The sequence below is a fragment of the Ananas comosus genome, linkage group 16, assembly GCF_001540865.1.
Source record: "Ananas comosus cultivar F153 linkage group 16, ASM154086v1, whole genome shotgun sequence".
Classification (NCBI taxonomy): Eukaryota; Viridiplantae; Streptophyta; class Magnoliopsida; order Poales; family Bromeliaceae; genus Ananas; species Ananas comosus.
This window is the reverse complement of record NC_033636.1, coordinates 7643382-7714822: the sequence shown is the minus strand read 5'-3', so window position 1 is coordinate 7714822 and position 71441 is coordinate 7643382. Positions and strand designations below refer to the sequence as shown.

The following is a 71441-nucleotide window of genomic DNA, read 5'->3' as shown; positions in this document are numbered from 1 at the left end:
GACCGCCTCCTCCGCCAGTGCGGCGCCGACCTCCCCCACGAGCGCGCCCTCGACTCCATCAGCCTCGAGCGCGAGCGCGGCATCACCATCGCGTCCAAGGTACGGATCGAAGTCGAATCCAACCGCTCCTCGTAGTAGTTAATTGCATGAAGAATCCTCGGTTGGAATCGAATCTGATGAGATTTCGATCGGTTTCAGTTTAGAAGAGTTCATTTCGATCTGATTCGATTCACTTGGAATGGATATTTCTGTTAGGAAATAAATTGGAGTTGAGTTTAATTTTGTTCTGTTTTATTGTTTATGAAATGGGAAATCATTTTCAATTTGTCTAAAAAAATGTTTTTTTTTTACAATTGAATCTCGGTTGGAGTTGAATCTGATAATAATTTAATTGATTTTACTTTGCAAGAGTTCAATTTGATTTGATTTAGTTGGAATGGATATTTCTGTTTGGAATAAATTTGAGTTGAATTTAATTGTGTCCTGTTTTTATTGTTTATGAAATGGGAAATTATTTTTCAATTTGTCTACTTTTTCTAATATACACTTTTTAAATGGTAATTAAAGCAGTGGCAAGTGATATTATGAGGAACCCCACAAAATTCTTCGGAGTTAACTGAAATCCCATTAAATTATGATTTCAAACAAGGACTTGAGACAACTAGAAACGCGATGCTGGAGAATTCGAGATGAGTTCAATTCATTCATTTCTTGATTTTGTCAGGTCACTTCCATTTCATGGAGGAATAATGAGCTCAACATGGTTGACACACCTGGTCACGCGGACTTTGGTGGTGAAGTATGTAATTTAATCAAAACCTTTTGGTTTTTCTGCCAGTTTTGACTGATTTAGAAGGAAAATCAGGCAGAAAAGTAAAAAATTGTATATATTTTACCGATGTATAGGTTGAGCGTGTTGTTGGGATGGTCGAAGGAGCAGTCTTGGTTGTTGATGCAGGAGAAGGACCCCTTGCACAAACAAAGTTTGTTCTGGCGAAAGCTCTGAGATATGGGCTTCGCCCAATTCTCCTTCTGAACAAAGTTGATAGGCCTTCAGGTATGCGTTCTAATATACAATACAAATGCTTCTTTTTTTTTTTCGTAGTGATGCTTCTTTTGTTGCTATTACTTAAATAACTTACTCAATATTTTTATTGTATGTAATGCTGTTCAGGTTTCAAAATTAATATCTAGCAGATGTCATTTTCTACCATAATAATAAGTTCATTCACTATTCTCTCTGAAAGGAACCAGAAACAGAAACTGAACCTTACTTTATGATGTCCTATAAGAGCAGTCTAGTCAGCAGCTCAATTCAGGCAGTTGGACTACCATAAAAAGTTTTTGATTTTTCCTGCTTTTTTTCTGTTTGATGTCTTTACAGCTTTACTTTGTCTGCAGTTTCAGAAGAGACATGCAATGAGGTTGAGAGTTTGGTCTTTGATCTTTTTGCTAACCTTGGTGCAACAGGTGCTTTTAGTTTTAACTCTTTTTACCTCTTAACTGTACATTTTGATGTGATTTTTGAGTTTGATGTTGTTCTTTTGTTCAATTACACAGAGGAACAGCTAGATTTTCCGGTTCTTTATGCTTCTGCTAAAGAAGGTTGGGCTTCCTCAACATTCACGAAAGGTCCTGCAGAGGATGCAAGGAACATGTCAGCATTACTTGATGCTATAGTAAAGCATGTCCCTCCTCCAAATGCAAACCTTGAGGCTCCCTTTCAGATGTTGGTTAGTATAAGTAATCTACATGGCTATTGATATTATTCCTGTGATTTCTATACGATGCGTCACTTCTTAATTTAATTTTTGAAGCTATGTTGTTAATCATATATTATAGTCTTAGCTCTTGTCGGACTATGATATGCATATTTCTTTCTTCTTTCTTTCTTTTTTTTCCCCTCTATCTTCTTTGCTCTTTTTTATTCGTAGCTTCATGATGGAAATTTCTGATGTAATTGACGGCATCCTTGTTTGTTTCGGTGGAAACGCAGTTGATTTTCGTATTCTTTGTTACTGTCTAGCACAACTTTTCTGATGCATACTTGTATTGATTTTATGAATTGAGGAAATCCCTTTCTTAATTGAACTTTGGCATTGTTATCTATGTCCTCTTTGTAAAAATTTAACGACTTTTGATCCTCTTTGTTGGCTAGTTTCCTGCTATCTCATTTCTATACTTCCCACAGATTTGTTTTCTGTATCATTGTATGACTTCTAGGACAAAGCGTATTGAGATCTTAACAGCTGGTCTTAATTAGGAGTTGTGCTGTTTAGTAGAAATACAATAACCTTACATATTTGCCTTATTTTTTTTGAAAACCATGAAGCCTCTTCAACCTTGGAGTACTGTTCTCCTGAAGTAAGGTGCTCATCCTACTGAACTTGTATGGATGTCTGAACTGTTTAGTATGGCTAATTCATCTGGCAACAATCTGCATAGGACAACTAGCATCTATCTTTTAGTTCTTTGAGATGTTGTTTCTTCATTTTCATTGTCCATAATTTTGATATTTTCTGCTACAGGGCATTGTGATTTACGTATTGCAGTTTTACTTTCTTTTTCTTCCCTTTTTTAAACTTCTTTTTTTATGTTACCCTTGCTCATTTATGTGTGTCTTCCATCCATCAATGGTTTTTGAGGTTGCTAATGACGTGAAGTTCTCCAGCTGTTGTTTCCAGCATGGTTTTATTAGTTTCTCTTTGCTGGAAATTACCACAATTGATATTGTGGTCAATATTCTCTTTTGGTTTTATTTCTTTATCTACCAAGCCTTGAAAGACATGATTATAGTCTCTGGCAGGTTTCTATGATGGAGCGTGATTTCTATCTTGGACGAATACTTACAGGACGCATAACATCAGGAATTGTTCATATTGGAGATAAAATACATGGCCTTCGATGCACAGATGATGGAGTCCAGAAGATTGAGGAAGGAAAGGTTGATCTCAATTATGTCTTTTACTTACCATTGTGGCATTAGGACTAGATGAGTTGAGCTGATCATGTTAAATAAGATGAACTCCTGTCTTAGGATTTATTCAAACTTCAAAGACTTTTGTGCATGCTGATACACCGTTAATCATGGCCACTTATACTTAATTTTGATGATATTCAGGTTGTTAAGCTTATGAAAAAGAAGGGCACAAGTACTGTCATAATTGACTGTGCTGGGGCTGGGGACATAGTTTCAATGGCTGGATTAATGACTCCATCTATAGGGCACACTGTTGCAAATGTGGAGGTACTTATTCCATAAAGCTTGCCTTTGCACATGTTGTAGTTTTTATGAACAGAAGTTGCTGAGGGCAAAAAGACATAGAGTATCTACTACTTACAGTGTATCATGCAATGATAAAACTGTACTTGTACTTAGTCATCATGAATTTTGTAATTGTGAAAAGATAATCCTCTTATGATATGTTGGGTTCTTTGAACAAAAATAACTACTATGGCAAGGGTTTCTCTGTGTGCTGTGCTATTGTATTTTTGTTATATCTATATGTCAACACAATTGAAGAGAAGAGATATATAAACTTTTTTTTTTTGGGTGCCGATTAATGACTACAAAAACCTCAGGTCATGACTGCTCTGCCAACTATTGAGTTGGATCCCCCAACTATTTCTATGACATTTGGTGTCAATGATTCTCCATTGGCTGGCCGCGATGGAACCCATGTAAGTAGCAGATAACTATGGAAAAGTTAGCTTAGAATGCTCATGCATTCTTGTTATTGCTAAAATTCATCTCTTTTGCAAGTCTGTGACATTTTCTCATTACATAATGTCTTTTCTTTCTGTATTTTGTGTTCTTCAATGACTTTATAGTTTAGAAGTATTGATTTTTTATGTCAGTTCATTTTCTACATTGAAGTTGTTTGAATAAGATAAGAGGTGCTAAATAAGTGTAGAATTGAGTATTGCTGATGAGTTCTGTTCACTTTTTAGAGAATTTCCTCCTAAGTTAAGCAGGATGACATTTGATCGATGTTTTTTAATGTTTTGTAGAGATTCATCTTGCTGTGCAATAATTTGTCACAATTTTACTTTTGTCACTTTTCTGTGGAATAATGTAAAGGGACTATTATTTTTTTTTCCAGAGTGATGTAAAACGGAAAATTTTTGTTGAATGTGGTTGGGAGGTCTTAATGTTATTTGAATGAATCTCTCAGAACTTGCTTCTATGTTATTCGAAGCAATTTTTCGTTTCTAATATTTGGGATTTAGCTTTACCCCATGATGACTAATAGGATTTGCTCTCCTTGTCCTGGAGTGCCTTGAATTAACTTTTTCTTTGAAAGGTAACAAAATTCAGGAACATCTGAATATCTCTTTTTTTAGTCTTTTCGTATTATATAGTTTTTAGTACATTCTTGAAACCAATGTTTGAAGAGCTGGTGACATACATATATTTTTAATTTTCTTAAGCGTACATAAGCAGCTTTAATTTATTGAGAGCACGTATTAGTCTCCGAATTATGTGTTAGTTTACCTGAAATCTTCCTTTGTTGCTTAAGACCCTAGTGTACCTTTTCTTTGCACTTGCATATTCAGCTGCACAGTAATGTAGCATGTTTGAAAACCTCAAGAGGCTTACAATTTTCCTTCGTAGGGTTTATTCTTTCAGATCATCCTTAGTTTTCTTGTAATAATGGTTATATCATTTACAGTTAACTGGAGGAAAAATAGGTGACCGTTTGATGGCAGAAGCAGAGACAAACTTGGCAATTAATGTTCTTCCTGGACCAATGTCAGAATCCTATGAAGTCCAAGGGAGAGGAGAGCTTCAGCTGGGTCCTAATCTATTTGCACTTTTTTCTCTAATTACATAGTCTTTTAATTTCACCATAGAAGCTACTCTCTCTTGAGTTGCATATTTCTCACTTGTCTATTGGAGGTCTTTCTTGTACCATGCAGTTTTTAGTTTCTCACTTATTTTATGACATTGGATGCATTTGCCTTTCTGAAACTTCCAGGTATTTTAATTGAAAACATGAGGCGTGAGGGGTTTGAACTCTCTGTTTCTCCCCCAAGAGTCATGTGAGTTCTTAATTTTGCTGCACTATAGTTTTGTTTTTCCATGTTTTATCCTGCTAGCATGGTTCTCATCTATTTATATTTAACATCTGCTTTTAATTAAACAAGTAAAGCTCAGTTTGAGTGCAGTTTATACAGTGTAGCTCATAGCCAACTAGTCATAGACCACTACAATAAAGTCCCTACGTACTCTTAATTATTTTCACTATTGGTCTTGTGAGAATGCGTCTGAGAGTTAATAGATCATCAGCAAACCAAATTGTTGTATGAATGGATGCATCACATAGACAATTATGTGTCCCTGAAATTTTGAAGAAGTTCTATCTTGTTTCTTTATGTTCATGTGGAAATGCATACTGTTTAGCAATGTCGGTTGGCACTCAGTGAAGAATTTAATGTTTTGTATTGTAATATTACCTGTTTTCTCTGGATTCAAGTGCAATATATTTCAAGAAAATGCGTAGGATATTCTTAGATAATCTCACCAAGTCATTCACTTAACATGATAGTATTTTAACAACCCTTTGCCTTGCCTCTCCACATTTTAAACTGGTTGTCTTTCCACTATCCAATTTCCCATTTATATAATTAATGTAGATATATTTGGTAATATGGCAAACATTTACTGAACTGTTGGATTCTTGATTGCAGAATGTTAGCATTGTCGTATTCTTAACTGAAGCTAATTGTTTCTTGTTTTCTTGGACTAGGTATAAAACTGAGGGTGGTGAAAAGCTGGAACCCATAGAAGAAGTGACAATTGAGGTAAACTCTTATAAGCAATCTAAATATTTTTGCTTTCTGTTCTTGTTGGCAATTCTTATTGATAAATCATATGCATTCAGGTAAATGATGAACATGTGGGCCTCGTCATGGAAGCCCTTTCACATCGGCGGGGTGAGGTGGTTGACATGGGCCCTGTTCCTGGTTGTGATGGGAGGACTCGAATTTCTTTGTCCTGCCCATCTAGGTTGGCAAATGTTTTATTTTCCGTTTCTTTTCCTATTCTCGTTTGTATGATATTCTATTTATTTTTGACAATCTAGGGAATGCTATTTTAGTTTGAATAGTTTTGATATTCAATGTTAGCTGAGCATGCACTGAGGAAAAGAGAATAATTTTCCTGCAATGAAAGATATCTTTGTGAAGATGATTCATTCTATGTCCAACTCAATAATAAGGCAGAAGGAAGCTCTGAACATAGCTCTGGCTTGCTTATAACTTAGTTTGCTTATATCTGGTTTTTGGAACATAATTGTTATCTGAGCAATTAGCTATCCTTTTCTGAAATAGGCAAGCTTGACCATATGGTAATTTCTCGAGATGGCTATTTTTGTGATTACACTTCTTATAGCATCTGGAAATATTAACACTGAAAATTTGATAAATGAATTATCTCAGACTTAATTATGGGGTTAGCATATTGGTATTTGTGTATAATTAATTTCTTTTCTCATTATGCAGGGGCCTAGTTGGCTATAAAGGTGTGTTTAGCAGCGATACACGTGGCACTGGATTCATGCACCGTGCTTTCCAGTGTATGTGTTTTGGCTCGTAGACGGCCTGCAGTTATCTCATTTCACAGATTGTTTCTCTCTTTTTTTTTATGGCTTTCACGTGAATATTTAGTGCAATTATTAATCAGTAAAAACATAGAGATAAGTAAGACATTTTAAAATACCCTATTTTCTGTTAAACTCTGTATATTTTACCTTCTTAATTTATATATGATAGAGAAAAATTTGTCTCCGATGCAATTAAATATATAATGATCTTTTGTGGAGTCTGGACTGGAGTTAACCGCTTTATTATCTAGTCATTGTATTATTAACTATATCATGTATTGGGAACATCGGATCTTACTATGTCTACGTTAAATTTCTTTCTTACTGGCAAGTTGAAGTAGTAAGAAATATGTTGTTCAATTTGCTATACCACTTAAGAAAAACTTGTCTGTGTCTTCCAATCGAGTAAGCCAAAATTTGGATCATTTGATGAATGGATTCTTAACATTCTCAATTTTTGCAGCTTATTCAAAATATCGAGGCCTACTTGGGAATGTTAGGAAAGGGGTATTGGTAAGCAATTTCTTTTTGCCTGCTGGATTTTTCGTTGGTAGATCAACAACTGGTCGCCTATTAGGTTTTTTAAAAAATTGATTACATGAGCAAACACTCACAAGTGAATTTGCCTATTGCATAGACGTTATGCAGCATCTTATCTGGTTACACCGCCTTTTAGAACAATGGACTTTCGATTAATACCTTTATTATGGATGTTCCTTAGTCCTTACATATTTTTGTGTACATTATAAATAGGTATCAGTGGGCAATGGAATTGTCACAGCACACGCCCTTATGAGTTTAGAAGCACGTGGAACTCTCTTTGTTGCTCCTGGTGTGGAGGTAGTACTCACTCAATCTTACTTCGTTGGTTTTCAACAGCTCTTATAGCGAAAGCTACTGTGTTAGTCATATTCTTTACCTATTTCTTTTTTCTGAAGACATACGAGGGCATGATAGTTGGTGAACACTCGCGTGATTCTGATCTTGATGTAAGTATGTTGTACTTTGGAAAGATGAAGTTTACTTTGTTAATTTTCATTCTTGCTATAAGCAGTGATTTTCTAAAAATTACCTTATTGACAGGTGAACCCTGTGCGAACAAAAGAATTGACAAACATCCGTGCACCGGGAAAGGATGAAAATGTCCGGCTATCTCCACCTCGACTGGTATGCATTAATAAAACCATGTTATATGTTTTTGTATGATCATAGGTTATTCAGATGTGACAAAAGGAGATGCTGCTTTGTCCGTCCATCATGATATCGACGAGCAATTAATGTCCATTCTATACTATAAGCGTTGTATTCATTGATGATTGAAATCAGTTATTTTCAGTGGTTCTAGAAATGTGCGATCTGTCTCTAATTTACATATGGAAACTAAATTTCCTCAGATGACTCTGGAAGAGGCAATTGGATATGTCGCTTCAGATGAGCTTATCGAGGCGAGTTTTAATGGGTTTCTTTCGAAGGTTTATCCATCAGCAGGAGTTTATATGCATAAACTGACGATATACACAATTCCATGCAGGTAACTCCCAAGGCTATCAGGTTGCGAAAGAGATATCTCGACGCCAATAAGCGTAAGATGATGAGAAATAAGCCAAAAGATTGAAACAACACTAGGATACATTCTCTTACCTTTTCACCTATAGAATTCAATGGCCTCCAAAGGTACATGATATTTATTCATAATTTATTTTGCCACGCAAAATTTTGATATTGTTTAACATGTTGCATGAGAAGAAAACAAAGTTACCCCTTTCATTGATTTTACTGTTTTTGACATGTGAAGGTGAACTGCAATAGAATAAACCTGGGCTTTTTAGCTGCTGTTAACATTTTGAAAGGATGTATTATCAATAACATTATCCTTAAAAGGATGGATAAGCACTAGGGCTTTATATGGAGCTTGAGGTGTAATAAATTTATTTTCTTCTGTGTTTGTTATTATTATTATTATTATTATTATTATCATCATCCTCTAATCGTAGTTCATCCATAAAATCAATGGGGCATTTTGTTTTCTTTTTTCTTTCTTTCCCTTTTTTTAATCTTTCTGCTTTAAGTTCTTTTTGGCTTTTTTATTACAAAGGTTAACTTCAATTTACCAGTGTATAATAGCAAAGTGAAAATATGCTAAAACACACTGGTAAATCGTAGTTCATCCATAAAATCAATGGGGCATTTTGTTTTCTTTTTTCTTTCTTTCCCTTTTTTTAATCTTTCTGCTTTAAGTTCTTTTTGGCTTTTTTATTACAAAGGTTAACTTCAATTTACCAGTGTGTTTTAGCATATTTTCACTTTGCTATTATGTGGTCTAAAAAATTGCACTTAACTAATTTTTGGGTTTAGCTTATTTTGCTTTGCCATCTTGTGGTTCGAACAGTTAATCTTAATTATTTTGTGATTTTATTTTTATTTTGCTGTAAGGTCTTATTGTTATACTGTTTTTAAACAAATTTTACTTTATTATCTTATTTGATGACAACTATTTTGATATTTTTGGTGAAATAAAAATAAAATTATACAAATATTTTAGAGTAGTATTTTTAAACAAGCACAGAAGCTTGAAGTTAAGGTGACGGTGGAGGTAGAAAAAGTGAGAACTACTAAAACAAAACATAAAGAAAAAATTTTTTATTAAACAAAAATAGTTTTGAAATATAAACTTTGAATATTCACCTAATTCTTTTTATATAAAAAAATGATATAAAAAAGCTAATTAAAACAAAGGCACACACTGATAAAAACCATCCTCTTTCACATGGGCATGGGCTACAATTAATACCACCCATGAAACATGGCTAACTATATATATATTGCTCACACAATAAAAACACACAAACATACACGTTCGTTACAGCAAGAACTAGCTATTACAGGAAGAGATATAAGTATGGGGATAAGAAAAATAATATTTGGATAAAAATTGGATTGTTTCCGGAGATAAGAAAAATAACGTCTGGATGAAAATTAGATTGTTCCCGGAGATAAGAAAAATAATGTTTGGATAGATAATATGGAATAAGAAAAATAGTGGATAGTTATATATAGAAAATGAAAGTGTTGGTGGTGATAATTATACCTGATTATTATAGATAACCGAAAATTATTATTTTTAAATAAAAAATTAGCATTTGGGTATAAAAAAAGAATAAAGAGTTATTCCACCCCTTATCTCCAATCCAAACGGTGCCTATATATATATATATATATATATATTATGAGGATACATAGTTTTATTATTATTTTATTATTATTATTATTTTTTTTTTGAGGATACATGGTGCGTCACAAGTAGTTTCGCATGTATGTACATAATGTGTCTCCCACACGGAACACGCACCCACGTGCGCACGTGCGAGGCGTAAATGCACCAACATGCTTCGCTTAAACGCGTGCACAAAAGTGCTTTTGCATTAAGCTCATTTTGTATCGATTTTTTTTTTTAAAAAAAAATCAGACATTAATATGGCACGGAAAATTTTGGTGAGATAAAAAAAGAAAGGGTCCGGTCAAAGATGTAAGAAGACGCTCATTAATACTCGGGAGTCCATTTTATGTGATTCAAGGAGTTTAGGTTTGTAGAATTTTAAAAAGTAATTAAATAATATATTTTATTTATTCATTATTAAATTATATCTGTTTATTTATTTATTTATTATTTTTGTCTATTTCGATATGATAATTTATGTAACTTGGTGGTTAACATTCAACTGGGATGTTTGTCCCACGTGGATTGAAGAGAAGGGGAAATCTTTTTTATTTGGCTTAATTAGGAGCTATTTTGAAAGTGTTATTAATCAAAACAAAAATATTATAAAAAACTAATAGTTTTTTAATCAAAATACTTTGTTCTTCGTATTGCATCACACCTGGAAAAGCTTATTGCTGCAACCTGAAGATTCAATTAGTAGGCAAAAGTTTTTTTTTCTTTATTTTTTTGCTTGCAAATACTTATATTATGTGAAATATAGGTATAAATGTATAAAACTTATCTAAACTTAGACTATTTTGATTTGATTATTCAAACTTCTAAAATTTTGACTTTAGTAGTCAACTTTTCAATTTATTTGATTTTAATGATTTGATGGCTTGTCGGATATAAAATTTAAGTTAAGTGCTTACATTAATAAATTTATAATTACATAAATTGTATAAAATATACTACTCAAATTCATAAAAATAAAAGATGCATTTAAATTTGAAGTTAAAAAGTTACTAATTGATTCAAATCAAATAAACTAAAAGGTCAGATAGTAAAATCAAAATTTTTAAAGATTAAATAATCAAATCAAAAGTTTGACACCCCAATAGTTCCACATCGGATAATTATGACTAAATGTGGGAGTATATAAGCTTGATTGGGCTAGACATAATAACCGGGATTAAGCATTTTGTGCTTATGGTTTGGGTCCAACGAGTTATTATTACTAGCGGGTCAGATCGTTACATTTGATATTAAAGCCAGTTCACCAGCCAACGAGTTATTTGCTAGCGGGTACATTTGATATCAGAGCCAGTTCACCAGTCGAAAGTGTGAGATGAGTCTTGGCTGAGTCAGGGTCAGAATGATAGATTAAATCAGAGTCGATGATTAACAGGCTAAGTCAGAGTCGGAATGACAAAGGATAGCGAACAAGTCTCACATCGCCTGGTAATCTTGGGTAGTGAGTTGGGTCGTTACATTTGGTATCAGAGCCAGTTCACCAGCCGAAAGTGTGAGATGAGTCTTGACTAAGCCAAGGTCGGAATGACAAACTGTCGATGATTGACACCCTAAGTCAGGGTTGGAATGACAAAGGCTAGCGAAACAAGCCTCATATCGCCTATTGAGCTCGGAATGACAAAGGCTAGCGAAACAAGTCTCATATCGCCTGGTGAGCTCGGAATGACAAAGACTAGCGAAACAAGTCTTGTGAAAACAAGTCTTATATCGCTTGGTGAGCTCGGAATGACAAAGGCTAGGGAAACAAGTTTGATGAGTCTTGGCTAAGTCAATGTCGGAATGACAAACTAAACTAGAGTTGGTGATTGACAACCTAAGTTAGGATCGGAATGACAAAGGCTAGCGAAACAAGTCTCATATCGTCTGGTGAGCTCGGAATGATAAAGGCTAGCGAAATAAGTCTCACATCGCCTGGTGATCTTGAGTTGTGTGTGTGTTTAGAACTGACGATGACATCAGGGCCTAAACGGAAGGAGTCTGTAACATCCCAATAGTCCCACATCGTCTAGTTATGACTAAATGAGGGAATATATAAACTTGATTAGGTTAGACATAATAACTGAGTTCAAGCATTTTGAGCTGATGGTTTGGGTCCATGGAAATATATAAGCTTGATTAGGCTAGACATAGTAACTGAGTTTAAGTATTTTTGGCTGATAGTTTGGGTCCAACGAGTTATTATTGCTAGTGGTTCCACATCGTCTAGTTATAACTAAATGTGAGAGCATATAAGCTTGATTGGGCTAAACATAATAACCGGACTTAAGCATTTTGGACTGGTGGTTTGGGCCCAACGAGTATAACTAGATGTGGGAGTATATAAACTTGATTGGGCTAAACATAATAACCGGGATTAAGCATTTTGGGCTGATGGTTTGGGCCCAACGAATTATTATTGCCAGCGGGTCGGATCGTTACACAAATGGATGATAGTTGAGGTAAGTTCAATATATTTTTAGCTAAAATATATCCTAAACTAATTCTATTATCCCATATATGTGAGATAATAAAGAGATCTTGTGGTAAGCAATATAATGAGAGATTTATTCTATTCATCCATCAAATTGATGAATAGTTAGAAATTTAGAAGCACAAAAATTGCTCTACTTTTGATAGCACAATAACCGTACTCTCTCTATATATATATCATTACTATGGATATTTATCTATTGAGGTTCCATCAGGTACTAAATTAAGGTTATGGCAAAACAGAGTTGAGCCGAAAGTGTACAGTAGAATTCTAGAAAATCTATTATTACTGATTCATTAAAATACACAGAACATAATATTATGTATACAAATAAATAAAATATTTTTTAACTATATATTTTAAATACGCTTAATATAATCTTCCTGTAATGTCAAATAAAAGTTTAACACATCCACATGCATTTGATCATCACTTCCCTTCTTAGTTTCCCACAATAAATAAATGTCACCCTTTACACGGCAAGAAAAGATTCCCGACACATATGCTTTAAATAGGAGAGGGTTTCGTCTTGCGCAAATGAAAAAAACCCAAAACTCTCTCTCTCTCTCTCTCTCTCTCTCTCTCTCTCTCTCTATTTTGTTTCTCTCTCTTCAAGGTGAGAGAGTGATGTGAACCCAACACAGAAAAGGAATAATTATTAATTGCATGAACCATGCAAGGTCTATCAACCATAATTTAATGATCCACAAGTTCTAAATTTTAAATTTAAGTTTAAATTGTTAGATAGATTATATATACAAAATATATAATGTTTATTCTATGTGCATGCTAAAATTATAACTTTTAGAAACTTTTCATTGATACGAACTATACATAGATCTTTCTAATATCATTAATTAATTAATATTACCGATCGTTGCATTCTACAAAAATTCATAATATATACGCGAACAACTTAGGAGTTATAAATCACATCTTATAACATATATTGTGCTTTTAAAAGAATTTTAAATTAAGAAAGATCCTTTCAGTTAATTAAATTTGTAGCGTGCATGTTATTTGAACAGCACTTATAATAAAAAAACTTTCCAATAAATTTTTGTCTACAACATAAGCAAAAGTTTCAACTTAGTTTACGAAAGAAACAGAAGCAGAGCGCAGACAAACAGATCAATCAGCAGCGGAGGCTTACAGTATGGGAGCTTGAGATAGTCCCGGTCCATATATTATGGCTCCAGGTCGCGGTCCACGCAATAAATAAACATCTTCGATCTCCCAACCGCGAAAAAGGAGATGTGCCGTACGGCGACGACGTCCCCATCACTTCTGGATCAGCTGCTTTTTCTGGGCACCGACAGGATTGTGTTCCGCACTTTTCGCTCCGCCGTACGATAGAGCCAGCGGTCAGCAACGCCATTTATTCTCTCTTACCCCCTCTTACTTTTTACAGTTCAGTACTACACCCCCACCACCCCGGCCATCACCTGCACGTAGAGATGTCAACAGGTCGGATTCGGGACAGATTTTTAAAAATTCGAATCCGAATCCGAACCGACTCCAAACCTGAGACCCGAATACAAATCCGAATTCGAACCCGACAGATTTTAAAAATCCATATCTAAATCCGAATCCGACAAAAAATTCGAAACCCGAACCCGAAATAATTTTTTTTTTTTCAATATTTCAAAATATATTATATTAAATCTAAATTTTTAAAATACAAATTTAAATATAACATCAAATTTTTATATATATATTATATATAATACAAAATAAATTCGGGTTCGTGTTCGGGTCGGGTGCAATCAAAATCCATATCCGAATCCATATCCGTCGGGTTTCTATTTTTTATATTCATATTCAAATCTATATCCATATCTATCGGATATATCCGTTTTATTCGGGTTCGGATTCGGATAAAATTTCGAGTATCCATACCCATTGACATCCCTACCTGCACGTGAAACTAGGAATGTAAATGGGACGAATTCCGGAGGGATATTAAGAATTTGAATTTAGATTTGAATTAATTTTAAAAATTTATATTCTAATTCAAATTCAAAATAATTATTTTTTTAGTATTTCAAATATATATTATATTAAATTAAATTTTACAATATAAATTTAAATATAACATTAATTTTTTATATATATACTATATATAATGTAAAATAATTTCAGATTCAGGTCGGGTACAGCGAAAATTCATATTTGGATCCATATCCGTCGGATTTTTATTTTTGATATCCACATTTGAAACCATATCGATTCGTTTAGCATCGGATAAACCCGCTTCATTCCGGTTCGGGTTCGAATAAAATTTCTTGTTATACCAGGTGGGCAAATATGAATATCACTAGCCTTTTGCGGGAATAAATATAAAAAGTTCAATTTTATAGGAATTTATTTACTATTCAATATGTTTATAGAGAGAACGGTATGAAATTAACCCTTTTTATAAATATAAAAAATTTTTTACTTATAAATTATTTTTGATAATAAAACTTTCAAATTGATAATCCATACCATTAAATATGATTTAGAATATTTAAAATATTTAAAAAATAAATTTTATAATTTTTTAAAATTATAATAAGGCCCATCAAGTGGGCATAAAATAATCGGTCAAAATAGAACAATCTCATAAAAATATAGGATTAGATTTTTCAATTCAAGATCGGAGCTATTAACACCGACTGTCCCTAGAGCAAGTGGCAAAGGGCTTGGTTGTTGGTATCCGATACCCAAGTTCGAATCCTAGTTGATTTATATTTCCAGCTAAGTTTATTTCTAAATGAAATAAACGAAGCGGGTAGCGTACTACCTATCTCTAAAAAAAAAAAAAAATTGGAGCTATTGACCTTCATCTAGATAGTGAATAGAATTTTAAATTCTATAAAAAATTTAATCGATTCTGATTTTTTTTATACCCTTAGACTAGCAAATATCTCATGTTAGTCTTTTAAAATTTTTAATTTTGAAATCTCTTTCGGCTGTAAGGTAAATGATGTGGAACAACTATGAAATTTGATTTCCAAAAGTTTTAAATACTTTAAACTAAATTATATTTAATAATATAAATTGTCGATTCAAAAATTTATCATTAATTAAAAATAACTTATAAATATGAAGACGGTCGTATTCACCCGCACACAGTGGGCGTGTTTGGTTCGCTTCCTTTTCACCCAAGAATCAGAATCAGAATGGGTGAATCCGTTTGTGGGTGTTTAGTACGCGGGAGTCCCATTCCGATTCCGATTCCACACTGTGAGCGTATTTGGTTCGCTTCCTTTTCACCCAAGAATCGGAATCGGAATAGGTGAATTCGTTTGTGGGTGTTTAGTACGCGAGAGTCCCATTCTGATTTCGATTCCCGAGTGAAATGGGAATTCCCCAATCACCTCTTTTTTCAATCCGGCCCAGCAGACCGGATTGGAAGTTGAATCTGAACGGAATGGATATTTATTCGAATTAAATTTATTTTTTCAACTTTTTAAATTAAAATAGGAGTTAAAATTTTAAAATTAAATATATTATTTTAAATTTTAATTTGAACTTAAATTAAAAAATTAAAATTTAATCAAGTATTTTAAATCTAACTTATGAATTTGAATTTAAATTAAATTTTAATTTATATAAAGTTTTATTCAAATTTTATTTCAAACTTGAATTAAATTTATGGATTCAAATTAAAATTTAAATTGTAATTTTAAGTTTGAATTTGAATAAATCAAAATTTAGTTTCATATTTTGAATTATCCACTCAACTTCAAAGTTTAATTTTTTTTAAAAAAAAATAGATTTAAAATTTTAACATTATTTCAAAATTTTGATGTAAATTTTTAATATTTAATTTTTAATTTAAATTTAAATTAATATATTATAAAGATAATGTTAGTATATTAATTTGATTACGTTTTTTATATCCACCTAAACCAAACATTGACAATGAGAATGATTTATTCCGATTTCGATTCAGTTGATGAACCAAACAGAATTAGATAATGAGTCATTCCGATTCCGATTCTAGCTTATTTTAATTTCGATTTCGACTCTGACTTCGAACTAAACACACCCTGTATGTATATATATATATCAAAGGGAGAACTTGGATATGGATAGTTATGCATAATGGATCCCCCACGTTCCTGGTGTCAGAGTCCCCCACGAGGAGACATGCACATGTTTTATAAAGCTAGAGCAATTAGGAGCCCTCAAGTGCTTCTTAATGTCCTAGCATTTTGTTATCAAAATTTCAATTTAGTAGAAAAATGACATTAATCACGCTACGTAAAGAGACAATAGAATAATAATAAACATGATTAAGTCATAAAATGCTGAATGTGGGAATCGTTGAGGGATTTTTGGACTAGCTCTGATAATATTTAACAAAACTATTAATATAGTACAAAACGAAATAGAATTAGTCTCAACTTATTTATCCTTAGATATTGACAGCTTAGCTACTTAGTTACTTTTTGGCCTCGTTTCTCGATTGGAAAATGTTTTAGAGTTTACGCGAGTATTTGTATATATATATATATAGAGAGAGCGCGCTAGACTGGTATACTATCGGTAGCACAGAGGCCTTCGTGTTACCAAATTATTTTTAATGATGCGGCTTTCAAATCGACGATCGGCTCCATCAGACTTGATCTACACTATTGAAAATATTCAAAAATTAAATTTTATAATTTTTCAACATCATTTGACTAGTGATCAAAAGGTTTCAAATTGATAATTTTAAAGGTAGATTTGATGTGTTTGTGAATTTAACGGTATAAAACAATCGAAATTTGATAAAATTTTTATAGAAAATTCTTTTCACTATTTAGAATAAGATCAGTATCTCTGATATTAAATTCAAGTCTTTTATTATTATTTTTTAATAAATTTTTTTTTTTCAGCCGTTCATTTTTAGACTACTCGTTTGATTGAATTGATGCAGGAAAATTATAATTAAAGTTGCAGAATTTCAATAGTCTAGAATACAAGTTAACAGCCCACATCTCTCGATTTGGAAGCATTCTTTAAACACTGTGCACGGATGCCCTCCGTTCTTACTAAGAGTTACCACCCCCTCTCTCTCTCTCCTCTCTCTTCTCCTCCTTACTCACGTATATCTATATATCTATCTATAGTCTCACCTAGAGAGAGAGAAAGAGACAGAGAACGAAAGGGGAAGACTGAGAGATGAGACCGAGTTGCGGGAGAAGAGAGAGAGACAGAGATGAGAATACTAGGCTGAACATCTACAACACAATCTATTGGTTCTAGCAAGTTTTTTACCTTCGATGAAATATGCGTTAGGATGACGGAGGACTGCTTTGCTCTCCGAGCAGACTCCTCTCCTAACAGAGTCGGAGGCTTCCGTGCTTCATCGTTATTGATGCATCTGAAAATTTTAATTGATGATCGGCTTCGTTTAACTCGATCTAGCGTATTTGAATTTTCTAGAAAATCAATTTGTTTTTTTTATATCATTTACCTAGTATCGAAAGGATCAAAATCATAATTTTTAATGTTAAATCTTTCCGTTTTCAAGTTTCTAACGTCTAGTAAGTATTCAAATCAGATGAATTTTTATAACTAAAATTCTTTATACTATCTACAAAATATCAATATTTGTATTTAAAATTTTGTGCTAATCATCCTTTTATCAATTTTTATTTTAGCGTTAAAAATTATTGATTTTGAATCATTTCGATTACTGTAACATGATATCAAAAAATCCAATCTTATTTCTAGAAACTTCAAATACCTAGATCAAGTCTAACGGACCGTATCTTCAATTCGAAATATCTTTCATCATGAAAACGACTCGAGCCTACACGAGCCTCTTCCTGAAGCAGCAGTCTTCTCTCTCTTCTCTCTCTCTCTCTCTCCTTTCTCCTCTCTCTCTCTCCTCTATATATATTTAATATTAGTATATTATATATATATCTTATAGAGCCTTCATTATATATATATAATCTAGGCTACTTATACTTCGGTAGCCACGAGAGCGTCGTCCTGCTACCATTTTTTCATATGCGTCTTCCAATCGACATCGGCTCCGTTAACGATCTACACTATTTAAAGTATTTTAGAAACTAATTTCATAATTTTCGATACCATTTACCTATAAACAAGTAGTCAAATTGAATGGTTGAAATAAATAATCTTATATATATATAGTATGAATCTAATTCATAGTATATATATATATATATATAAACTAGCTGTTAATACTGTCAATACATAAACTATTGACTACTATTAATTTTTATCCTGAATTGAAAAATGTGTTAGATGTGCCCTAGTTTGAGTAAGGTTTATAGATTCTAGCTGGACTCTCTTCTCTCTCTCTCTCTCTCTCTCTCTCTTCTCTCTACTTCTTCCTCTCTCTCTATATATATTATTATATATAATAGTATATATATCTAATATAGGCCTTTAAATCTCTAATGTTACCGTAGCTTCTGTAGTATAGTCTTGTTTCGATTTAGGGTTCAATAACGAATCCATAGTAAAGATGTTAGGTTATTATGAAGTTCTTAGAACAAATTTAGTTTGTTTATATCGTTACTTATTAAATAATTAGTCAAAATGGACGGTGAAAATGAAATTTTAAAATTGAGTATAGACTTTTAAATCAGAGATCAGATGTTATCTAATCTAGATAGTTATAATATTTTCTATCAAAATTTGAAGATATTAGATTCTCTACACAGTTAAATCCACAATCGCCATAGTACCAATTAAATTGCATTTGAAATAGTTTATCATAAAGAAATCTATGTCGAAAATATAAAATTTTATTTCAAAACTTTACTACACCTAGTGATCAATGTTTACCGTGTTCTATTTGAACACCCTAAGTCGACGCAACTTTACATACGAGCCCCCTATAGATATATAGTAGACATATATATTATAATATAATATATTTATATATATATATATATATTAGTATATATATATATATATAGAGTCCGGCTATGATGCTTGTAAAAGCACCAAATACTTGGTGCTTTTAAGTTTTTTACCATTAGATCTACTCCTCGGATCATTTTCAACCATTAGATTATACTATTCAACCAACCACCCACTCAACCCTAGGGGGCCCACATCATCCTAACCGCATATCTCTTAATCCAATGACTAAAAATCTACAAGCACCAATAACTTGGTACTTTTAAGAGCATAGGAGCTCAATTATATATATATATATATATATATATATATATATACACACACAGAGTCCAGCTACAATGCTATCAATAGCACCAAACACTTAGTGCTGCCAGGTTTTCTGCTATTAAATCTATCCCTTTGACCATTTTCAGTACTTAGATCATACTACTGTGCTTTTAAGAGCACAGGAGCTCAACGTGTTTATAATTTTTTAGCCTTTGGATCATCTCAAGGTGCGAATCTATCGTGACAAGCTATTAATAGTGTTACACGAATCATGAAGCTATCAAATAGCCAAAAAATCACAAAAATAAATATTTGTATACTTTTAAAAGCACATGAGCTCAACTCTCTCACTCTCTATATAGTGAATGTTAATAGACCTATTGTTTCACTTGAATTTCGTATTGGATGTAAGAAGAGACACTGAAGAATGAGTATAGTTCCAGGTAGGGTATGATATGAATTTATAAGCATGTGAACATGCATGATAAAGACATTTTGACCTGAGGAAAGTTACTGCTTGATGTGGACTTAAACTGAATGATAGAAAATTAAACAAGACTACGAGCACGATAGAACTTGAACTCAGAACATTCTACCATAATAAAATAAATGTGAAACAATTATTATTCTAACAATTCAATAGCTTAAGCTCATAGAGACGTAAGATACTCTTTAATATTTATATATAACAATTAATTAGTTGACCGATAACTAAAAATAATAAATGTTCAAGCGTTAGTCGTTGAACTTTACGCTGGACATTTGAAAATGGAAATATTATTTGTAAGTATTTCATTTCAGTCCATACCAAAAAAAAATTTATTATATGCATTTGGCATACATCCATAAATTTGTGCACCATAAACGATCTACTTGATCTACGGCCTATCAATCTCATATTTTTAATTCAACCGTTTATTTTTTTTTAGTAGAGAAACAATTACTACTATTCAATGGGTGCTATATGTATATAAATCGAAATATGAAAAAAGCAGATAAATGAGAGGATTGATATCATGGATGCATAGGTTAAAACACAGTAAATATTCCTTAAATAGTAAATGAGGACAATAACTACGAGAAATTACAATTACTGTTACGAATTTGAATATCGAAAATTCCGAGTTAAAAGTTGGAGGACCAAAGTGATAATTGAAGTTCAAGGGCATTGATGTGCTATGAGTCTTTAAAAAAAAAAACAAAATCTTTTAAAGAGAGAGTAGATGATGAGTGAGATATAAAAGAAGAGCTTAGATTAACTAAAGCTACTTTGTGAAAGAAAATAAGTTTGGTGTATTAATTTCTGAGTTACTAAATTTTTTCAATTGATTAATCCTTTCGAAAACTAGCTAGGCATCACGGACACAGACACAGATACGGGACATGACACAATTCGGACGCAGCAACTCTACAACTTTAAAAAATTTAGAACATGGACAAAATATGCATTGCCAATAAAACATAATATTATTATAATATAATAATTATATATATTAATTATTATATATAAATAATTAATTTTGTTAAAATATTATTATAATTTTCATAGGAATGAAAGTTAACAAAATTTTTATTAATAAGTTATATATTTTAAGGAAAGAAACTTTCTGCCATACATAATTTATTTATATTGTCTAAAAAATAGCTATGTGAATTTTTCAAAAAAAAAAAAAAATTTATTATTTTCTATTATTAAATATACATAATAGAAAATATTTTCTATTATTTTCATGACATGTCCGCATCAGACATAAATTCGACACAGCCATGTGTGTGTCTAAGCCGGACACGCGATTTTCAAATTTTTAGAAGTGTTTGCATTGTTCGAAAATATAGAAGTTACAAGTTAGAGATTCTATTTTTGAGACTTTCGAATCTCCTTCCGATTTCTACTTAATTAGTAGTCTCAAAATTTTTATTTGTCAAATACTTACGATGATAGTTGCCGAATGTAAAAGCAAAAGAGGGACCAAACAGATATAAACATGAGAGAGAGAGAGATCAAAAATAAGGCCCTCGAGTCAATCCATTCCAAAAGCACACCTCACCATGCCCGAAATATAACCCCAACTCGCAATTACTCCTCTTTCCCAGCCCCAGCCCCAACCCCAATCAAACCCCCTTTTCGTGCCCCTTCTCCTTGACTTTGAAAACCCCTTCACCCTCCCTCCTCCCCCTTCCCATTTATTCCTGCAACAACCTCTTCCATTAGAATAATCCCTCAATTATATCTCTATCCCCTACCCCCACCTCCTCCTCCCCTATTTATTACCCCCTCTCCCCGTCAAAGCCAAGTGAAAAACAACCCCAACTTATTTGTTTTACATATATACACACACACACACACACTTCACACACATATATATATAAAAAGCCCAAGCAGGAGAAAAGGTAGCAGAGAAAGATAAAGATATATTATATATATATATATATATATATAACAATATTGAAGCTTCATTCAACAAACCCTAAGCTCTTCAGTTTCACAAGTGAGAGTTACTCAAAAGCCCAAGTCCTCTTTCTTAAAAGTTGCCCATTGACTATTTTATCTTATGCCTTATCCATATATGTATATAAGCTTCAACACCAGGATATATCATTTATGCTTTTGTGAAAGAATGTTTAAATGTATGTATAGGTGAGTTTTCCTTGATCTTGCAATTAGGAAGGGTTAAAAAAATTTGTTTTAGAGTCGGCAAAGCAATTGTAAACTAAATGAGCAAGTAAAGCTATTTATGTATTTATTCATTTTTTATTTTATTTTTTTGGCTTATTCTTCTGTTCCTCTTGTACTTTCTTTTCCTTCTACAGATAACCTGTGTTCTTCTTTATTGTGAATCTGAATCCCTAGGTTCTCATTACTCCCTCCCTCTCTCTCTCTCTCTCTCTCTCTCTCTCTCTCTTCATGTGATGATGCAAACTTTAAAGCTTAGCTTCTTTTTTCTCTTCTTTCTTTTGCTTCCTCTGATGGGAGTACTAATAAAAGCCCAGGCAGATGGGGTTTTCCATGCCTCACTTGCTGGGCATACGGGGGAATTCCAGTGTACTTTTTGAGTAGTGGGGCATCAGCATTTGGGCTTTAATGCAGTGAAAGAAAGTTATGGGAGAGACACTACATGCATAGTAGCTAGTACCTCTCATTTCCACTTGATCTCCTCTCTTTTCCCTTCACACATGTCCCTCCTCCCCCCTCATATATCTCTCCTCATATATATATTAATTTCATTTCCTTCCTATATATATATTTATTTATGTGTGTCCATAGCCCTCTCTCCCTGGCAGGAGTTTCTTGTTCTGGTTTATTGGGTTTTGCTTGTTTTTGGGAGGTGGGAGGGAACTGTTCCTTCCTTTTATATCTATCTATATACAAGTAATAAAAGAAAAGGAGAACCCATGTAATATTATATTGATTGTGATAAATTTGCACACAGGGGTTAGGTGAGGCCATTATAAGAAGAAGGGGGCTTTTTGTCTCCCTAAGCCCTAGAAAAGGAGAGGAACAGCAGCTTCCCTAGCTAGAGTACTACAAAACTAGAAGAAGAAGAAGAAGAAGAAGAAGAGATTGGTAGATTCAGAGATGGATCTCCTCTAAAAAGTGGTCTCCCAATCCACTGTTTCCCACTATATATATATATAAAAAAAAAAACTATTTGCTCCACAATCAGCAAAAGCCCATTATATATACAATCATCATCATCATCATAGGCTGCAGCAAGAACACATCATGGCTTCATCAAACAGGCACTGGCCCAGTCTGTTCAAGTCCAAGCCTTGCAACACCCACCAGCAATGGCAGCATGACATCAACTCATCAGCCCTCCTTTCTGGTGCCTGCCACAAGAGCCCCTATTCATCAGGTATATAATTAATATTTTTATATATATATATATATATATATATATATATATATATATATATATATATATATATATTAATCATGAGAAATTCTTGGTTTATTGATGGCTTCTCAAACTAATCAACTGCACTGAATAACATGGAGAATGTTGATATGCATGGTAATCAATCACATTACTCTCAAACCCTTCTTTCCTGAAGAGCACTTGCACCCAAAATCGCACCCAGCTAGTAGAAATAGTCATTTCCTAGGGTTTTAGCCTTTGCACCGACTAAGAGGAAACCCTATAAAACTAACATACATGTGAGATAACAATTTGGTAGGTTTAAAAAAATTTTAAGGTATATTTTGACATAGGAACTATATCTTTTGTTAATTTGTAAATGTCAAATCATTTTATTAAAAAAAAAATATGATAAATTATTTCGTAGGTGAAATATGACAATTCGATGAACGGCTGAAACTCACAAAATGTTATTTTCATGTCGAATAAGTTATCATTATTCATTCGCGGCCAGGGTGCGAGGAGAGGAGCCCGGAGCCGAAGCCGCGGTGGAACCCGAAGCCGGAGCAGATCCGGATCCTGGAGGCGATCTTCAACTCCGGCATGGTGAACCCGCCGCGCGACGAGATCCGCAAGATCCGGGCCCAGCTCCAGGAGTACGGCCAGGTCGGCGACGCCAACGTCTTCTACTGGTTCCAGAACCGCAAGTCCCGCAGCAAGCACAAGCTCCGCCACCTCCACCCCCACCCCCCGGCCGCCTCCTCCCGATCCCGATCCCAATCCCAATCCACCGCCTCCTCGACGTCCTCCGACAAGTCCTCGGGCGCCTCCGATAAGACCCCGATCGCATCGGTCGCTTCCGTCGCCTTAACAACCGTTACGGATCGACCGACGCCGCCACCGCCGCAGATGACCAATCAATTGGCGCCGATCGGTCACGTCTACTACGACTTCGGCGCCGCCGCGGCGACTGCGGAGCCTTTCTTTCTCCAGGGGGGGTTGGGATTGTGGAGTGAGCTCATGATGGAGCAAGAGGAGGGGGAGGAGGGGTGCAAGGTTAATAGTACTGCTAACAAGGAAGAGGAGGAGGAGGAGGAGGAGGAGGAGGATGGGGAGGGTAAGGGTAATAAGAACATGGAGCTGCACCATTTCTATGATATTGATGTTGCAACAAGCGCTTCTAATGCTTCTGCTTCTGCTGCTGTGACAAGTGCTGCTGCTGCTGCTGCTCTTGCTGGTGGTGGTGCAACTCCTGTGGCTCCTGCTCCTGCTGGTGTTGCTAGTCCTGTCAATGAGATTCAACAAGGTAATGTATGTGGCACGCATTGTTATATTCTCGATTTTTTTAGGTACTTTTTGTCGATGCTCTTATATCTAGCTGCTAATATATTGATCAGTATAATTAGTAAGTTAGCATATCTACAGCCTAGGGATATATAGCATTTTCGCATAAACATATCGATGATTCGGTTACCTCTTACGAAATATTTTTACATATGGTGATACCTTAATAAGTTATTCTATATTTGCACAAGTCAATTTATATATTTGTGACATATCAGCATGTTTGCACATCTGCAATATATGAGAGAGGGTTAGGAGCAGTTAACATTATTTAGGATACCATAGTAATAGTATTTCTTTTTTTCTTTTCTTTTCTTTTGCATTGAATGTTAGTGTTCTATCATGTCTTTCAATGTCATGAATGCTTCTTTCTATCTCATCAAAGTCTCATGTGTTTATTTTGTACTTGGTCATTTTCCAATCTTTGATTTTGTACAAATATGAATGGTTGAAGAAGTAGGTTAATTGTAAGACATGCTTAGATCATAATACTGAAGTTGGAACTAATACAATATTCTATTCAGTAATGAGTTCTCAGATGTCCCATTTAGTTGCCGAAACAAGCAAGTTCATGAAAGAATCTAAGCATGGTTCTATATAGAAAGTTTAGCAGTGATAGAGTATACTTGATTGATTTCATAAGAAGAATGGAATAGTTTCTCATTCTACTGAAGAACAAACTTAGTCAGAAGAAAAGACCATCTTAATGCTATGTGACATGACAAGGGTGGAATGGACAATTGAGAGAAAAAAGATCGAATAAATCAAAAAAAAAAGAGAGGTGATTGTGGAAACTCATTAATTCAAAAACCTTCCTCATAAATTGCGTTGTGTGGTCATGTCATGGAGATTCTCGAGGGTGGGGAGGGAACTAATTACATACATGCGTACGTTGTTGAAAAGATAAAGAGATAGAGAGAGATGAAGAGAGAGAGAGCCACATTCTTTTAGGTCTAACTCGTATTCATTCATATTAGGGCGCTATTACCTAGATTGGACGTGTGCATGGCATTAAAAACCATTCTCCTATCCTCACTTGGATTTCCTAATAGATAAGATGAACACGTAATCCCTTTCTTCAATCACAAGTTACACCAACTCCTTTAAAAAAAAAAAATGCTAGAAAAAGAAAAAAGAAACCTGCTCTTGTTAGTTTCTAAAATTTATTTCATGCACCATAATGGTAATAGTGATAATATCTGTTCAAAAATTTTCTCTTTCTTTGGTTATATATGACTTTTGACTACTTATAGTTGAGTAATACTAATTATAATAATTACTGTTTCCATGCACTGAAGCCAAATAACTATATAACTTCATTGCTGCATGCATGCTGGTGTTATTCTCTTTGGTCAATTAATTTTGTGATATTATTGGTTTGCGAATAATAATGGCGATGCCGGAGCAGTTAGCGGCGGCGGCGCGACGGCGATCACAGCGGCGGTGGCGAGGTCGACGGTGTTCATAAATGAGGTGGCGTTTGAGGTGGTGGCGAGCCCGTTGAACCTCAGGGAGGCGTTCGGCGAGCACGCCATCCTCCTCCACGCCTCCGGCCACCCCGTCCTCACCGACGAATTCGGCGTCACCCTCCAACCCCTCCAGCATGGCGCTTCTTACTATCTGGTATATACTTATACTCACGAAAACAAAAAATTATATATACTGCAACAGTATGTATCAGTATAAGACTGTCTTATCTATTATTCAAAAAAAATTTAAAATTCATGTCATTCACACGGTGAATATATGATGGTGTCATAGAGACCATCTCATCAAATATATATATCATGTTCCATCCTTTTTCTCTCTATCTATTTCTAGATGTTATTGCATGCACCATGTTCTATACACAGGATTAAACCTCCAAAGTGTAACAATTTAATATGGGACACTTTTCACGTTGTGTTCGTCAAAATCCATCATCATTCACACTCTGCTTTGAGGTTTTGGATTTTGAATGCGAATGAATAGTGGATTATACATGATTTTGATAATGAGATTGTGAGAGGGTTCTCAATAAAACTTTTGTTCTATAAAAACATTTAAACTTTTCCGCGTTCCACTAATAAGATTTTTAATATGACAATATATATATTAATTTGAGTTATTTGCAAATTTTATGTACTAATTTCGAGGTGTCATGGTTTGAGTTTTTGGAGACCACGCCGGTGCATGTGTAGATAAAAGTGCATGCAATAATTTCTTCTTTAATTACCTCTTTAAGAAGTTATTAATGATTTTCTTTTTTATTTTTTATTTTTTTACTTTTGGCAGGTTTAGAGAAATTACAAGACCAAAAAAAAAAAAATGAAGAAGCACTGTTTCATGCAGCAGAATTAATTAATTGCCATCTTAGTGATGTTATGGCTTTAATCTAAAGTTATTTCTATTAATGTATTTGCTAGCTTTTATGGCTCTTATTATTATTATTATGGACAATATTGTAAGGTTGCTTGCCTAATATGGTATATGAAAAATCAGGCAATGTGATGTGATAGATGAACAATGATATATTATATATATTTAGTAATTAGAAATTAATATCAAGTGCCTAGTCTCTTTGACATTGAAGTGTCTTATATATCTTAATTGTTTAATTATAGAAATATTGAAGGTGAGTACAAGTGCTTTGTTGAATGGATGTTATACTAACACATCATGAAGGCTCAATTTGAACTATGTATGCAATCAATTTCAAAAAGAAAAATAGAATGAACAGTTAAGATTGAGCCTTCATATACAATCCAACTTAGTATATCCTACATCTGCGCGCATCTAAGGGAGTTGAAGTCATGAGTAAGGACGTGTTTGGTCTTCGTGAACTTGGAAGTGCATACAGTTGCAGAATGCAAATATCTCACAACAATGCGTCGCACATCGTCTGATGATTTGGACTATGTGTGTCAGGAACTTATATGTAATGGACATACTAAAAGAAATATTTGGACCTAAGTATTTTTGGCTAGTGGTCTGAATCTGATATATTATTAGTGCTAGTAAGTTGGATCGTTACATTTTGTATTATTTGGAGATGCACTTGAACTCTATGAATCTCTACGCCCCGCCATTTCAAATAACCAAACTAACAAGCCTTGAAGGGCTCCTGATCCTTCCATATATACATGCATGTTGTTGCAGAACACCCCTGGTGAAACAAATTTTGATTTTCTTTCTAATTTTGTTGATCTCAAGGGTGGCCATTTGTAGAATTTCTTTGGCTATTAAAGAACGGTATTTTATATATCTACTTTTGGCCCTGAAACATATTTTATCATGCATTAATTATTCACGAAAAAGCACATTGATAATAAAGATCATTTTTCAACCTCAATAATTCTTCTAATTATTCATGCTTAAATCCTTGAAGCTTCAACATTCGGAGTCCAAAGCAAATTTAAGCTTCTGCGATCTCATAAGAGAAGGTAAAAATGTATGTAACTGATATGAACTTTAGGTTGTTTGGAAATTCCTATCAAATCTTTAAAATTTTAATTTTACTGCATAACCTTTCATTCATTTAATTTATATAGTTGTTCATTGGTTTGGAGAGCTATTAATTGTGAGCACAAAGTGCATTTGTATATTAGTACACTGCACCTTTATTGGTCATTTAGTTTACTCAGCTATTCGATCTCTATGATCCAATAAATTAATGGTTGTATTTTAAGTAAAAAATGGGCAATTGAATTAACAATGTAAGATGTATCTGAAAAAAAAAATGTATGGTGTGGTGTACAAATTAATATCTGGATGCGCCAATTGGAGACAAATATTTTTAAGAAGTATATCAAAATATTTCAAAAATGAAATAGTAAAATTTTTTTTAATGACACAATGTTTAAGCAGTTCTATGCAATGTCAACATCAAAAAAAAAAAAAAAATTGAGAGAGGAAATTAGCATGCTATTCGCTTCATTTATTTTCTTTAGAGATAGATTAAATTCACTACAATAAAATTAATATTTAAAGATGTCTTTTTCAGTATTTAACAATGCTTAAAAGAGTTTCAAAAATAATCTTCCATCATATTTAAAAGCATATTGGCAAATGAAGAGTAGCCATATTAATTTATACTGACACTTATGCAAAGCATCGATAAAATATATTGCGATACTTTTAGAACATCAAAAAATTAAAAATACTACTGAAATTTATCATTCAATAAATTAATTTGATACAATAGACGATTCATATATGTGACGACACTTTTTGGAACGTTAGTATTGCAAATACTATTAAAACGCTTCCTTCTAAGTACCGTCTAGAAAATGTCCTAATAATTTTTTTTAATTATAACTAAAAATATAAAATAATTAAATTACAAATTTGAAAACTCATATACCAATCATCAAGAGTTTGTCACCTTTGCTAGTGACCGTCGACATGAGAAAATTATTTTTATTGTGTACACCTCGAGAGAAAAAACCCGTTCCAAACAGTAAACTATATAATTGATGTTTTTGCTCCTCTTCTTTCTCATTTTTCCATTTTGTTTTCAAAATAATAATAATAATAGTATTATTATTGTAGGATAATTGTCTATATGCTTTTCAAAACTTCGAAAATATCTTATTTACCTTTACTTTTTTTTTTTTCTTTCTATTATACCGCTCATATATTCTTCCGTTATTCCAAAATATTCCTACAGTTATCATCTGTTAAGTTAACTTGGGTTAACGTGAGTTAAATATTTACTAGAGTAAAAAAGAAAAAACAAAACTTCTTTTGCCCTTAACTTAAGGGCAAATAAAAAATATTGATGATGGTAAAAAAGTATATTTGAAAAAATTAAAAATTAAAATATTTTTTGTGCCCCTAACTTAAGAACAAATAATTAAGAAAATCGGTGATGGTGGAAGAGTATATTTGAAAGGACAAAATAATAATTTCATACAGATAACCGCAATTACTAATGGTTTATTAACCGAATTTATTCTAAGAATATATTTGGAATAGATTGGAGCATAAAAAAGATATTTTTATATTAACTTTTTTAAAAAATAAATTAAAAAGTTGAAAATTTATCAAAAATACATATGCAATTACCTCTTTGTTATTATTATTATTATTATTATTATTTTGAGAGATAGGTAGCATGCTATCCGCTTCGTTTATTTTATTTAGAAATAAACTTAGCTGAAAATATAAATCAACTAGGATTCAAACTTGAAATTTCGGGTACCAGTCACTAAGTCTTTTGCTACTTGCTTCACAGACCGTCGGTATTATTATTATCATTATTATTATTATTATTATTTTTCGTTTGTTGTTGAAGTAGTACGGTTACGTGTGGGCTACTTCAGCGCAGCGGAAAAACAGGCCGAAAACTGCAGCAGGCAGGCAGGCAGCCATTCGACGTACGTACCGGCACAGCCAGCCGGACCAAACGGAGGTTTTTGACTGACAGCAACAGCAAAAAAAAAAAAGAAGAGAAATTATATAAATAAAAAAAAAGGAATAAAACTTTGTCAAAGGGTAGGTTTGTCGTCAAAAATATGTACAAATGTAGGGGACGCAATTAACAGCTGGCAGGTTCGATTGGACAATCATGTCCTCATATATGGCTTAAAGTGAGACTGCTGGGCCACTGGGCCTAGTCTACTCACAGCTATGTGTACACTTCCTTTTATTTATGATTAAATTTTTTAATAATAATTTTATTAGATATAAAAATTTATTTTATTTCAAATAATAATTTTTAAGATTAGATATAATAGATGCTAGAACTAGACTGGAATGCTATCAATAGCACCAAGTTGTTACTGACCGTCCCTAGAGTAAGTGGCAAAGGGCTTGGTGATTGGTACTCTAGACCCAAGTTCGAATCCTAGTTGATTCACATTTCCAGCCAAGTTTATTTCTAAATGAAATAAACGAAGCTGTTAGCGTGCTACATATCTCTCAAAAAAAAAAAAAAAAAAAAAAAAAAAAAGCACCAAGTTGTTGGTCCTATTAAGTTTTTGGCCCTTGGATGAATAAATTTACGATTAAGATGACGTGGGCCCTTAGGGTTGAGTGAGTTGTTGGTTGAATAGTATAATCTAATAGGTAAAAATAGTCAAAGAGTTAAATCTAACGGCGGAAAACTCGGTAGCACCGAACGCTTAGTGCTATCGATAGTATCCCAGCCGGACTCATATATGCTATTATAGCAAGATATACTCCATAAAACTCTCTTCCTAGCTAGCAAAAACTATTAAGTTCAGTTTCTTATGTAAAAGGAATATAGTTGCCAAAGTGGTTAGGACAACTATATTCGAATTTGATAGGATACGAATATATTTGTCAAAATTTAACATTCTACATGTATTCGTATTAGAATTTATATTTGTAAAGATTTAAAAAAAAATATGGATGCGATATGATTTTTTACAAAATCCGATTGTATTCAACTGTTTTCATCCTTGAGAGATAAGAGCGATGTTAATATACATTGCGCGTGAGATAATGTGGTTTTTCATTATATTCTTCATTTATTTTACTATAAGTTTTATATTAAAATTATATTTTATAATTATTAAAATATTAAAAAATATTACTGAATAAAATAAAGGTATATGAAGTTTAAACACGAACCTTTAATTGATCTGTGTGTTTTATTTGCACAATTTTTACTTCATATTTATATATGCTTACTAGTCCATATTATTATCCGAATATATATAATATCTCAATATAAATCTGACTCGTATCTAATTCTGAATTCGCTTTAAAACAGATATAATAATGAAAATTTAGCAAACGACACATATCCGTATCCGAATTCACATTCGAAAAAAATATATGGATGCGGACATGTTTTTGTCTAAAATCTGACCGTATTTGACAGTTTTCACCCCTATGCTTTTTTATATATCTAAAGAGGACATGTTCAACCAACTTGTACATTTGTTTTGTTTAACAACAACGGTCTCAAAGACAATCTCATGTTGAGGTATTAGACTTGTTTGCTAAAATTTCTCATTCTATTTTTAACAACAACTATTTGTAACGTGATATCTGGATCTCTGAAGTAAAAGCGCTAATTTAGTACTTTTATTTTTCCTACCGAGAGAATTCATTAAAAATAATTTTGGCATAATATTGCACCAAAAAATTCACTATGACAACACTTTATTCAATAGCCCTACACCCTATAACAGAGCTAAACGAGCTCTAAATTAAAACACTGATAAAACTGTTTACATTCGTGCCTCACAATCTCAGATCTCATTACAGTGATTTGAAGTTCTAAATTGTACCTCCTTTTTTCAGACCACAAAAGTCACATTTTTTGGTCCTCAAACTATAAGGCGCATGACACTTTGGTCCTCAAACTTCAGTGAGTTACTATTTCTAGTTCAAACTTTTTAATTGTTATAATCAAATCAAAATCCATCACTTAGTTGACCCGACCGAACACTAAAGAGTCGATACGACACTCATAACTCATAACTTCATGGACTAAGCTAGTCGTATTGTGGGACTTAATTGCAATACAATTAAAAATAACAGCAAAAATTGTAATAAATTATATTTTAGTAAACAAAGTGTCACACGCCTCATAATTGAGGACCCAAAATATAATTTAGCCTTATTAAAATTCCGAACGGAGCCGGGCAAAAATTAATTAGGCCCGGTCCGGTCCGGCCCATTATTTGCTCATGTATTTAAAACCATGGGCTCGTTTGTATATCAAATAATGGGGCTTGTTAATGTGGATCCCAACAAGGTATGAGAAGTCACTATCTGAATCTATATCCAAATCCGTAATTTTACGTCGTGACATAGATCTTGATTTGAATTGTGGCTAGATACTAAAATTCAAATCCATATTCAGTAAAAATATATTCAGATAAGCATAGAATAATAACATATATGAATATGAATTAGATATTTAAATAAATATATAAAATTAAAAGTCCAAAGATTTTCAATATATCTTAAAGATTTATGAACTTCTAAAAATATGAACTCGACCGAAATGCTACATATTGAAAATAGGCTTTGTTTGCAATTAGCCCCCTGGACAAATTTTATTTCAAAAATGGTCCTATCAAAATTTAAATTACAAAAATAGCCCTGGGCCTGCAACGCGAGCGCCACGTCAACACTACGCGGGCCCGGCGGGAGCCAGGTTGTTTAAGTTGAACACGGTGAACCATTCATAGTATTTAGGCACGGTGAATCATTCACCGTGTCCAATACAAATAACTAGCACTTAGCCAAAAAAAGGCTAAGTCACAGGTATTTGTATTGGACACGGGGAATGTGGTTCTCCATGTGTAAACACGGTGAACCATTCACCGTGTCTAATATATTATACACACTAGCTTGGACCGGTATAATACATTGAACATGGTGAACCATTCACCGTGTTTGAACACGGTGAATGATTCACTGTGTTCAACTTACATACCTGGTCCCAGTTTGCCCGCGTGGCGCTTACGTGGTGCCTGCGTGGCAGGAGTAGGGCCATTTTTGTAATTTCAAATTTAATAGGGCTAATTTTAAAATAAAATTTTGTCAGGAGGCTATTTGCAAAAAAAAGCCGAAAATATATCAACTCTAATTTTAGATTCAAATGATCAGAATCCAAATCCTAATTCGAAAAATAATAACGAACTCGAGTCTGATTTGAATCCAAAAATATTAATCTGAATCTGAGTCGGATAGTAAAATCTCATTAATAATTTCAAAATGGTGGGATACTTATACCATCATTTTCATCCCTAATCAGAACAACACACCAGAAAATTGGGAAAGTGATGACCCAACCACCACGTGTCATGTCGCCGTGCTTTGATCGTATGGGTTAATTGCACCAACGCTCCGTAACTTTTACCTGCGTTTATCTTTAGTCCCTAGCTTTTATGTTTTGTTGCAGTTAGCTCCTCACTATTCAAATTCCTATTAATTGTAATATAATAAGCTACATTAGCTCCAAGATAGCTTTTTCTATTCAAATAGGCTATATGGTCATGATGCAATAGCTTTTTACGAATCCCAAAATTGATTTTTCTAAATTTTTAAAAAAATTCAATCGTATGTTTGGTTCAACACTGATGATATTAGAAAAAAATTTTAAGAAAGAAAGAAAATATTTGTGAGATCAAAATTGTCATTGGCGTGGAAAATGATATTAAGAGCAGAGAAATAGAGTTTGCCGCGATGGACGCGTATTTTGAAGAAAAAGTTATAGTATGAAGATAAAGATTGGAGGCAAAAAGATATGACTTATATTTTTCAAAGAATAAAACAAAGGTAGAAGCCAAAATTAAATGTGGTAAAAGTGGGGGACCAACGGTGCAATTAAGTATTCTTACACGTACGGCTATAGTTCCGCTCAAATGAAAATGTTTTGCGGTCCAAAATGTGATTTAAACTCAAATTTTAATTTTAATTTAAATGTTTAATTTAAATTATAAATTTAATTTAAAATTTAAGATCAAGATGTTGATTAAAATATAATTTAAATTATAAGTCCTTTGTATATATTTTTTACTTCTTTATATAAAATTAAATAGTTAAGATTAGAAACTATAATTTTTTATGTTTCACTTTATAGCCAACCAAACAATCGAACTGAAAAGTCACTTTTGTAAAGTTACTTTTGCGAAAGTGATTTTATTCACTTCAACCACTTGTGGGCAACCAAATATGTCCATAATACAACATTGTAGAGTACTTGCAGTAATACCCACAGCTCAAAAACAAGATGTATAATGTTATTCAAAAAATATTTTGAATTTTTTTATAATATTATTTTTATAGGATATCAACCAATCTAAATAACACTTTTCAAAGAAAAGTATTTGTAGAGCTCCTACCTCTCGTCGACATAGTAGAAAAGAAAGGAATCACGTTATTTTTGCTGTATCACCCCTTATAGAGAGAGAGAGAGAGAGAGAGTATGACTACTGTGCTATTAGAAGTATTGTAGTCCTCGTGCTCATAATTTCCTAACCATCCATCAATTTTGATAGATTGTTAGGACAAGAGAGAGAAGAGAAATTGAAAAAAATTTACAGAGAAAAAAAATTGAAACACCTAATTTCTCCTCAATTTCTCTTCTCTCTCATCCTAACCATCCATCAAAATTGACGGATGGTAAGAAAGTTCCGCTTCGGATTTAAAAAATCCACTTCAAATTTCAGGTTTGGTACTAATTTAATACACTTTAAACCACATGGTACTAAAGTGAGAAAGTACAAAACTACGGGATACTAACTTCATACACTTTAAACCACCCAGTACTAACTTTATACACTTTAAACCACAGGTACTAAAATAAGAAAGAGTGAAACCATAAGGGGTATTTGAAGTTTTCTCTAAAATTTTCAATTACTCTATTAGTACGAATTCTGATGTCCCACGTGTATCGCCTCCGACACCTTCGATATCTCAATCTTTTCGCTGGCGAGAGAGAAGCTAACTTTGCCTGCAACGGGTGTACACATAAGTCCTATACACCGCAACTTTTATTTGGTGATTAATGTTACAAAATTAAAATCTAAATAGTTAGTACCTAGAAAAATAATATGTTCTAAAAATTATTAGTTAAACCTTAAATAAAAAAGAATTATTGTTTATTTTGTAAGAAATTAATCTCTCAAATTTATCTGCATGGGCCATTGAACACATTTAAAAATTACATTTAGCTTTTAATTCTCTATCATAGAAAAAATTATTACTTTAAATATGTTCAATCATAACTTCTTAAGTCACGACTCGTTATCATGACTTTTTAACTTTTTATTTTTCAAATAATTTTTTCGAGAATGAAAAGTTTAAAATAATCTTTAAATGTGTTCAACGGTATTTTAAAAATCATGCAGTAAATATTATAAATTTTAATCATAAATAAAAAAATTTTAATTGAAAAGGTTAATAAAGTTTTTAAAGTTAGATTTACGCTATTAAAACTATTAGAAACTAAACTTCATAATTTTTCAACATTATTTGCCAAGTGATCAAAGGATGTTAAAATTAATATTTTAATGGCCGATGTAGTACTTTTGTAAGTTCAACAGTGTAGAACAATTCAAATTAGATAAAATTTTAATAGAAAATTTTACTTATCATCAAAAGTAGGGTCAATTTTTTCGATTTGAAATATAAGTCTTTTATCACTATTCGTTATGAAATTTTATTTTCAGTCATTTATTTTAAGACACTCGTTTACTATACAAATAAAATAAAAAATTAATTTTTAGAGAGTTTTAATACTATAAATTATGTCTAACAAAGTCAATCGCTGAATCGAAAGTGCTATCATCGAAAATAATTTGAAAGCACGAGACCCTTTGTATTTTTGAAAGCACAGTGACTTAGCTCACTTGGAAAATAAGTTAACAAAAGAGTTATTATAGTGGTCGGGTGCATGGATTGAGCTTATACACCTGGTGCACGCAATAATTTCTATTAGCGCAAGAGTCATGGGGATGCGTGGTGTACGAAATGTCGACGTACACGCGGTGCACGCAAAGATTCGTCCTTCATCGATTGATCCCCCGCTCCTCCTCTCCGCCTCTTCCCGTGTTCATTCGAAATCGAACCCTATATTTACCCCCCCATTCCCCTTTCTCTCTCTCTCTCTCTCTCTCTCTCCCTCAAACCCCCACGAACCCTAATCCCATCTCTCATTCCCCACCTCCACTCCACCACCTCTCCCTCTCTCTCTCTCGACGATCCCGAGATCCGCTGCTCCCACGGAGGCGGGGGGATCGCGGATCTGATCATCGTCGTCGTCGTCGGCGTCGTCGGAAGCGGCGGCGGCGGAGGAGGTGGAGGAGGAGGCGGAGGAGGAGGAGGAGGAGGGGGCATGGCGTATAGGGCGGAGGACGACTACGACTACCTCTTCAAGGTGGTGCTCATCGGGGACTCGGGGGTGGGGAAATCGAACCTCCTTTCCCGGTTCACGCGGAACGAGTTTAGCCTCGAGTCGAAGTCCACCATCGGGGTCGAGTTCGCCACCAGGAGCATACGCGTCGACGACAAGGTCGTCAAGGCCCAGATTTGGGACACCGCGGGGCAAGAGAGGTCCGAAACCCTAACCCCCTCCTCTCGATTTGGTTCCTGATCCTTGTAGATCGACAGATCTAGGTTTTTCTGTCGTTTTGAATGGTTGTTTGATGCTGTGGTTGTGGATTAGTTGTTGATTGGTGGTGAATTTGGTGTTATTTGCCAGATCTGTGCCTCAGGTAGTGTAGTTTGCGGTTTCTTAGGGTTTTCATGCGAGATCATTATCAAGTTATCCCATTATTTGAGTTAGTAGCATTGGAGTTTAGCGCATTCTAGGTTATGAACTTAATGAATTTACTGGAATTGGCTGATTTTTTAATTTTTTTTATTAACTTTTTGTCAGTTTATTTGGAGAACAAAATGACTCAGGGCATAGCGGGATCACTTGATGTTATGATTATTTCTTAGTAACGAAAACTTGGTCTGATCCTGGAATAATTAGAATCTTTTTTCAACATCAGTAAAACGGAAGCAGATAACACGATTGATCTGATTACTTTCATGACTAGGAGAGGAATTAAGAGAAGTAAATCTTTTCAGATTCAGCTTATTCTCCAGTCCAAACTTTCCATGAAGGTGGAATTTTGGTGGCCGATGCTGTAACAGGATTGTAGGTCACATGATTTACAATTTATTCCTCTGCTACAATTCTCAACTACGCCAAAATCGTATAACAAGAGAAGCATGATGTTTGCTCACGTAGTAGCTAATTATTCTGCATAATAAGGACATAAATTGAAAAGTAGCGAAGGAAGAAACGGGTGGGATCTAGAATAATTAAGAGCAGACATATTTCCAGTAGTAGTGCTTTCCAGGAATGTAAAGGCGAAGCAATAGAATAGCTAACACAAAAAAAATTCGCTTTCCGGTCGCATTTGTCTGTTTCTGTAAGAATATTGATATAAAAAATGTTTCCTTTGTCTTATTCCCATTTGATATAAAAATTGTTACATTTACCTCATTCCCATTCTTACCTGTTCGTGGGTAATATTTGTTCAAGATTATTAATCGAGCCCTATTTTGTGAGCTTTAAGATGGCATTACTGTACACGCTGATGCAGAAGCTCTCAATCTACTTTTGGTGCTCGAGGATTTAGCTGCTGTATTTTCTTAAAAGCATCCATGTAGTATTTGATCAATGAAGCGTTGAAGTATGGTTCTAATTAAATGTTACGGCTGTTTTCTAGTGTTTGCCTTATGTTTGTAGTTCGTACTTTTTCTGTCTGTTCTTAAACTTTTCTGAAAGCCTTATGCAAGCATGTGAAATACTTTTTCTATTTGTCATATGGCGGATATCCTTCCTAAAATACTTGATTGCAAATACATATTAGTAGTCCAAATTTGCATTATATGTGTTAATGCTTTCTTTGGAATGGATTGTTTATTTTTTGGTGCAAATTTCTTTCCTCCTACAATTTTCTATTTCAATTCCTGCTCGGACAAACGTGTCCTTAAATGAGATTAAATTTAGTATTTGAAAACTAAAAAAATGCTCATTCTTGCTCCTGCTCCACTAGATACCGAGCAATCACAAGTGCGTACTACCGAGGTGCTGTGGGCGCTCTTTTAGTCTACGATGTAACACGCCACGTCACCTTTGAGAACGTGGAGAGATGGTTGAAGGAGCTCCGTGATCACACCGATGCCAACATCGTGATAATGCTTGTGGGGAACAAAGCCGACCTGCGCCACCTCAGGGCCGTCTCCACCGAGGATGCGACAGCTTTCGCCGAGAAAGAGAACACCTTCTTCATGGAAACTTCCGCTTTGGAATCTATGAATGTGGAAAATGCCTTCACCGAAGTGCTCACACAGATTTACCGGGTCGTCAGCAGGAAGGCACTCGACATCGGCGATGATCCGTCGGCGCCGCCAAAGGGGCAGACGATCAATGTGGGCTCCAAGGACGACGTGTCCGCTGTGAAGAAAGTCGGTTGCTGCTCAGCTTAAGGTAAAAAATGATTAAAAGGAAAAAAAAAGAAGAAAAGAAGAATATAATGCTTGATTTTATGTAGTATTTGGCATCGTCACTCTGCGATGTGGTTCTTACAAGATTTACTTTGTCCTCGAACGCCAGCCTTGAGGATACCATGGAGTTCAAATGAGACGGGGAAAAGTCTAGTTAGGGTTTGTAATCTCCGTCGTCATCTTTTTTAGTGAAGACTTACTTTGTTCCTTTTCTTGTTCTTATTGTTGTAACTCTGTGGTGTGTTACTCTTTCTTGTTCTTTTTTTTTTTTGTTCATTTAGGTTGGTCTCTTTTGGTTGGTGGAAAATTAAATGAAATCATTTTTGATGCCTATTAGATGTTCGTTTCCGATTGTGAAGTTCCGATTCTTTTGTTTCAGTTACTTGATTTCTTTCTTTCATGATCATCTGGCTAATTATTTGGAAACAGAAATGAGAGTATAACTAAATAATGCCTGGGACTATGCGGTAGGTACTTTACATATTGTTTAGTAGATTCTTTACATAGGGCATGTTCACTTCATAGAAAAGTGGAGATAGGTGAAGTTATTTATTTTTGACCGCAGAGTCTACTTTCGATGTTTAGTTTTTCGTAAATTAAATTCACTGATAACTCAATTTTTTTCAATTTCTTTTCAAAATATATTTTCAAAATGCTGCCGTGGACTCCGCCCTAGATAATAGCGACGGCAGTTACAGGTGAAGAGGAGAGAAGAAAAGTAGTAAAAAGTTTAACTTTTTTAATATCTTCTATCCTTTTGTGTTCTAGTGTGAAATTTTTTAACAAATGCAAACGAAAAATGGAATGACTAAATTCCTTCCTGTTTATCCGAACGTCGCTTTTTATGAATGTTATTTTTAATTTGATAATCAGTTACAGGCAAACGAATAAGCCCTAGTGTAAATAGCAAATAGTCGGAGAAAGAAAAATAAAGAAACCGGCCAGCGACTGTACACTTTGATCCATTTAGGCAAGCAGCCGATCAGAGAAAAGCATCAATCCTCGTAATTATGCTGAATATTATATATATGATGATACCGGCAGGAAACATGGAGACGTAAGCACGGCCACCACATACAATGTAAGAATCCTCGTATCACAACATACGACGCGAAAATATCATATTAAAGTTCAAAGGATTATAGGGCTTCTTGCACAATCAATCTCCATGTATACGGCCCAGCTTTTTTACTCGAGATGTAAAAGCCGCGGAATTCGCAACCGATATAAGGTTTCCAACTTCATGTCTCAGCTGCGAAACCGAAAGGGTCTTCGCGACCCAAAAAGAATGAACTCTTGCTATGAGCTATTATAGCTCCTGCATCCAACTATAACCGAAAGTATTGGGCGATTTACAAAACCGCATACCATACGATTGCCTCCACATTTATAAATTCGCATAGAATGTGAAACTTTTATTGTGCGTAATACCGTCATCAGCTAGTGACCAAATTTTAGACCGTCCCGGTGATGGCATAAGCGAAAGCTATTCATCATGCTGCGAATACTATTTTACAGTTTCACCCTAATATGAATTGAAATTGGAACAAAGATTACGACATGAGTATTACAAAATACTAAAAGTGTAGGCATCAACCATTTCAACATATCAGACAAAGAAAACGCCGATGTCTCCAGGCAAATCACTTGCGCGCCTCAGTCTTCTTTTGTTCTTTGGCTGGCAAAATAAGATTTTCATTTCATTAGAAGGCTAGTTTTAGATAAGCCTGAAAGAAGAAAGTTACTGCTTCAAGAGATGTTGGCATGAATAAAATCAGAAACAGGGAAGCAACTTGCAAGTTCCTTGATTAATTTAACTCTTAAAAGTTCATAACCAATATTTGTGCGATTTGAAGTTTGTTTATGCTAGCGTCGATGATCATAATTGTAGTGATCCGCCAGCATATCTACCAATGTCCCACCTATTAACAATTTAAATTTGATTTACTTAAAAGAGTGATTGCTATAGAGTTTGAGATGGAGAAAATACCAGCTTTCTCTTCCTCTCGTTTTTTCGCAGCTTCAGCCCTTTGTTGCCGTATTAAGGCAAGACGCTCTGAAAATTAAGAGAGTAAATAAAGCTTATGGTATTGCGCACTTCAAACATATGCCATAATTAGATAGACTTAATTTTTAGTTGTAATCACATAAATGAATATAATGGAAGGGCCGCACAGAAGAATATTATAGAAGGAACACATAAATGAATACAGTGTTTCACGATCCAAACAAAATTGCGGAAAATGGCCTACTAAGATTTTGCTTAAACACAACTGTATCATTGAAGGAATCATTTTCATATGTAGGTTACTCCATTCCATGTTCTTAGCACATCTAGTCATTCAATATAAGAACCAAAAAAGGAGGGAGAATAAGTTGAATATATTAATAATATTTCTCTAGTAAATAAATAAATAATAGTTCTCTAAATTTTACCTAGATCTTTTTTAGCTTGTTCTGTCTTTCCTTGTTCCTGCAACCTCATGTATCGCTCATGAGCTTTCTGTTTCTCTATTTCCTCCCTACACAAGAAAGGTCAATATAACATTGCCGGTTACAAAATCGAATCATGAGCAAGTGAGGGAAAAAAAGGAAATATGCTTGATAACCACATAAGCCAAGAAAAACTCAAACCAATGCATAAGTACAAAACAATCTATGGCTCTGAGCCAACTCCGGTAAAATCAGTATTATATAGTACATATGTCAAATTTTGGTAGCAACAAGAAAGAACCTTAAAAGAACGAGCCAAGAAGACAAATTACTCAAGTTTTTGGTTGCGCCAATCATGTCAGCAAACCAAGAGCACCTTTCAACACTGAATTTTTATGTTAAACAGAAAACTGCTTATTTTCCAACCAGTACATAGATGGAAGACAAGGTGCACAGGCTATGTCTGGAATACAATAAATAATAAAGTAAGAACCACAGTAAACAGATAATAGTAAGAGGAATTACTTGCCAACCCTACCAGATGCATTTGAAATGTGAGAAATGAAAAACTAAAGATGACGTTGCCAAAGACAAAATAATAATAGTCAAATTTCCGACGCGAATGGAATAGCCACATATAAAGAAACTGGACACAAGATAACTAAGGCATAGTAGCAACCACATGGAAAAAGGCTACAAATCAGAACTATATTTTGATGGTATTCAGTTCAAGTTCTTCCTATCTGGGGATTCATTAATCCTAAAATTCCAAATCAAAAGAAAATTGTTTCAACTTGCTTTACATCTTGCTTTCTTCTACTGGCCAAGCTTCGTTTGTTATTTTGATGAATCAGTCAACAAAATAACAGCAATTCACAACAGAGTTATAAGAAAGCATACCTTTCACGCCTTGAGAGTTCAGCTGTTTTGTTCAGCTGCATTGAAATAACAAAAAGATCGGATCAATAACAAGTTACGGTGATCATATTCCACTGGACTATGAAGAAGAACAAAATATTGTTAACAGACAGCAGAAGTATCAACTATAAGAGTAAAATAGCACACTCGTATAGGACAAAAATTGCAATAAAATATTATGACTGCAATAAGAGGCATCGTACAATACCGAAGATAGGAAAATCATATCCAACTTACATCAGCCTCTCTGGCTTTCAACGTCTTTGGTTTAGCCAAGTTTGGATTCTCAATCTCAATAATGCCTTGAGTACCTTTCCTTTTCTGTTATTATAAAATAAAGAGTACTTCACTAAATATTGTTAAATACTTAAATTCATGAAAAAGAAAATGTACAAGGTAGAACCACAGCAGCAACTAGCTGCTAGCATGATGATCAAGAAAGCTGTACCTCATTGTCTTCTTCAGAGTCATTTTCAGATTCCTCCTCCAATTCCTCCCTTTCTTCGTCATCGGCTTCCACCTCCTGATTAATGTTAAGGCGAATAAGTGTCTTGTTATAAGTGCAAAACATAACAGGCAGCATAAATATGACATAAACTGATGTATTCAATCTAAAAAAGGGCAATCTCGCTCCTCTTGCAAAAAATGCATAACGTTTGCAAGAAACCTATATATGAACAAAAACCGCAGTTGAATACAAATGGTACAATATGAATGCTAATATCAAATAAAAAAGAATAAGACCAAACAAATACGCCAAAAAAATCATTCTTATGCAACAGATATTTTTTTAACACTTCTCACCCTGAGTCGACTGGATCACAGAGTCTGCAAGGTACCATCAATTTCAATATGGCTCTTAGTACGTTCTTAAAGCTAGAGAGGCATCCATAAAAGTAACTATCAATTCAACAAGCACGCAGCCTTTCAATATTCATGAATAGGAATGTTATGCATGTCCCTATTACCCTTATGCCAAGTAAATTAAAAAGTTTGGTCCTTGTAAAAATTGAAATGCAATAAATGATATTCTTTTCTAAGTAATCACTATATATTACCTGTTACTAATTCTGTATATTATACTTTCATGTATCTAAATATTACAAAGTACAAAATATCTGTGCTACACAAGCATCCATCAACAGTTCCTTTATAGCATCCATCAACAGTCTCCTTATAGCAGCTGCTTTTTAGACATTTACTCCAGAACACAAGTGACCTGTCTGACACCTTAATCTTCCTGACGCCCAAAAGTTCTACTTCACAATCAGAACTTCGCAACATAGCTACAAGAATTTCAAAGATAAAAACGCCCCACGTTTGTTCTGTGAAAAAATGTTTGCCAAGAATAGCAAAAAACGTAATGCGCCATACACTGAACAAGAACCATGAAACTCGCACTAGAATCATGCTATTTACACTCATACAAGCAATTAAGGAAGACAAAAGGTTGACGTTGAGCATAAAAGGGGTGCCTTTAGAGGAAGGCACATCCAAGATGAACTTAAATAAGTTATACATTAAGCCCTAAAGCTTTCAGCTGTGCACGTGGCATGTTGAAGAATGCAGTGCTAGATATTAACGGTTTTAAGCGATATGAATGCCAAAGGAATCCACAGAGAACATTTTAGATGGATATTATATCATATACATGACACTGAAAGCAAAAAGGAATGTAAAGTATTCTTCTATATTATGTTAAGCACCACCATAGTGCCACTTTTAAGGAAATGGCTAACAAGTGACAACACAACTTGCACATGCCTTGCAGGTAAAATGATATAAATATTCTACTAGCTGATATATGCAGTTCAAAAAATGATATTTACCTTTTTAAAGGTACGGGGCCGGGCTGAGGTACCAGCAACTGCAATCATTCGCACAGAGCAACAATCACAAAAGAATGAGCAAAATATTACCACGTGGCAAAATCAACAAAAGAAACACTGCACAGCTAATCATGTTAGTAAAAATTGTTTCTTATATACTATCAAATATAATTGAGATCAACAATACAAGAACAGACAATTATATTAGGAGCTAAAACATTGAATGATATATCAAAGCCAAAAGAACAAGAGAAAAATTTGACGAACGAAACTATGAAACAATGTCAGGAACTATCAAACAAGCAGAGTAGAAACAAAAGTGCTTACCATGAAGCTTGTTCTTCATCTAATATCTATAAAACTGCATAATACCTAAAATGTTGATTTTTGCGTCACATGTCCCGTAATCATCAACATCTAATACCTGTGCAGACTAACCCCAACATTCCAGAATTATCTCCTCTCCTTCAAAATTTCTTTGAAAAGTACATCACACCCAACCAAGGCTCTCACACCTATCTCAATTATTTTAGTTACCAACATCTGTCACTGCATCTTGTTATTTAATCTAAATAATCCCTTTCTGCCATATGCAAGTAAGTAAAGGACAGCATGCGTGTGTATGATAAATAAGCAAATAACTGCGCATCTGTACATGCACACAGATGCAGAAGGGATGAAAAGGTCCACAGCACGAACAAAAGTAGAATTTCAAATAATGTTTGGCTATGCCAATCTAGACATCCCGGCATAATAGGTTCAATAAAAGATGAAATACAAGAATAAAAACTGAATTTATTTGAGGCTGTTCAGCAGAGGAATCTAATCTACTATTGATAGCACAGGAACCTTCATACTATAGTCCTAAATTGGATGTTATGCCATCCAAATTGATGATCCACATCATTAGCCATAATACAGAGGATTAAAGTTTCTAGGAACCAAAAAATGTCATTTTTCAACATCATCTACCTTAAGACCTAGAGGTCCCAAAATTGGCAATTTCAACTGCTTTATCGATGTTGAATAATCCAAATTACATGAATTTTTGTTCAAAAACACATCTGGCTATTCAGATCAGGACAGAAAACCCTAATCTAGGGTTAAAGAAACTCATCCCTCTATTCTCATCTGGTTGAACAGTTTAGACCATTTCCCGCAGTGAAAAATTATCTTTCTAAGTTACGATCCTTGGTTCCTAGAAACCTCAAATGCTCCACATCACGTTTAGGACAACGGATCATGGATTCAGATGCCGCAACATCAAATTTCCGACTACAGTGCACTACGAAATTGAATCTACAATCAACGATCCCACGATCGACACGCCGGAGCATGATTTCGGAGAAGTGAGAGATCGAAAACGGAGCGAGGGAGCTCACCCATCTCCTCGGGAGTGGAGAAGTTGCGGCGCCCCGTGGGCTTGCCCTTGAACTTGCCCCGCCCCATGATCGAACGCGCGAGCGAAGTAGAAGAAGGATCAAGTGAGCGAGTGAGCGAGTGAGAGAGGAGCGAGGGAGATCGAAGGGCTTGTTTAATGGCGAGGAGCCGAGGAGACGTTGTAGAGGACGAAGAAAAAGAACAAGATGATGACGATGATGGAGTGTTCGCTTTTTTATCTCCTCGCTCACTCGCTCCCTTTCTCAGTGCCTTTGGAACCCTACACGGCTTCGGCCGCTGACGCCGCAAATCCAAACACACCCCTTCAGAGATTCAAAATTTTATAGACGCCCTTTCAAAATCTAAAACATTATTTATGGTTTGGACTGACGATCCAACTCGCTGTTCTCGAGCGAGCTCACATTCGGCTCGAAATTAGTTTGAGATGATCTGTCGTATAATAAATAAGTCAATACAAGCTTTTCTATCTCAAAATCTTAACAAGCCGAACACGAACTGTGATAGCTCCCTCAAATTTGGCTCGATATAGCTGGAATGTGTATATGTATTACAAATTTAATTTAGAAAAAATTTAAAAAAAACTCCTCTTGTGGTTTCGCACTTTTTTACTTTAGTACCATGTGGTTTAAAATATATCAAGCTAATATTTTGTGGTTTCGCACTTTCTCACTATAGAACCCTGTGGTTTAAAGTGTATCAAGTTAATATTATATGGTTTCATTTTTATATCAAGGTAGAACCCTGTGATTTCATTTTTTTTTTATTATTCATTTTAGAGTATTTTTTTCGTTAAATCAATGACAAAGTTAAAACTAAAGGGTACTAAAATGAATATTCGATAAACATAGTTAGGGTATCTGAAGTTTTTTGTATATAATTTAATGAAATATTAAACCACATGGTACTAAAGTAAGAATATGCGAAACCACGGGGTACTAACTTGATACACTTTAAACCACAGGGCACTAAAGTGAAAAAGTGTGAAACCACAGCGTACTAAATTGATACACTTTAAACCACTGATATTAAAATGAGAAAGTGCGAAATCATAGGGGTTTTTTTAAAAGTTTTCCCTTCAATCTATTTGAATTTTAGATCATCTCAAATGTGAAGAGTGACTTATATTTTATAAATTTTAATTATTAAATTAATATTCTAATTTTCTACTTTTCATCTAGTAGTTGAGCTGACCATTTGACTTATCGTACGTGAGCTAATTTATATTCGATTTTTTAATAAATAAGTCGAAGACAAGCTGAATTATTTTACTCAATATTTTAACTAATCAGCTGTATGCAAACTCGTTTAATCATCGAGCAAACATGAGCTGATCTCAACTCGCTCATATTTGGTTAGTTAATGGTCCTACACGTGCTTCTTCGAATATGTAAATTTAGAAATTCATCTTTTTGATTTACAAGCAACTAATGCTGCCACGACACTTAGAAAAAAGTATAAATCATACATCCCCTTCATCAAAAAGCTAAAAGTTTGAGGGTTTCTTGTCTTTTTTTTTTACAAATACTAAAAAATTTTACAAAAAATATGATAAGACAGTGACCAACTTTTGACCCTTGGATGATGGGGTAAGTTTGATCTTATGTGCCTTTTGGAGTGTACAAATAAAATTGCTCATAGATAATTTCTTATATGCTCCTCAAAATTTGATTTACATATGATTTGTTCCTGTTTTGAAAATTTAATTCAGTTATTGTCTAATTTGCTTCTAAAACAATGTCCCTTTTTTTCCGATATGCCTCTGCCCTTGGAATTATTGGAGAGATTTTAAATTTTAAGGACTAAATTTGAAAACTTAGATATATATGAAAGTTGAATAATTTTAGGAATATATAAGAAATTATCCCAATATTTAGAATAATGCTACTAATATATTCTAAAAAGGATATATAATGTACACCTCACTCATCCTATAGTACTTTTTTAATATTTTATTCGTATTTAATTGTATTTGTAACTAACTAAGGATGCATTTAGTTCCGGTTATTCTGATAGGATTACAAGCAATCTTGTTAGAATTACTGCGTTTGATTCAATCAGTATGTAATCTGATTAGTAATGTAGTATTACAAATGGTGCAGAATTACACCAAAATTATTATTGCGGAGGGCGAGTATTTTGTAATTAGTTATCCTACCTTTATCCAAAATTACAAGTTTATCCCTCCGAACCTCGATACCTTGTCAATACATCATTTTTAAAATTTTAATTTAATTTTTTTAATTGTCAAATTTTAAATTTTAAATTTTTAAATTTCAAGTTTCAAATTTCAAATATAAAATTTTAAATTTTAAATTTTAAAATTATATTTTAAATTAAAATATTAAATTTTATGTTTTTGATCAGATTTAAAATTAAAAATTAAAAAATAAAATTTAAATTCAAATTTTAAATTATTTAAAATAAAATTTAGTAAAAAAATTATTATTTGTAAACAGTAAAAAAATTTTACCAAATATGACTAAGAGCAATTTTAGAATAGATTATACTTTATTGTCAAGAATATTGAATTTATAAACTGAATCAAAAATAGTAATACTATATACACTGTAATTCACCATTACATTACTATATTAACCAAATGCGCTAATACAGTATCAGTCGTAATCTCATTCAAAAATTCAAGATACCTGAATATGTCGAAATAATCTAGGGTAAACTTCAAATGCCATCCCTGTGGTTTCGCACTTTTCACTTTAATACTCTGTGATTTGAAGTGTATCAAGTTAGTGTCCTGTGGTTTTATTTTTATCTTTTTGTCAGCTTTTCCGTTAATATTTCGTTAAATTATATAAAAAAAACTTCAAATATCCTACCTAGGTTTATCGAATATTCACTTTAGTACCCTTTAGTTTTAATTTTGTCACTAATTTAACGAAAAAAATTAGTGGAATCGATAATAAAAAAATAAAAATAAAACCACAGGGTACTAAATTGATACAATTTAAACCATATGGTACTAAAGTGAGAAAGTGTAAAACCATAAGAATAGTATTTGAAGTTTTTCCAATTATCTATAATGCTATATAACGTCAACCAAAGTGCCCCAAGTATAATGACTGCAGGGACTTGATTGAAACAATAAAGTATAAACTGTACTGATAATCCTCAAACTAGGGGGTGAAATTCATTTTGATTCTCACACTTTAACTTTTTAAATTTTAAACTTAAAACTTTTTAAACTATTATAGTCAAGTCCTACCATTCAAAACAATTTATTGGAACGGTAATGCGTCATCAATGTGCAGGCCATGTACTATGTACAGGTTAGTAGCACCGTTAGTCCAGGTCCTCGAATTTTTAAGTTCGACTTTAAATACTCTTAATTTTGGGTACTCTTCTGAAGTTTAAAATTAATTTATATATCTCTCTAAAATTTAAGTTTACTTTTATATTCCTCCAAACTTCTAATATCTTACCAAAAAAAAAAAACTCTCCCAATAAATTTGTTGTCAATTTTCGCTAAACTTTCTTTTAACTTCCAATCCAACTAACCAAAGAAAATAATTTCAAACGAGAAAAATTACATTTTGCAGTAGTTCTTAAACACAGATCCAGTTTTTTTTGGAAACAAGCTGGTTCATAAGTGCTTGGTTCCGCTCTAGCGGTGGGAAAATGCATCTATTCCAAGTGGCACATTGCAAGAATTTAAGTGCCGTGATACAAAATTGTGCCAGAAATTTACAGACACGATACAATATGATATGTGCCAGACCATGCCATACATGCCGGTCACAAAAAATACATATGTGCCGACACATAATGATATGAAATATTTATTTTCTTTAGCAACAAAATATTTTAACCATTTATTATGCATTTTTATCAAATATTTTGAACTTTATTGAAAAATTACTTGCTAATTTAAAAAATAGAGGGTTTTAAGTTGTGCCATCGGCACGGAGGCTGTATCATGCTAATGTCTTATTGGCACGATACGACACGGTAAATACGCCCGTGTCAATAGACATTTAAATCCTTAGCACATTGCCAAACTCCCTGGGGCCATGGCAAGCAAAAACCCAGGATTCAGCAAATTCTTCAAGTGGGGTCATGTCTGCCGATAGCATATTGCTGATGGAAGTCTTGACCATGGAATGTAGCCATGTGTTTCAAGGGATCAGGTCGATCGTGGATGTCGGTGGAGGCACCGGATCTACAGCTCGAACAGTCGCTAACGCCTTCCCGGGGGTGAAATGCATCGTTCTGGATCTCCCGCACGCAATTGACATGGTGACAGAGAAAGCCGCCATAAATTTTGTCGCAGGAGACATGTTTACCTACATTCCTCCTGCTGATGCCGTCTTGCTGAAGGTTAGATACTGCTTTTGACTTCATTTTTCTCCGTAGCGCATCTAAATAAGGGGCCCATCCTCTAATTTTCAGTATGCTGATTGCAGTGGATTATGCATGACTAGGGAGATGATGATTCCACAAGGATACTGCAGTGCTGCAAGGAGGCTATCCCTACAAAAGAAGATGGAGGTAACGTGATCATTATTCACGCAGTTGTGAACGTCAGCAATTCACATCATCAATCAAGCAAAGCACAACAATACCTGGATATGGTGATGATGCTCAATATTGAAGGACTCGAGCGAGAAGAACACGAAGATTTAGCGGCTACAAGATATATCTGGGCTACGGATACACGATCTGTTATTGAAGTGTATCTGGCAATCACTTGCTGCTGTACCACGACTCGTCATATGAAATTTACCTCTCCTTTTATGTGTCCAATTAATCACAAGAAAATAAAGGGATGATCTAATGTATCCCAAACTTCATCAATCTCTTGTACTTATCTTTCCAATAGTGAATTTTCACCCCTAAGCACTGTATACTCTGTCACTGTTATTTGATGTCAAAGCATGTCAAAAGTAAAGATGTCCCTAAGCAGCATGCCTAGTGAGATTCTAATCAGCACGAAAACAGAAAAAGAAAACTGCAGCCAACGACCTTCAAATAATAAGGAAAAGACTCGGATAAAGTTCACCGTGAACACAATACAGATGCAACTGTATCACCATTACCTACCATACAAGATTCCATAAACACATACAAGTTATCGTAGCGCTATTAATCCTACAAACAGGGTAGTGTCAGCTTTGGAAGACAGATCCAGAGCTTTATGAATTTCAATCATAAATATTTTCGACATATGCATCTTTCTCTACTCCTTCCTACAAAGGAAACATGATCTGTACTCAATCAGTTGTTTTGTTTCTACCAAATGCAGATCTTGAAAGCACAGAATTGTAACATTAAATTCAGAAGCACCAGCTACTATCAGCTTCCTGCCTCAAAGAAATTATAAGTCGCATGACTTGCACATATCTTCATGCTTCGAATTGGTACACATGTTCTAACGACTCAAACTTAGCGATTCTCCTGGCTCATGTTGGGAAACTAGCACCAAATCGACATATAAAAGTGGTACAAACAAGTGGGCAAAAATGAGCCCCATCAGATCTGAATAAGAAAAAAAAAAAAATGTATACATGACAAAGATAAGGTGCCTGCTAGGCACATAACATAAACCACAATCATATGTCAATCATCTCTTCGTAAGAATCTCTCTACTTTCTCAACCATACTTGCCATCAATGAACTTACAAAGTTCGCTTTTCTACTATCCTTAGTCTTGTAAATTCTGATGCACGACTTGATTCAAAAAAAATATATAATGCTCTACATGAACCACGATACATTGTGGTATCTAGAAGACTAGAATCCATGAATACCAGTTAATACTTTATAAACACAGGCTTCACCTTTCAATTCATGTCATACTTTATAGCACCGCTTTTGGAAAAGTTTTTGGGTCTTCCAAAGTATGACCGCAATCCCATAACTCACTCGAGAATCTATACCCTGCACACTAATTCACATCAAATTTATGACGCAAAAATAAGCCCTACAATACGAACCACAAAAGAAAAAAAAACAATGTGTCTTCGCATTTCTCCATTTCAAAATGAAATCGATAAGGAGATCTCTAATTTAAATAAGAAGGGCCCATTACTTATATATGGCTACAAAATCAGGAAATTGCACATTTGTCTTCAAACATGCATGATGCATCATAAATTGATTGCATTCACACCACCTAGATACAGTAAAAATGACAAATTTTAACAACAGCAAACCTCGCGCGACGTGGATTATAATCCTCTTATTCTTCTTCATCTTCTTCTTCTTCTTCTTCAGGAGATTCATGCATCATAAATTGATCGAGATCACACTATTTGCGCACACACGCATATATATATATATAGGGAGAGATAGAATGATGAATTTTAACAACAGCAAACAATTCAGGTCTGCTGCCGCTGCATGAGGTAGACGTCGGCCTCGTCGAAGGCATAGTCGGGGTGGAGGTGGTCGCGGGGGACCTTGACGACGACGGGGAAGGCGCGGGCGCAGAGGTCCCAGAAGGCGCGGTGGGCGTCGGGGGAGCGGAGCTGGTAGGCGAGGAGGAGGAGGCCGCGGGGGGCGAGGAGGGCGTCGATGGCGGCGACGAGGTGGGGGGCGGAGTCGGCGAGGTAGACGACGTCGGCGGCGACGACGAAGTCGAAGCCGAGCCCCGCAGGCCCGCAGCCGGAGCCGAGCTCGATGCCGCGCTTCCCGGCGAGGCGGAGGAGGTCGGCGTAGGGATTGCTAGGGTTAGGGTTAGGGTTAGGGTTAGGGTTTTGGGGGTTTTGGGGGGGGAGCCAGCGCTCGACGAACTTCACGAGGACGAGGGAGCAGGGCCAGACGGAGGTGCCGACGTGGAAGGAGGAGTTGTCCTGCTCGAAGGAGAGGACGGCGCCGCCCACGGGGAGCTCCACCACCGGCGAGTCCTTGAACCGCATTTTCTTTTTTTTCTTTTTCCTTTTTTTCTTTTTTCTTTTTCCTTTTTTCTTTTTTTGTTTTTTTAAGTAAGGGGTGAATTGCATTTTTGTCCTTGACCTTTTTGGATATTGTAGATCAGTCCCTAGAAGCCAAGTTTCCCGGCCCACATTACCACATATTTGTTATTTTCTTTTTTTTTTCTGAAAGAAGGAAAGAAAAAAAAGAAGAAGAACTGTGTTGCAATATTATGGAAGAACGAGGAACTCTTCGTACAATTTCCAGTAGTTCTTCTTCTCCCGAGCCCTCCCCATCCGCGCCTTCCTCTTACATATCGTCGGCGAGTTCCAGTGGCGAAGAAGCACGAAGCGAGCGAAAGCGAAGCGAAAACCCTAGCGCGATGGATCCGAAAGCGACGGCGAAGTCGAAGAGGATCCACTCCCAACACGGTCGGAGGAACCACCCCACGCCCTCCTCGATCGCGCAGCGGAAGAAGCCCTCGTCGTCGACCCCCGGAGCAGCGGAGGAGAAGCCCCGGAGACCCCGCGCCGCCCCTGCCCTTCCCTCGAATTGGGATCGGTACGACGCCGACGCCGACGCCGAGGACGGCGGCGGCGGCGGCGGCGGAGCCGAGGGTGCCGCGGTCGCGGATAAGTCCAGCGAGGTCGCGCCGAAGAGCAAAGGGGCCGATTTCGGCTACTTGATCGAGGAAGCTCGGTCGCAGCCGCAGGAGATTCGCGGTGTTGTTGGTCTAGGGTTCTCCTCGGAGGAGCTTCCTTTTGGTAAATTCCCTTTACGAAGCTATCTTTTCTTTTCTTTTCTTTTAGACTAAATTGAGAAAAAAATGCCTCGCACTTTAGTTCGTGTCTCAATCATCCCCATTCATAACAAAATGCGTCAATTTATATCTGGCATAATCCTTGTATTTGGGATGATTGTTGAACTCCGATGCAAAACATTATAAATATTGGTTGATCCATGGTGGTGCCAATATTCGCGGAGTATAATCACATAAATTGAATGCTTTGTCTTGTAAAGTTCTAATTTTTGTAACTGTAGTGAAAAAGAAGATCTTTTTTACTTGCCTTTTGATCTACTATATGAGTTGCAACTCAGATAAATTTTCAGATATAGGATCGATAGAATAGGCAAAACCGTTTCAGTAAAGTTTTACAACAGCATTCAACAATCTCACTAAATTTTTGGCCCTAATTGAGACGGTGGTAAAGTACAGGGTGCAAATTGATGCAATGTTTTATCAAGGGGGTAATTGAGAGTTAAGACATTGGCTAAAGTGCAATTTTCATTTTTTTTTTTTCAATCTAGGTTTTTTTTCCTGTTTGTCCAGTGTATTTAGGTTTTCCTCGTAAAAAAATTGAAAGAAGAGATTATTGCTGAGAGGAATAAAGAAGCAACAGATGAGTCGCTAGACACTAGCCGCTTATCAATGATAGACTAATAGTTTGTGGTTTTGCTTGAATTGGGTGAACTGCGTTGATTTGCAAATTAATCTTCTCTCAACCTTGGTAAAACTTTCAGGATAAAGTTTCACTAATTACATTGTGTTACTACCTTGCCATTACTTGAGGTGAAATAGTAAATCTAGTATCATTGGCGGATAAATGAATTTCAAGCTTCAATCTGAAAGTCCTCGATATCTTGATGTTCATGCTTCATTGGTGTCCTTGCTAGTCTTATTTTCTAATTCAATTAGGAAAGCTCTTCTGAGAGATAGATAATAAAGCTCAACTATGACATTAGAAAGCAAAGCTACTCAATATAAATATCATCTGTCTCTTTTGTCACACTACTCAATTTAATGCTTCTGTACTGCCATGATGGAGTCTGAACTCCCTTCTACTAAATATTGCCCTTGCAACTGTATGTCGCTTCTCTCTATCTGGCAGGGTTTGCACCGCTGGGCGTGCTTGCATCCTAAATCATTCTGAGCTATATTTGTATTAGCCTTGACCAACCTCACTTTCTCTCTTCCTTCCTACTTTGCTGAGTTGGAAGTGAGCTGGATGCTCCCTCAGCCTGTGGTTGGACGAACGATAGACACTTTTGGTCATTGTGATCTGACACCACAGAAAATGAAAGAAATGACCTTGACGATTTAAACTGTGAGAAGTCCGACTCTGAACCAACTATACACATTACACGGTCATCAGTTTGAATACGAGAAAACAAACAGTACAACTACTCAAAAGTATGAAAATCAACCCTAAAATCTTTGAAACGAGGGAGTTCCTCCAACGTGGAGGTACGATCGATCTTTGTATGGTCTGTGACTGCTCTGCAGGCTTGAGTTCTTCAGTTGGCTTGCCTTCCATAGTCTAAAAGGCTTGCTCCTTCCTAACCTAACAAGAGTGAAAAGGACAGGAAACAATGGTAGAAATCTAAGGCACAAGGCTGATGTTACTCGCTGATGAACAATTTGACCGTACTATTGTTATTTAACATGATCGGATTCTTCATGCAACAAATTTCTCAAGAAAACTGTTTTCCTTTTAGCACTTTCCTTGACAGGGTGATTGTTCCTTGATGTTTGTTTAGTATTAATCATGCCAATGAATAGTTGGAAGGAAGCATCTACTTGAATTTCGTATTTTAATATCCATTAATGAGTAATTTATTGTTCAAATGTCTAACCCTAATGATTAGTACAAATGCCAAATATTTGGGGAAAAACTTTCAAATTCAAAATGGTTTATCAAAGATTTCTGATCTTTCGTGGACTTTCTTCTGCATATATTGGTGCTGATAGCAAGATCTTGACTTTCAGTTTCTCCAGATTTAATGCAGGGAAGGAGCTCTATTCTTTCTGTCAAGGGAGAAGGACTTCTATCTTGGTGTCAAGACGACAATTTTATTGTGGATGATGATACCTCCTCGGGTTATGAGGTACTGACTCATCGACTTGATACTTGTAGATTGTGCTTCACAAGGTTGTCATGGGCATAGGATTATACACTACCTATGATTGGTAAAGTTTTGTTCAAACTCTTAATTCTCTATTACTGACTGAAGAAATCTCATTTTTCTTCACATCACTGTTTCTTGCTGTTGCTTTTATTAAGATTTTCATTTTCCTTTAGAGTGTGTTTGTCACACCCCGGACTTCAACGCAAGCTCACCGGTGGCGTGCACAGACCCGCCGTGTACACCAGCACCTCCAGTATACACTAGGCGTCTATAACCAACATAGAGAAAAGCATAAACCTTTCCTAACAGGGTATTCAGAGCAAGTACATAAATACATAAACTTAAACTATAAACATCTCTAAAACTACAGTTTGGAATATAAAATACAAGTACACTCTAAGGTTCCAGAATACATCTTAGAACTAAATAAAAATAAACTTGCATGGTTTCATCTATTCCAACATCGAGGAGGCTCTAGCTAGTCGCGGACCCCTTGCCACAAACCCTAGCCTTTCCTGCTGTGGAAAGCTCTACAAAAAAATAATTAATAAATGGGAGTGAGAACTATTAAACAATGGTTCCCAGTGGGTAAGCCGCCGAGGGTGGTGAAATACACCACTAGGTCAACTGAGGCATGAGTAAGCTACAACAAGTAGGAAATGTAAATGCAACAAATAGATGAAATGAATCAACTATAAACATGCCTCAACAAGAGATGTTTTTCTAACATGTCTTATGTACTACTCATCACATATACAAGTTTTGTATTTTCTGCTAGTTACAAGTTGTCCATCTTTAAACTACATGTCATGATTCGTGAAGAATTTCATCATTATAGTTAAACTAGCTAATGACATCATGTAGCCATCTTCCTACACTAACAGGAGTGTAAACATACAGGTACTATCATTGTAACTAATGACTAATGACATAAAGTACCATTACTACTATGTCCATTTAAGGTTAAATTCATTTACATTAATCCAATTAACAAGAGACTTACACGTGGTAAAGTCCCGGCTCGTGCCGTGCCTAATGGCTCCGTGGAAGTCAACACTACCCACGGCAATCCACTTCGACGCTCAGTCCCGCACTGGCGATCTGATGTCGCGCAGCTAACTCCGGAGTGCCAGCTTGTGGAGAGCGACCCTCACAAGTATTCGTAAATGAGCACATTGGCAAGCAAGCGTAATCCATAGCATAAGGTCCATAGGTCTCATATCCAATCATCATGTCTCAAATATGGAATCATAACCACCCCGACACCAAGTCGGCGGTTAACATAAAGTCATATTCCACTTTTAACTACTTGGTGGCATATTTCTACCAATAGATAGTATGACTTAAACAAACCAATGATTTACATCATATTAATGATTCTAACGGGCTACACCCGCATACTCACATATAGTCCATTCATTACTCTCTATAACATAAGGAAAGTGGTTTACTGAGGTCATAGTCACTGATTCACTATGGTGTTCACACAAACTCATGGCATATGTCATGTATTTCTACATAGGCCTCCACTACATGGAGTATACAATTATGATGCAATTACTTCTACTTGACTATACAAGTGTGTCATCTCACGACCCATAGGTTGGAGTCTATATCATATCGTTCAGTTCTAGTCATTTAACTAGGCCATATACAATAACATGAAGTTCATGTTAACTCTAACCGGTGAATGCCATAACCAACTTGTCTATACAAGTATGCGAAATATCATGTACAGTATTCTATACTTGATCTCTAAACAATTCATTCCACAATATGAAGATATAATTCTACTATATATGATATGCACGGAAGTTCTGTCATCATGTCTACAATATGGAATTGCATGATTTAACTCAAAGATTAAGAACCATATTACATCATTCACTTAGTTATTCATCTAAACTAAGTGTCATATTCATAACTTTACATCCATTCACTATTGAATGATGCCATGCTTAACTTGTCTAAACAAGTTTGTTATTATCGTATAATACATGCTAAACAAGCAAGTGATCTATGCCTACTATACTAAGTAAGTTCATAATCCTTCCTCTACTGCATAGAGGTTTAACTTTATTCTACACATGATGCATGTCTTATGCAAGTATAGCCCCCTTCAAGATATATATATGCAACAATTTCAATGTCATAATATCAAAGAAGACATAGGGGGAATTCACCCATTTCGATAAGGTCAAACCCACCGAAAACTCGACGACTCCTTCCGGCTGCCTAAACGAGGAGCTCGCAAGCCTCCAAGCACTCTAACAACAATTCTAAATCAATTAGAAGATTTTACTAAGCCTGCTATGAAGGCTTCATGAAATCACAACACATAGGTAGAAATATACCTTACATAGAGCAAGTCTCTACTCCACACTCTCCTCCTCAGGGCACCTTAAAGCCATCCTAAAAGAGGATTTAACATCACTAAATAAGTTCTACAAGGCTCAGTTGTGAACTATATCAAACCAACACCAATACCAACATCACACCCAACAATCAAACTGAGGAATAAAATACTCACCTTCCAAAGCTCCAAGCTCAGCCAATTCCTGAACTAGGGTTGCAGATATCTCATCTAAGACACTCTCTTATTCCTCACTTCTATAGCTCCTCCAAAGCCCTCAAACCAGCAAGTATGAAGAAAAGAGGAGAAAAGGGATCAACACATCACTTTCTACCAAGTGTAGAAGTGGAATCTAGAGAGGAAGAGAAGGCTTACCCTGGCTTTCTCTCAGCTTCAAGCCTGAGAAAGAACACTAACAGGGCGGTTGGGGCTTTTATGGATAAGCACAACAGCCAAAATTACCAAAAAACCCCTTACCAACTCAATCAGCCGCATTGAGTACCGGTACTCAGGATGAGGTACCGGTACCCGGCATCAAAACAGCAACAACTCGAGCGCTCTGTTCAGCTGGTTTAATAGTGTACCGGTACTAGCTCAATGCAGTACCGGTACCCAGCACCAAACTCTCAAACCCGAGAGCTACGCAATTGGCCATCCTGTGGGGTACCGGTATCTTACTTTGGTACCGGTACTCAACACTCAAAACCTGAATTTTGTAGGTTTTAGTGTCAGTAACCAATCCGAACACTTAGAACACTTAAGTTAAAGGCCAGTACGCTTCCGACAACATTCAAAACAGCTAGGGTAGTGTCAATTACTATCCTTACACTGAAACCTTGCTATTTGCTAAAGTTCAGTGTACTACAGTGTTCTTTTCAACTACTAAAATAAGTTTAAGCTATTCTTCAATGGTCAGACTTATGAACTGTTATTCCTTTTTTCTGTCGAAACTCTAGTTAGTTAATCAAATTCTTCCTTTAGATTTCTGTGGTTGTTATGTAGTGAAAAGCTTTCGCTAGAAGCTATCACTATACCAACACTGGCGAGTAGGCCTATTGGATAGTTTGGAGCAATAATAAGCAGGCAATCCTTTAAAAATGTGGGCAACTTTATAAATATACTATCACCTGTTTGCTTATTGTACTCATTTTTTTTTTTCCCTTTCCATCATCTTTTAGACTGATACGTTGTATTTATCAGGTCCCTTTCCTTTCCTTGGATTTGCATGCACTTGCTGCTCAACTTTCAAAACTCAAACTCTCACGGAGGCTCTTTATTGAAGCAGATTTATTACCTGAAGATCTGGTAAGCATAGTTATTATTTATAGATGAATAGCATTTTTGCAATTCATCTGATTGAAGAAGCATACTCTATGTTATACATGTCCATATTCATGTATTTTGAAGAAAGCATGACCTAGCTTTTGTGTCCTGTAAAGCCCCAGTTGCTTTAGAGTGCTGTCAAATCTTCAGCCTTACTATAAACAGATAAGAAAAATATCGTGCATATTTGGATGAGTGGTTTGAATGGTTAATTGATAGTGTTGAAGCTCGATTAGTATCTATTTCTTTGTTAACAATATTGAGTAAAGTGGGGCACAACTCGAGGCAAAAGAAGTCCCTGAAAGGATTTAGCTAGTCCACAACTCTGTCCGTTGGCTGTGTTGGACTCAATTTGACTTGCCTAGAGCTATGCAAATCTAAACAAAAAATGGATTGCATCAAAAAGTGTAGGGCTAAGTGGGTAGTTGATGCAGTGTACGAGGTGGTAGTCTATATGGCAAGTGATGAGGGGGGCAAAGGGTTTACATAGTGAGGGCAGGTGGATAGTGAATATAGTGACATCGGGGCTGGTGGGAATGTGGGACAGTAGATTACAAAGAGAAGGGTTGGAGATAATTTATCACAACAATATCTACCAAATTAAACAACAGAGGCTGGAATTTCCTTTTGTTTTCTCCGACCATGCTGAGGTGTTATAAGTGCATAGATTTCACTTTCCAGAGACAACTTCAAAACTACTGCATAGAAAATCTTGCATGTTTCACAAGTAACGCAAGAATTCGTGGACAATTGTATTTTAAGGTAATCCAAACTGGTGGTAAATGTGAATTGCTACAAATGTAAATTGTTAATAGTACTTTCATATTACTATCTTTTAAGCTAAAGTCTCTTGTACAAGCAATGTAAATCCAAAATCATGCCTGAAAGTTAATGCATGGGTTCTTTTTTGAAAAGGATGACTCGTACAATATTCTCGTTTTGTGAAGTGTGAATGTGTGAAGTAAATTTCAGTGAAATACTCTAATAAGCTATAGAATGTCGCCTATTGAAAGATTGGTAGGTGATAAGTTAACCTTTTAGAGAGACAGACTATTCCTTGGCGAGAAAAACCATTCGATTTGTGAGACCATGGTATTTCATAGTACAGTAACTCGATATAGCATATTTTAATTATGTTGTTTATATATTCGTTGCCTAGACTATTCTTGTGTCTGGAGAATTTTCTAGAGGGATTCCATATTTTTGGCATGCCCCTTAACTGTTACTATGAAGGTAAATAAATCTACCTGCCTATTGGTTTTATGACTTTCACAGCGATACTCTATCATCTTGTATGACGTGGTGAATACTTCGGCATCAATTTATAAAGACTGATGTTGAAATGACTGTTGATTATAGTCTATTGTGTCGTCGGTGCTTTCTCATCTTTTAAGTGATGTTCACCTTGACCTGGTAAACGCTTTGATGGCTGAGATTAGGTAGATGTATATTTTCATCTACATCGCTGGCTTCTAGAAATCCTAGGGTGAGCTTTGCCTATCGAGCCATCTCTATTGTAAAGAGTGAAAATTGTTCTTCTAATTGATCTCTTATGCTTCTAATATTGTTGGTTAAGAGAACTTGATCGTCATGTACTGATCAGATATTTATACCTTTACCAGATTTGATTTTTTTTCTTTTTTTGGGCGGTTTGCCTTATGATCCTTTTTGTCTAATTTACTGCAGTTAACCGATGGATCAAAGGACTATGAGAAACCTCCGCAATCAGAAACGTCAATAGCTAGTGAGATTAAACATGGCTTTTCTCAACCAGTATTTCAGAGAAATGCAGAGTCAGAAAAAGATTTATCTAGCATGAACTATGCTAACAATCCTAACACTGATAACGAGCCCAGTGGAATTCCATCAAAGGAGAAGTCTCAACTGCTGACCACTTCTGGTTCCACAGAAGCAATTGGCTTGATTTTGCCAAGTTCTGAAGATAGAGTTCCAGAGAAAGAACAGAACCGACCATCTGCTTTTGAGGCGGCAGCAGCAGAAGCAGAACTTGACATGCTTCTCAATTCATTCAGCGAAACTAGTCTCTCTAGCTCTTTTGCAGATATACCAATAGAAGAGACTTCAACTTCTTCGAGTATGAAAGTTAACTCATCGTATGACATGATTCCACCATCTACTCATCAAAGAACTAGCAACTCGCGATTGACGGCAATGTCTTCTCTTGATGATGCCCTTGATGGCTTGCTTGCGGAAACTTCCCTTTCTTCCACGAATATCCCCTCTCATTCTTCTTTGGAGCCAAATATCATCAATGACTCGACATCGAATAAACCAAAAAATGGAACATCTCCTTTTGATGATTCACTTGATGATTTGCTTGCAGAAACTTCTTTAGGTCTTAAAGATCAGAAGTATACAGTCCCTTCTCATGATCAGGGAAAGGTGTCATCTGTAAATCATTCTTCTAGTTCTCTACTCACTAGACCGGCGGACGACATTGATTCGTGGCTTGATTCACTATAGAAGCACTCAGCACATCATATAAGTGGTTTCCATGTTGTTATTTCACAAAGACATTCCTGCAGAATTCTTGTTGATTTATTAGTCAAGCATGATGAATCCGAACTTGTGGCGAGATGAACTCAAGGACCTGAGGGATGAACTAATTCACAGGTGGAAATGTAATTTCATGATCTAACTCTCGAGTGTCCATCTTTGGTATCATGAAACAGGGAATGTTGTGCCTTTGCTCTTTGAAAGAAAGCTGTATCATTTGGTTGTTTGTAAGTTTGAAGCTCATCTGATGCAGCAGAGAATTTAAGCTTGAGGTCCCAGATCATTTTCTACACCCCTCTGACAGTTGAGGTGCATAAATTTCGCCCATAGTCTGATTACCTAATGTTAAAGGTCACTATGTTTTTTCATCTGAAAGTTGTCGAGCACCCATTCTCAGTGACTAACCCATTTTGCTGCAGATATTTTCATAGCACTACCTATCAATTACTAGTCCTATGACAAAATTATCAACTCTTGCAATTTTCGCTGCCGCTGTCTTTACCATCCTTTTCCTTTTCTATTTTGCAGTCTTCAAATCATTATCGTCGCCATTGTCTGTAGAACCGTCGCCCCTCAGCACAAGTAATGTCTCATCGTTCTCACAGTAATTGTCATAATTACTTTTATCTTTCTGGTCCAAGTTATCGACTGTTCTGACTCCTGTGGCAAATGCATCAAGACCTAACTTCTGTACCAGCCTATTCCAGTTCTGAATCTGACCATCCTGTTGGACCGAAAACACGGTAACACCTTTTTCCTACTACTCAATTGTTTTATTCTATGAGCTAAGTAGCTGATTTAAGAAAAGTGCCGCGGTTGTTGTTTAGTATTGTTTGTATGAAATCCGTCTCAAACTAGAGCAGTTTGAGACTGGAACATCTGTTTCTACTTGTGGCTAATCACGCATCTCGAGGCAATACGAGATCGGTCTCAAATTGAAGTTGCGTGCAGGATATTCTGCACTCATGATTCATATAATGATTTAAAAATCTTAAACCATAGTTTGAGATCCGTTTTATATACTGATTTAAAAATCGGCCGGTTCGACTTGTCCTACCGTGATCCAGTCTATAAAGCGGTTCGGTCTAACCTTTTAAATCTGATTAGTCAAAAAAATCACTTTGAACTGTTTGAAACGGTGGTTCAACTATCGAATTGGTGAATTGATCCGGTTTTAATTGAACCGGCCTGATTTTTTTAATCAAATCATATTCTAACAGTTTAGAATCAATTTAGCTAATTTTAGTTTCTATTAATATAAATTAATCTTATAAAAAGTGAAGCTTGAAGACGTATAGCGACTTAATTGGTATAGAAATCAGTATTTTATAATTGTGTTTGATACTAATAAAATAATAATATATGTATATATTTTAATATAATAATATTAAAAATAACAATTGAACATTTATAACATCATGTTGACATCATTGCTTTAATCACTGATTGAACCCGTGGTACTTGATTCAGTAATATTTTTGGATTGTTGTTTGATCTCTTGGTTTTATATGATTTTTTTCTCTATTAGGAATGCGATCTTGTACTTTGAAGGTCCCACATGAATATTCTACAATATTAGGTATTGAGGAATAGGTACATGGGAGGGGGATTTAGATGCATATTATTCTCCCATTGTTAAATATAAAAATATTTAAACACTGTTTTCTAACAACTTAAGCGTTTAGAGTACAACGGTTGTTTCACATGATATTAAGATCCCAGCATATTAATTTCCTCCCATTTAATTCAAGCCCACGTCATGAGCTGATTAAAAAGTCTCGAGCCTAGACATGAGGGGGAGTAACGGTTGTTTCACATCCATAAAGTAATTAGGATTCTTCCATAAAGCAATGAAATTGCAATACTTTATCCAGAAAATTTTAATTAGCAAATATATCCTCTAAAAGTTGCATAGTTTGTAAGTATATCTCTCTCCATCAGTTGAGTGATTTAAGTTGATTTTTTTTTTTTTTTAACTAAAAGGCAGATTACTCTACTCAATATATCACTTATTATACTTTTAACTTTTAAAATAACTTAACAAATAATGTTTGTTAAAAGTAAATATTTAATAGAATTAAAACGACAAACTAACGAGAAAAATTTAGTACTAATGGCGCAAGTTTCTAGAGGATTAAGAGCATACTAATTTTATTTTAAGTGTCTTAAGTGCAATATATAGCATATTGGATGGAGTAAAGTTTATTCTAGTTCTTTTTTTCTTTTTCTTTTTCTTTTCTTTTTTCGTTCTTTTTCCTTGCATAGATTAATCAAGGTCCAAATTGCGTCACTTTTGACGAGTGGTTAGGAGGTTTGGGAGGTGCCGGCATTTATGATTTATCAAATTCTCCCTCTCTTTATTCCTATCAACTATCCATCTCTTTCTCTCCGGAACTCTATTCCAATGCTAGTTAGGGCTGACGTGGCCGCGTTTCGCGTGCGCTATTGGGCCACTTTTCAAAGTGCCATAATTCAACAAAGTTGTGCTCTGTTAGAAAAACTAGGCTTCTAGAACTTAAAAACTTGGGGTTTTTTCTTTCTTTTTTTTTTTTTTTTTTGTACCGACCGTTCCTACAGCCTAGAGCAAGTGGAAAAGAACTTGGTAGTTGGTATCCGAGGCTCCAAGTTCAAATCCTACTTGATTCACATTTCCAGCTAAGTTTATTTCTAAATGAAATAAAACGAAACGGATAGCGTGCTATCTATCTTTAAAAAAAATAGAAAAAAAAACTTTGGCTTCTTTGACGGAGAAACTTATTGTGTCAAGCTTGTACCATATCAGTAATAACAAGTCAATTATATATTTTTTTAATAAAAAAGTATAATAAAAATATTTTTTATAATTATGATGTGACATCATCTGATTGGTTGGGAACATCATGTCACCAATATAATCTGTGCATTCTAAAATTTTTTTTCTTTGAAGAGCCGTGTGTGATATTCAATGCAGTTGATACATCTATTCAGTTATCTGCTAGAAAGAGACACTGGATCTGTTTTACCTTTTTAATCATTGAATTTTCTTAAATTCATTTAAAACTCCTGCTTCGATTCTCTTCTGCTCTATTTTTAATTTATATCTTTTGTGCCATCAAATTTCTCTTAATCAAACCCTCATGTCATTTCTCTGTTTCTTAACAATCAATGTGATTCAGTAAATCCCAGGTGAGATATGGAGGTTGTCGAGACCTTGTCTATATCTCTCTTGTAGTCGTCAACAGTGAAGAAAATAAAATTTCCAATTTTATTTTTCTTTACTGAGGAATCTGGCTAAGAAAATTTCGTATTTTTAATAAATGTAAATCAACAGAATTTCAAAATGGGGGTTTTTTCATATGTTTTTATTTTAAATATATTACTGCTGATTTATATAGTAAAAATAATTCTGTTAATAGCAAAATTCAATGAGCACAAATAAGATTCATTTTATTTCAGTGTGTAGTAAAGTGGGCAATGTTACTACCAAAAGTAGTAATAAAACTTCAAATTAAAGCTTCTTTTATCTGTCTCTACAATAATAATAGTTTCTACCGAATAATTATCTTGTAGCTATAGTGTTTGTTTTTTAATTTACTACCAATAGAAGAATCTATGGATCAATCCGAATGAGATAGCTGAGCCACTTTTGTGTGAATTACCACCTAATGGAGTTTGGTGCGAAGTTGGAAAGATCACGAAAAGCCCACACTTTGTTTTGACTCGTTCATTATCTTGTCATGTTTGAGTTGTGGTGATGTCATGTTTACAACAAGGTGTGTTCCTCGTTAAACAATTTTTTAACACTGCCCTTTTGGAAGTTTCCTTAATTGGCTTTTGTTTACTTGCCTTTGAGGACTATTTAATTTATTTTCTTAATTATTTGTTACATAACATAGTGATGATCATAGTTGATTATGACACGTGGCTCCTTTCATTGCTTGTTTTTTTTTTTTGTATATTTTGCTTCTATGAATTATCTTATGCAGAAAGAGTGATCCTGTAATATAAGCTGGTGAGAAAGCATATAATTTTCATTTGGAGCAGAAGAAATTGTGTGTGAATGGTCCGAGCGTGAGACCATTTCATACCTAAATTATAGAAAGCTCCCTTGCACTTTCTCGCTCGTTTTAATTACTCTTCGGCATAGAAAATTATATCAATTATCACTATATCTTTTATTATTATTTTAATAGATCGAGCTATTTAGGATAATTATCGAATTCAGTAGATAAAGTTATCTATAAATAATACAGTGGAATGATATAAATTAAATAAATCGCTCAATAAACTATCATTTTTTATAGTATTAGCTAAATAGATCTACTCTATCTAGGATTCTAAATATTGTATATATTCTTTGAGTTGTAAATTAGATATATATTGAGATGTGAAATTATGTGATTTGTCAAGTTGTTTTAGTAAAATTTAACAGTCTAATTTGTCAAGTTTGAAAATTTTTGAATTTATTTGAGATGGTAGCAAAATGTGGAATGATAATTGATGTAATTTTTACTATAGAAAGATAATTAAGACTGAAACTTATCATGGGGCCTAACTATTAAGTTGAGTCCGGTTACTATGCTATTGGTAGCACGGAGCGCTCCGTGCTACCAAATTGTTTTCGATGATGCGGCTTTCAAATCGACGATCGGCTTCGTTAGACTTGATCTACACTATTGAAATTATTTGAAAACTAAATTTTAAATTTTCTTCGACATCATTTGACTAGTGATCAAAAGATATCAAAATTAGACTACTTGTTTGATAGGTAAATGATATCGAAAAATTATGAAATTTAGTTTCTAAATACTTTCAATAGTGTAGATCNAAAATTTAACCTTTGTATCTATCTTTTTAACTATTGGGTCGAAAGACAGCAACGAAGATTACTTATGTGACCAGCCATTTTGCAGGATCTAAGAATCGTTGGGGTTGATCCAATGGCTAAATATATATATATTATAGCATCAGAGTACTTGGTGTTTCCAAAAGCACTCCCAGCTCGAGACTATATATATATATATAATAGGGTTACTATACTCTTATGAGTATAGAGCCCTTCGTACTCATAAATTGTTTTCGATGTTGGGCTTTTCGAATCGACGATCTACACCGTTAAAAATGATCTAGAGTATTTGAAATTTTTAAAAAATAAATTTTGTAATTTTTCAAAATCATTATAAAGTTCATCAAGCGGGTATAAAATGAACGGTTAAAATTGAATGACATCTTAAAAATGGATGATCGGATTTTTCAATTTAAAATCAGAGTTATTGATTTTTATTTAGGTAGTGAATAGAATTTTCTATTAAAAATTCAACCTATTTCGATTTTTTTTCACCGTTAAACTAGCAAATATTTCATACCGGCCGTTAAAAATTGTCAATTTTGTGAGCTTTTGATCGTGGGGTAAATGATATCGAAAAATTATAAATTTTGATTTCTAGAAGTTTTAAATGCTCTAGATAATGTTTAACGGTACGGATCGTCGATTCGGAAACTCTATCATCGAAAACAACTTATGAGTATAAAGACAATCGTACTCATAAGAGTATAGTAGCCGGACTCATATATATATATTATTGTACTTACAATAAGATTGAAAATATATTATTTAACACATATAGCATTCAACCGACTGTCTCTAGCGCAAGTGGCAAAGAACTTAATGTGTCCCAAGCAGAAATATCACAAAGTACTGCCGCGTCCTGGACATCCGAGATCCGAAGTTTGCATCTTAGTTGATTCACATTTTCAGCTAAGTTTATTTTAAAAAAAAATAAACGAAAACACATGCAGCATTTAAATCTTAATACAATGATGGACGCTTTAGGGAACTAGACTTCTAAACTTAAACAGAGATGAAAAACACATAATGCAAAGAAAAAAAATATGAACTGTATATGTATGTTCATCTGAAATACTATCGATAGTAAATAAATAATATTTACTATTAAATTTTTAGTCGTCGGAATAATACAATCTCACCTACCACCATTAAGCTCTAGAAAAATTAAAAAATCATAGTAAATTTTGTTTTACTATTAAAAATATTCTAGCTTTATTTGAGAATACATAATAATTAGAACAAAATAAAAGCTTGCCTCACAAAATCTAATTTTTATGGGAAGCATTCAAAAGTTTACATTTTGAGACCAAACAACTCCAAATTTTTTATAATATTATATTTCAAATATCAGGAAATTGAGATTCTTTTTTTTTCCCATTTAATGCACAAAATTTGTACAAACAGCACACCAAAACCTAACCCTCCTTGCTTTCAAGTAGCCAAAGTATATTCTCTTGCGTCCAATAATTAGCAAAACAAAAAAAGAAAAAGAAAAATCATACTACACTAATAATAATAATAATAATAATAATAATACATATTATAGAAACAGATTAGCAACAAATTAGTACTGATTTAATCTATAGCCATAGAGCTCCGGCCTGTTTGAGCATGGGGACGAGCTCGCCGGAGATGTGCAGGGCCATGAGGCGGTCCAATCCCCCCATCAATCTCCCGCCGATGAACACCGCGGGGAGCGACACCTCGCCGGCACCGATCCTCGCGAATTCCTCCGCCAGCGCCGCCGCATCGGCACCGCTGGCCTCGTCGTCGACATCGCACACCGTCGGGTTCACGCCGAGCCCCTGCAGCAGCCGCCGCACCACGTGGCTCATGCAGCACCCCCGCCGCCCCACCACCGCCGCCGCACTCTCCGCCACCGGCCTCCTCCACGACGCCGCCGACGTTGCCGAACCCCCGTTCTCCGTAACCGTCGTCGCCGCTGCCGCCACCGCCGACACCGACGATGCCGCCGACACGGACACGGATGCCGACGCCGCGGGGCGGAGCCACGTCATCCGACCGCTGCTGTACGGAATCGCCTGATGCATTTTTTTAAATATAATTCTCTCTCTTTTCCCCTTCCGATTCTTCAAATTCTCCTAATTTGGGTGAGTGGGCAAAATTTGCGTTGAATGGGAGAAAAGGGTGGAGGATTTTATATAACGGAATTGGGGGAGGGATGACGTCAGCGGCGGTTGGCCCTCGCGCGCTCGCGCGCCATGAAGCGGGCCCCACCCACGTCTGTTTCCTTTTTTTTTTCTCTCTCTTTGGCACCCCCCTCAAAGAGTGGTAATTTCATAACTACTCCTTCAAAATATAAAATAATATTATTAGTGTCCTGTTATCATTATATATATATATGGAAATGTTTAAATATCACACCCAAACTTTCTTTTTTACTTTCTCATTTTAGTGCCCTGTGATTTAAAGTGTATCAATTTAGTACTCTATAATTTTTTTTTTATTCATTTTATTTTATTTTTTATATGTTTTGAGGTCCAAATAAGGATTTGACCGTGTCGAGAGCCTATCACAAAGATGGCCGCTTGGTATAATAAACGTAAACATGGGTTCGACAAGGGCAATGATCCGATATCGGATTTGATCGTGTCGAGCCTTATCACGAAGACGGCCGCTCGATCACCCTGACATAAGGATCGTCATCATACCGTTTGTGTGCACATGTTGATAATAGTGGGGTCGATATCAGAATCACGACTACTTGATGATAGTGAATGCATGCTTACAACAATAATAATGGCCTAATATCGTTTTTTATCGTGTCAAGCCTATCACGATAATGGCCGCTTGATCAAACCGACAATAGGATAGTCACTATATCATTTTCATGCATTCACCACCCCATTGTTGTCGTGGTGGACGAAATAGCCTTGGAAAGCGGGAAAAAAAGGACAAGAGAGGNATATTTAGTTGAATTATTAGAAATTATAATATTTTAAATTTGAGAAACTAAACTTTTACGCGGCTTTTATCTGTTTGAAGGAGCAAACAAGTAATTCAGCTTTTTCTGGGGGGTTTCTGGGGAAAATTTTGTACGATGACGTGGACGCGCGTAAGCCTGTTGAGTGTGGGGCCCACAGAGGACGTGGGGGCCGTCCACGTGGGCGCTTGCTCGGTTGCTCCTACGCTCGGTGACGTCACGCATTATGCCCATCGGTTGAGACCAGGCTCGCTGTCCCTCCACGAACAGCAAACAGCGGTTTTGCTGACGTGTCGTATTTTTATTGGATAAGGTTGATCTCCTGTTAAGAGTGACGTCACTCGGCAACTCCGTAGCCACGTCGCTCGTGATCGCGTGTGGGAGAGTGATTTTTGAGATCGGATGTTCCGCGAACGCACAGGATTCGTGCGTTCCCTCTTACGTGGTGCTAAGATAATAATAATAATAATAATAATAATAATAATAAGAGAAATACTGATATGTACCTCTGATATATTATTACTATATAAGCAACACAGTAAAGTATTCAAATATATTATTGATATATTATCATACATATTGAAATATCTAAATATAGAGTTCAATTACTATACTATTCTGACCGACCGTCCCTAACGCAAGTGGCAAAAAAATTTGGTGATTGGTATCCGAGATCCAAGTTCGAATCCTAGTTAATTCATATTTTCAGCTAAGTTTATTTCTAAATGAAATAAAACGAAGCGGGTAGCATACTACTCCTCTCTCAAAAAAAAAAATTACTATACTATTCTGAGTATAGGTCCCTTAATTCGTTATCAGCTACTATACTACTATTGTTATTATTATTAGGGAAAACTTCAAAAACCCCTCCTGTGGTTTCGTAGTTTCTCACTTTGCCCCCCTGTGGTTTAAAATGTATCAATTTGCCCCCCTGTGGTTTTTTTTTTCCCTTTTTCTTATCAATTTCATTTTTTTTTTTCTTAAATCAATGATAAAGTTAAAATTAAAGGGTACTAAGTTAATATTTGATAAATCTAGATGGGTATCTGAAATTTTTTGTATATAATTTAATGGATATTAACGAAAAAGCTACCGAAAAGATAAAAACGAAAGCACAGGGAGGCAATTTGATACATTTTAAACCACAGGGGGGCAAAGTGAGAAACTACGAAACCACAGGAGGTGTTTTTGAAGTTTTCCCTAATTATTATTACTATTTGTACACTTTATTATAAAGTGTGTATCATACACCATATTATTTAAAAATTTTAAATGTTTTAAAACTTTCTCTATTAAAAAAATTTGATTAAAAAAGTGAGTAAATCTAAGTAATTCAAAATTTGGGTATAAAATTACACCTATATTATAGATACACACATAGTATTACTTTAATATTAATAAATTAGTCATATGTGACATCCATAATTTAATTGGATATATAGGATAAGATGAGACAGCACCGTCAAAAGGAACGAAGAAATTATGTAAGAATGTATGAACTTATATGAGCTATAGACTATTTTTATTGAAATATCCTCTCTTTTGAAATTTTAATTTTAATATCCAAATGTTCAATTTGTTTTATTTAAATAACTTAATAACTTTTCAGATATAAAATTCGAACTAATTGCTTATTTTAATAAATTTATACTTACGTAAATTGCATACGATATAAATTTCATTATTTCGTAAGTGATAACATATTATGCCGAATCAGTAAAAATATTATTTTTGCGATCCTACTAGAAAACTTTGAATAGACAGACTGTAATGTACTGTTTGGATGTATAAATATCTTGTTCGGCATATTCTTTTATTTACATAAGAAACTTGTATATTTGGTAGATAGATAAAAAAATATGATCAAATGTCTAAGATAAAATACTGTATTTATCCATCAAATTAATTTTTCAAATAAAAAACTTTTTATACTAAATAAATTATTATTTGAAAATTTATTCTGATGTCCAAACAGTATCTAGAAACATTGTTCACAAGTCAATGGAGATTTCGACCAATGAAATAAAAATATTGAACAAGAGAGAAATAATTAAAGAGTTAGATGAATAAAAATTAAGGAAGCAAAATGATGGCGATGTTAGAGGACTTTTTAATTTTCAATTATGTAGCACATTTTTATAGTTAATGAGGTTGGTAAGGACCTACTTTTGAATACCAATATTCTGTGGTTATGCAAGTAATTTTTATACTACAACTGCAAAACTTTATATCTCTTTTAGATTAATTATTAGGCTTAATTAGTAATTACATCTACTACTATACTATAATTTATTGTTATTTTTATTTACTATATTATATATAATATTAATTTCCAAAAATATCATTATATTAATGTTTTTTATCAATCTTTACACTTTATTTTAAATTAATTTTATTTTTTATATCTTATACTATATATTTTCTTTTCCCAAAAATATTGCTATATTATTTTTTTTTTCTCGCCAATCTCTATATTACAATTAACAAATTTATTAT

General features: G+C 34.8%; 7 protein-coding genes and 1 pseudogene across 14 annotated transcripts in view; 5 read left to right on the top strand and 3 right to left on the bottom strand.

Annotated features, from left to right (window-relative positions):
- Positions 1–8585, top strand: part of LOC109722500 (GTP-binding protein TypA/BipA homolog) — an 8898-nt gene extending 313 nt beyond the window's left edge. Inside the window, exons 1-19 of the mRNA XM_020250586.1 lie at positions 1–99; positions 725–799; positions 907–1057; positions 1402–1470; positions 1561–1733; positions 2807–2944; positions 3122–3247; positions 3583–3681; positions 4674–4797; positions 4980–5043; positions 5751–5805; positions 5886–6010; positions 6505–6578; positions 7069–7118; positions 7359–7445; positions 7544–7594; positions 7689–7772; positions 8000–8050; positions 8137–8585. The exon at positions 1–99 is cut by the window's left edge and continues 313 nt beyond it. Of these exons, the coding sequence (XP_020106175.1) occupies positions 1–99; positions 725–799; positions 907–1057; positions 1402–1470; positions 1561–1733; positions 2807–2944; positions 3122–3247; positions 3583–3681; positions 4674–4797; positions 4980–5043; positions 5751–5805; positions 5886–6010; positions 6505–6578; positions 7069–7118; positions 7359–7445; positions 7544–7594; positions 7689–7772; positions 8000–8050; positions 8137–8220 (1779 nt within the window). The 3' untranslated portion in view covers positions 8221–8585. The remainder of the gene's footprint in view (positions 100–724; positions 800–906; positions 1058–1401; positions 1471–1560; positions 1734–2806; positions 2945–3121; positions 3248–3582; positions 3682–4673; positions 4798–4979; positions 5044–5750; positions 5806–5885; positions 6011–6504; positions 6579–7068; positions 7119–7358; positions 7446–7543; positions 7595–7688; positions 7773–7999; positions 8051–8136) is intronic.
- LOC109722100 (WUSCHEL-related homeobox 9-like) lies at positions 23106–24517 on the top strand. Its single transcript, XM_020249984.1, has 3 exons — positions 23106–23307; positions 23825–24433; positions 24486–24517. The coding sequence occupies exons 1-3, from the start codon at positions 23175–23177 to the stop codon at positions 24515–24517; spliced, it is 774 nt and encodes a 257-aa protein (XP_020105573.1). The 5' UTR covers positions 23106–23174.
- LOC109722591 (ras-related protein RABA1f) lies at positions 36228–38983 on the top strand. Its single transcript, XM_020250686.1, has 2 exons — positions 36228–36675; positions 38175–38983. The coding sequence occupies exons 1-2, from the start codon at positions 36458–36460 to the stop codon at positions 38605–38607; spliced, it is 651 nt and encodes a 216-aa protein (XP_020106275.1). The 5' UTR covers positions 36228–36457; the 3' UTR covers positions 38608–38983.
- Positions 40012–45470, bottom strand: LOC109722637 (28 kDa heat- and acid-stable phosphoprotein-like). The gene is made up of 8 exons (XM_020250740.1): positions 45188–45470; positions 43806–43843; positions 42425–42499; positions 42214–42297; positions 41959–41993; positions 41062–41147; positions 40616–40681; positions 40012–40303 (listed from the first exon to the last, which is right to left on the bottom strand). Exons 1-8 carry the CDS (start codon positions 45252–45254, stop codon positions 40269–40271), a joined length of 486 nt encoding a protein of 161 aa, XP_020106329.1. The 5' UTR covers positions 45255–45470; the 3' UTR covers positions 40012–40268.
- Positions 49278–50470, top strand: LOC109722099 (annotated as a pseudogene).
- LOC109722048 lies at positions 50185–52123 on the bottom strand. Of its 2 annotated transcripts, none has more exons than XM_020249913.1 (2): positions 51374–52123; positions 50185–50407 (listed from the first exon to the last, which is right to left on the bottom strand). In XM_020249913.1, the coding sequence occupies exon 1, from the start codon at positions 52076–52078 to the stop codon at positions 51542–51544; it is 537 nt and encodes a 178-aa protein (XP_020105502.1). In that variant the 5' UTR covers positions 52079–52123; the 3' UTR covers positions 50185–50407; positions 51374–51541. The 2 variants fall into 2 exon arrangements, with proteins under 2 accessions (XP_020105502.1, XP_020105503.1); XM_020249914.1 differs by lacking the exon at positions 50185–50407 and adding an exon at positions 50659–51098.
- Positions 52260–65665, top strand: LOC109722047 (suppressor protein SRP40). 7 transcript variants are annotated; one of them, XM_020249909.1, is made up of 7 exons: positions 52262–52837; positions 54841–54959; positions 58534–58638; positions 60343–61482; positions 61702–61755; positions 61881–61916; positions 65139–65665. In XM_020249909.1, exons 1-4 carry the CDS (start codon positions 52306–52308, stop codon positions 61138–61140), a joined length of 1554 nt encoding a protein of 517 aa, XP_020105498.1. In that variant the 5' UTR covers positions 52262–52305; the 3' UTR covers positions 61141–61482; positions 61702–61755; positions 61881–61916; positions 65139–65665. The 7 variants fall into 7 exon arrangements, with proteins under 7 accessions (XP_020105500.1, XP_020105501.1, XP_020105498.1 ...); XM_020249907.1 differs by having other exon boundaries at positions 61702–61916; XM_020249908.1 differs by lacking the exon at positions 65139–65665 and having other exon boundaries at positions 61881–62172.
- On the bottom strand, positions 67347–68177 carry LOC109721900 (monothiol glutaredoxin-S9-like). Its single transcript, XM_020249711.1, has one exon. It carries the CDS (start codon positions 68050–68052, stop codon positions 67582–67584), a length of 471 nt encoding a protein of 156 aa, XP_020105300.1. The 5' UTR covers positions 68053–68177; the 3' UTR covers positions 67347–67581.

Bases quoted from the DNA above. Each gene is read 5' to 3' on its own strand.
- LOC109722100 (XM_020249984.1), top strand. From the start codon at position 23,175: ATGGCTTCATCAAACAGGCACTGGCCCAGTCTGTTCAAGTCCAAGCCT. The intron at 23,308-23,824 runs GTATATAATTAA...ATTCGCGGCCAG, and splicing joins CAAGAGCCCCTATTCATCAG to GGTGCGAGGAGAGGAGCCCG. The intron at 24,434-24,485 runs GTAATAAGAACA...TGTTGCAACAAG, and splicing joins GGAGGATGGGGAGGGTAAGG to CGCTTCTAATGCTTCTGCTT.
- LOC109722591 (XM_020250686.1), top strand. From the start codon at position 36,458: ATGGCGTATAGGGCGGAGGACGACTACGACTACCTCTTCAAGGTGGTG. The intron at 36,676-38,174 runs GTCCGAAACCCT...CTGCTCCACTAG, and splicing joins GACACCGCGGGGCAAGAGAG to ATACCGAGCAATCACAAGTG.
- LOC109722637 (XM_020250740.1), bottom strand. From the start codon at position 45,254: ATGGGGCGGGGCAAGTTCAAGGGCAAGCCCACGGGGCGCCGCAACTTC. The intron at 40,682-41,061 runs GTAAAATTTAGA...CTTAATTTTCAG, and splicing joins ACAAGCTAAAAAAGATCTAG to AGCGTCTTGCCTTAATACGG. The intron at 40,304-40,615 runs GTATTTTCTCCA...TTATTTTGCCAG, and splicing joins ACGAGAGGAAGAGAAAGCTG to CCAAAGAACAAAAGAAGACT.
- LOC109722048 (XM_020249913.1), bottom strand. From the start codon at position 52,078: ATGCGGTTCAAGGACTCGCCGGTGGTGGAGCTCCCCGTGGGCGGCGCC.
- LOC109722047 (XM_020249909.1), top strand. From the start codon at position 52,306: ATGGAAGAACGAGGAACTCTTCGTACAATTTCCAGTAGTTCTTCTTCT. The intron at 52,838-54,840 runs GTAAATTCCCTT...CTTGACTTTCAG, and splicing joins CTCGGAGGAGCTTCCTTTTG to TTTCTCCAGATTTAATGCAG. The intron at 58,639-60,342 runs GTAAGCATAGTT...AATTTACTGCAG, and splicing joins ATTTATTACCTGAAGATCTG to TTAACCGATGGATCAAAGGA.
- LOC109721900 (XM_020249711.1), bottom strand. From the start codon at position 68,052: ATGCATCAGGCGATTCCGTACAGCAGCGGTCGGATGACGTGGCTCCGC.